Genomic DNA, 62,914 nt, shown 5'->3' with positions numbered 1-62,914 from the left:
AGGAGGAAGCACTAGTGTGTGACTCAATGCACTCATCCCATGATGATAACACATTATCACTGCTTGATATGTACCAGTCCTTAGATTTAGGCAGAGGCCCTTTCATCCTTAGCATGGGGCAACCATGTATTTCTACTTCTGTTAACACATTATCACTTCCAGATTTGCCATATCTCTGAGAACCAGTGAGTTCAGGTTTGGTAGTTGGCCCACTACCCAGCCTGGAAAGATGACACTGTTATAACCACTTATCTCCAATTTACTCAGTGTGCTTGGAGGCACTAGTTTTTCTAGCAACATTTCGTCATCCACAAATCTGTCAACACCTTGAGTCCACTTCAGTTTCAACTCCCGAATGCTTTGCTTTGCCATTAATTTTATACTATGTGCCTCTCCCGCGGACTTCACATTTTCAAGTTTACTTATCTCCAGCTCAAAAGGATCCGTTGGCTTTAGCAGGACAAGATTGCTGCTAGATCCATCAGCAGCAGCACGCACCACAAAGTGTGGTAATGATATGGTGATGGCACCGAGCTGAGGTATTCCCCAAAGACAGTCACAACCGTTTAAATAAATAAATTTCAAACTACTAATTGCACATATATTTTCTGGTAACATTACCAAGCCAGAATTTGAGAGGTCCAATGTATGCAGCTTCGTCAGGCTACAAATACTTTCAGGCATTCTTACGATATGATAATTTCCAGACAAGTCCAAGTGCTCTAGATTTGAGAGATCAATTCTGCATATCTGGTTGATGAGAATGTCCAAGGTTTTCTCAGACATATAACTGAATCGAGTGGTATCGTCCGAGGAATCTACTGGTATGTTTCTTAGTCGAGATAGATTCAAATACCGGAGCTTTGTCAGATCATATGGCAGCGAACTGAGGTGTGTCTCTTTTAAATTCAAATATTGCAGACTGGTGAGACCAACCAAAGCTTCATGTACACAATCAACCATCCCACAGTATGATAAATCAAGGTGGACCAAACTTTTTAGGCTGCCAAAAACTCTGGGCAGTTTTTTCAAATTTTGCCAACCGTATAACTTTATGTACTTGAGTTGAGTGAGTCTGCCCAGCGATTCAGGGAGTTTTTTTACTTCACAATGCCATGAAGATAAGTTCAAATACTTGAGTTTGGTGAGGGCGCCCAAAAATTCTGCTTCTTCACAACATCGAAGATATGAGTTGTGTGATAAGTTCAAATATTGTAGTTTGGATAGGCCACCCAGAGCTTCTGGTATGTGTCCAATATTTGGGCAGTATGATAAGTTCAAATACTCTAGTTGTGTGAGGCCCTCCAAGAACGCTGATATTCCTTCAACAGATGAGCAACCTGATAAATCCAAATGCACCAACTGTTGTAGCCTCCTGAATGATTCTGGCAGTTTTGTAATTCCAGAACAACTTGACAAATCAAGATACAATAGACCCTTAATTTCTCCAATTGACTCTGGTAGAGCTAATATTGTAGGAGATCCATGAAGGTTCAGGTAAATCAATTTTGACAGCTTAGTGATACTGTCTGGAATCTTTGCATCTTGGACTCTTGGAGTGTTAAGATATCTTAATTGCTTCAGGTCACCAATACAGTATGCCAGCTTATGTATGGTGCACTCACTTAAGTCCAAGACACGCAAATACTTGGTAGATGAAAATGCAGCATCATGAAGTTCATATTTTTGTCACAATCCATAAAACGCAATGCTCTTATCTTGGATAAGTCTGATCCCAATGGCTTGCTACAATTATCTAGCAATGCATAGTGGTAGCGGCTTCCTTCAGCATTATTGATATTGCCAACAAAAATAATTTCATCCTCCATGACAGATCTTGCTAAATCATGTACCAGGTCATGCATGGTCAACAATATAACATCTTCGTCATATAGCTCAAAAATCTGCAACAAAATCATTCAGCAGTGTCATACTTTTGGATTTATTTATATTTAAAAAATTATGACTTCATTCCTTAAATCTAAACCACTTTATGCGTCAATTCCTTTATTAAATGCTAAATTTTATTTTTGGTCCCCTGCTATTTCCCAAGTTTAGATTTGGTCTTTAAGATCTAAACTAGACAATCATGAACTTTGAGTCACAAGCCCATACGAATTTCTTCTCTCAAACATTGCAAAATCATATTCAATGACATGGCGGTTCTTTTGCGCCAGTGTCTGCCAGTTAAACATGATTCTACTTCAAAATATATATATTTGAATTTCAAGGAAACTGGGGAAGGAAATAACTATTTGATAAAATTCAGAAGAAGAAAAAAAATACTGCGAACACTAATGCAACAGAAGCACAAAAAAACAAGAAAATGTAGGAAAATGAAAACCCAGCAGCGCCTTCCTTCATCCTCGCCTATCAACGAGAAAGACGAGGGGGTTGCAGTTCATCGTCTCCCACCTACCTATGTAGGCAGGTGGTAGCTGCAACATGCAGCCTGCTTCACCAGATCCGGCGGCAGCAACCACAATTTTTCAGTCTCTCACTAGTACGGGACAACCTATCACATAAGATACATCACCAGCAATTTTGACGAAACCGGTGGTGATAGCTGCCATGGCTCATTAAAGATGGGATATCACTGGTTTCAGAAGATATGCTTATAATTATACGTACGAACTTATTCTTAGTTATACAGAAACGTGTATTTGACCATTTTGTGCGAAAGGATTTACAGCAATCCTTTGGTAATGTGAGCTCGCTAGCAGGAATATTATTATTACTTTTGGCTGCTGGAAGATGGCTAGCGATTGGCTTGGTTGACCGTCCCACCTACGGGCTAGAAATCCACATCACGGGCTGGTGCAAAACCGCTAGTCATGAGATTCAGCATAGGCGGGTGAGCCACGTCTGAAGTCTGATGAATGTGGTCATTGGGGGGCTATTATGTCCACGTGTGTTAGCTCGAGCTATTTCTGTACCGCGAGTACTGGTGGCTGGCAAAACCGCTACTATACTGTACTATCTCTGTAACTTAATATAAGACGTTTTTGGCACTATAATAATATCAAAAAATGTCTTACATTAATTTGCGCAGGGAGTATGTCTGAAACGGTTCCGTATTTTGTGATGGGACTGTTTGGTTTGCATGTATACCAGGGGTGATTCACCATGATGGTTTCCAAGACCGCATCAGATGGGTGTTTTAGTCCTGAATAGCTATTACTGCTATTCAGTGAACCGAAATATGGTGGTGTATATTTTACGATTAATGTAGTAAAAAAACTGATTCTAAAAGAACATCAAAAAAAGAACAGGGAGATTAACTTATCGCACCAAGTTATCATGCTAGTTGCAGTAAGCCCAATAGCATGTGTAAGTAAGAGACTGTTTATGCAAATGCATATGCCACATGTGGATGCAAACTAAAGACCTCGGGGTGGGCATTTCTTACAATAGGATATTACGATTTTCCCACCGGCCTTAGTACTCCCTCAGATCCATACTTGTTGCTGCTTTAGTTCAACTTTATACTTGATCAGAGGGAGTACTTACTAATGTGTACTCTTTGTTTAAGTATAGCATGCTGCAGTAAAACCAATAATTGAATATTCTAGGGATGTGTTGGGTTGCATTTGTTCGCATCAATCGTTGAGATATTGTCAAGAAGTTATTTGGAAAAGTTGTACTGTAAGCAATGATTATGTGATGTACTCAAAATCATTCTTGGGGATTTTAGAATTATACTATAGTTTCAATATCTGTCAGCTTGTGTACTTTAACAACTATACTTGAGTTAATTACCTTACACCAGTTCCAACAGACTAATGAAAAGAAATCGTAAAAGGTATGAATAAACTCACAGATGGGGACTTGAAAGGATCAAGAAAAGAGAGGCCCAAAAGCTGACTAATGTATCTCTGGCCGAGCTCCCAGGAAGTGAAACCAAGAGAAACCCACTGATGAACAAGATCATCTTTAAGTATCTTATGACCTTTTGGAAATATTGCACAATAGGCAAAGCATAGCTTCAGATACGAAGGCAAAACACTATAGCTTAACTTCAGTGATGCAAGCACTTGTGTAGAAGATGTATCTTCCAAAGAAGGTGCAGTCCAGATATTACTATCTCTCACTGATTCCCATTGACCAGACTTCATAGATTGCAACGTGTGTCCAAGTGATTTAGCTGCTAAAGCCACACCCGCACACTTCATTGCAATGACCTTGCCTATTTCCACCAATTGTTCTTTGTCACCTCTAGATTCAAATGCACTCTTTTGCTTTATAATAGACCAACACATATCATCAGTCAAGGGTGCTAATTTGTATGGTTGGATGGTAGACATCTTCTTTGCAATACCTTCACTCCGTGTGGTTGCTATAACAACCACCTTACTGCTCTCCCCAACTTTTAACATATCTTTCAGTTCTTCCAACTGAGATATGTTGTCTTCCCACAGGTCATCCAAAACAATCAGAATCTTCTTGTTGGCAAGGAGCTTTTCAAGGGAATTATGGATCATCTGCTTTCCAGTGTACCCACTCTCTTTATCTTTCTCTGATAGTTGTGATATTATAGAGTTCCCAATTTTGATCAAATTAAATGTCTGAGACACGTAAACCCACACTTGAGAGTATTCATTGAATTGGGAACTATTGTAAACCATTTTTGCCAAGGTTGTCTTGCCAAGGCCTCCAATGCCATATATAGGAAGGATTGTGATATCCTTTGTCATGCTCTCAGATAAAGAAGCCAATATTATATCTCTCTCCTCAGTCCTCCCAGTGATTTCTGTCTCCAGGGTTGATGATGTTTCCCGTATATCAGTCACCTTTGGCTCATTGGCATTAGTGTGGTCTGTTAACTTGAATTCCTTGTGTTGATCTGTTATGACCTTCAGGTCATCCTTCATGTTCTTCATCCTATTGGCCATTGTAATGTTGGGGCCAATTGTGAGACAAGGGATCATGTTCGCCAAATATTTTTTGAAGGAGAACTGCAAGACAGTTGCTTTGTTAGTAAAATACAAAATGGCCAGCACCCAACAGAAAATTTTGTTAAAACATAAGAGGCAAATCCTCTTATTTCTAAGAACCTCCGACTGTAAGGGCCAAGGTTAAGACCACCTTTAATGATGTGCTGAGAACTGGAGCTAGAACAAAATGGTATGGAGATGTTTCAGATGCCTGACCCGAAGGCTGAGGCCTATCAAAACCATGTCTAGTTCATCCAAGGATCTGGTGCCCAAATTATTATTGTGGAGACTGGATAACAGATTACCAAGTGTTGTAAAGATGTAGGCATGTTTATTAGCTGTGTGCATCCTAGCTATGAAGAGGCAGAGTGTGTGCTCATTGTGTTTGTATCTGCTTGATATTTCATTTTGAGTCAATAAAAACCATTATTTGTCAAAAAAAGGGTTGGCGAAGATGTTCACAATCATAGAGCCAAGATCAAGCCAAACAATCTACTAGCAGATTCAATAGCTTAGTATGTTTAACTAATTATTTACAAATTGTTTTCGAATACCTATATGGCAGCTCATTTTGTAGCCAAGCAAGCTACCGCTCAGCTCATCTGGAGGCAGCAGATGTAAAGCACTTGTTTCTCAAAAAGAGAAGAGTAGCATACTCACAAATTAAAGAACTGTGTCAATTTACTGCACAAATGCGTACCTTGCGCGCAGACGGCTGGGCGATGGCCTGTGTGTCTGCTTCGAACTCATCAATCATGTCAGAGACCTCATACAAGAAGTCCTTGAGCCGCTTCAGCCAAAGACCCGTCAGTTCGTCTGTGATGGACTGCCTCTCCGCGACCTTGAGCACTACCTTGACAGACTCCAGCGCCATCTTCATCTTTTTGAGGTCCTTGTCCAAATTCATCTGCAGCGCGATCTGACCTCCGATCAGAGAACCAATCTGGTCACCCACCACCTTGAGGATGGCAGCAGCAAGCATGCCGCCGAGCGCCGCCATGGCCGCCGCTGCTCGTGCTCGGTCGCGCTCTCAAGGTGCGGGTGTCGAAGGTCGGGGGAGGAAGAATGGTGGGGTAAATGCTACTGAGGTATGCAATGGTGACTTATTGTTGGAGTTTGGGGCCATGGCTCTATCCCAAGTCGTTGTATGTCTTCATTTTGGAAGAGGGAATATCTGTAGTGAACAGTTGTACGCATCATGTGGTAGCTTGGCCGGCCCTCCTGCTAACTTGATCCGGTCTATATTACTCTTTTTTTTGTTTGGCTTATTCTAATGATAGTGTTATTGGCTGGGTTGCGTCATTTGAATTATTGGCTCTGTTTAGTCTCCAAAATTACTTAACAAAGTGGAGAGCGATCGAGCCCAACCAAAACGCGCACCCACCCACTAGGCCTCACTTGGAATGGGTGTAAATTACTCGTCAACACTTGTCTTTTTCCTAGATCGAAAACGAGGGGACCAGGTGTGTATTCTAAACCTGCGAGAAACAGAGCAGAAACGTGAATCCAAACAGGGCCTTAGGTTGGAACATCAGATGTGGCCTTGCCTGCCACAGATTAGTTTGAAGATGGCAAAGTGGAGTCCACCTGTTTCAAAAAATTGAAGTTCAACTTCAGTCCCGTTTAATTAATGATTGCTTGCAGATAACGGTATAGTTATATTAACCCAGCTAACGGTGTGCCGACAGGCGGCTTTCGTCTTCACGGCGAGACTCCGTACGGTTCATCCACCTGCGAGATCGGGATGACACGACTTTCGGTGAAAATCGCGCCGACTGCATTCAAGGAGAATGATGGCGGCGTCTGTGACGTTGTTCCCTTCTCAAAGCATCTTTGTTGCAGGTTGCGGCAACACGCTCGGGATGCTCCGGGGGAACCCCTAGATCTGGGCCTCCCGGATCCGACGATGATGGCATCTCCCTCATGGGATATCGTTTTGGGGCATGAGCTGACCAGAAGAGCGGTGTCTCATCTACCGCAAGAACGACGATGGGTCTCAACGACGTGGCGCAGTGGAGTTCCGGCGACGGGTGCGTGTGGATGGATGCGTGCATGAGGGCGACACTGTCTGGCACTATGGTGGCGTCGACAATAGTACGGCTTGGCAAGGTGAATGCGTTGACCGTTCCGGAAGATGGGACCGCAGAAGATGGTGGCGGCACATCCAAAGCGCGCGCAGAAGATGCCCGCTATGGGTCGGCCAGACCGGATGGTGCTCTCGGCCCGATGTGGGGCAGGTGTGAGGGCACTGGATTAGATTGTGCACCTTCATGCGGACCGGGCACATTATCAAGAGTGTAGGTGTTGCGACTTTGTTCGCCAGATAAGAGGCTTTGGGTTTATTCATGTATTTATATTGTTAGACTTGGTTGAATAATAATAAAGATAATTGTGTGCATCGACTGATGTAGACTCCGCTTTTTCGTGAAAAAATATTATTCAACTAACTTCTCTGCAAGAATTCAAAAAGACATAGAACAAGTTGCACAGACAATGCCTACTAACTTAATGGGTGGAATTTGGCACTGCAAAGTATATCTGTCTTCTGTGTTTTGTAGTTGTACACCTAGGCGACAATGAAGTCGAAGGCAAGGAGGCACACCGAGGAGCAGGAGCCCTTGCTCCGCAGACTAGCCGGGGTGCAGACGGGCTGTCGGACGACACGTTGGACCTCAGCGGCGGATCCACATCCAGCTTCGATGATGATGACCCTCGGTGTCCGACACCTACACCGACGGCCAGAGCAGCACCGCCGACCGCACAGGAAGGGGCCGTCAAGGAAATGATGATTTCCTCCACTATCCCCACATAATTAAGTCCCTCTTTGATTCGCAGGATTTTCAAATCGTAGGAATAGGAAAAGTATAGGGTTAGAGTGGCATGCACACATGAATCCTACAGGATTAGCATGGAGTGTTTGATGGCACAGGAAAAGCAAAGGAATTGTAAAAAGAGGTTGTTGTGGATGTTAGATTTCCTATGAAATGTAGTATAAAAGATTACATAGGAAAAATTCCTATGGGATCCAATCCTATGAATCAAAGGACCAACGTAGGAAAATTCTTAAGGATTTCAATCCTCCAGAAATCCTATAGAATTCCTTTGAATCAAAGGAGCCCTTAGTGATTTTTCTTATGTTTAAGTATTGTCTGGTTGATGAAAATTGTTTATTTGTATCAGTGAATTATGCCCGACTTGATTATGTTTGTTGCTTGGCGTTGATCTACGTGGGTAAATTGTGTATGTTGCATCTGTTACAAGATTATGAGGGGCAGAATTTAAGATGCATGGCTTCGGACGAACCAAAATGAGAAGTGCCAGCCAGTGTCCGTTTAAGGGGCTGCATTTGATGACTGCGTCTATAGATGCTCTAAGTGGGAGTAGGTTTTGGTGCGGTGATACGTCTCCAATGTATCTATAATTTTTGTTGGTCCATGCTATTATACGTCTTCAATGAAGCCACCGTCGTCTCACCTTTCTGAACACGATACAAATCCTAACAAAGATTGAAAAAAGACTAAAAACGAAGCCCTTCCGTCGGCCCTTGTCAGGATCCATTGCGCCTCTATGGCCCTAGGGCTACTGGAGACGAGGCGGATCTGCACCATCGCCAGCAAGAGGCAGATACCCAAACTTTCTTTCTTAAAGGAGGAGAAGGCTGCTGCTGGCGTAAGGAACGAGTTCATTAGATATGAAATAATTAATGGAACAATGCTTACGTTGCCTTGCAGTGTTAACTACTACTGTCTGTCATATACGTAGTAGTAGAGTACCTCTGAGGTGGCTTTAACCACCATAGATTTCTTTAGACACTGTATTGTCTTGTAGTGTTAGTTAGCGATTACTTCTACATAGACAACGCTGGATTTTTGTTATCCATCTGACATCTCTGCTAAATAATCAACGATATAGGGCAAGTTGCACATCATAGAGAAGAACTGATGGCGCAAAAAAAAGCATACTACGCGTTTGTCGACTGATCTTTTCGAAACAAGACCCTTGTTGCAAAACCCCTGTTGTAACATGACTTTTCTTGCAAAAGCATTTCTGACCTTTTTTTGTATTTCTGCAACAAGACACTTGTTGTAAAATTTGCAACAACATCTTTAGCCTTTTCTCCGTATTTCTGCAAGAAAACCTTTGTTTAAAAAAAACTACAACAGAAATCATGTTGCAGAATCTCGTCGCCGCGTCGTATTCCTGCACCAAAACATTTGTTGCAATTCTTTTTTGCAACAGAGACTACGTTGCGTCGATGCGTCGTATTTGCACTAGCTTCGCCACCGTCATTCGCAACAATACCATTGTTGCACAAACTAGTTGCGGACCTGCTCGAGAGCCTATCGCCTGCAGGAGGTCTCCCACGACTATTGCAAAGCACCGATGGCCATAGTAGCCGAGCACCGTCGACGAGCTTCATGGCAGTGTAGCCTGACGGGGCAGTAGCAGGCTAGCAGCTCCTAGCAACCACGAACAGCTCGACCGCGTATCCACGGATTGACAGCTTGGGGCGCCATGGCTTGCTGCAAAAAGGGAGGAGTAAGGGCTGCTTGCTGGAAGGGATGAGGAGAAATTCATGGCTACTTGACTACAAGACGCTTCGTGCGTGAGCAAAAAAATGATGTATGCGGTGACCTGAGAGATAGAGGAGAGCGGCGTGAGATATTTTGGGAGAGAGAAGAAGTCTTGATTTCTCTGAAAGAGATAAGATTGAGAGGAATACGTGGGACAAGGTAGCACGTGGCAGATGAAAGAGGCGGTTGACGTTTACTACGTGTGATCCGCCGGCGAAAAGTTAGCTTTTCCCCACAAAAAACAAAGAGCAAAGCAGCAGAGAATGAAAACAGCATCGAAGTGTACACAAGATAAAATATTAGCATGATTTCTCGCAAAAAAAAACACACACACACACGAGCATGATTGGTGTTGACCATCGCTCTTTTTCTTGTGTCGAGAGGAAATACACATTTTTCGGGAGCAACTAGTTAACGAGCGCTCCTTCGGGAGCCTCGCAATGATCAGCGCCACTTGGCGCGCTTTCAGCCATTTGTCACGTGTCGCGTTCTGGACGTTCCCTTCGGATTTTTTTTTATTTTTCCGCACGTGTTTTCGGTTTTTTAAACGGTTTTTTGGTTTTTTTCGACGTTTTGGTTTTCCCCCAGTTTTTCTTAGCTTTTCGATCAATTTTTTTTTTGCATAAAAAAACGCGTTTTCTTTTTTTCCCTTTCGTGAAAGTCACGGTTTTTCTTCCGCGAGAGGCACGGTTGTGCTTTTACGAGAGTCACGGCCGTGCCTCTCGAAAAGGGAAAAACAAAACGCGTTTTTTGTTTTTTTTTCTTTCGGGAGAGTCACGGTTTTGCTTCTATGAGAGGCACGGTTGTGATTTCGCGAGAGGCACGGACGTGCCTCTTTCGGAAAGGGAAAAAAACCATGCTCCCGGTCCGGTTTTTTTCGTCCAGTTTTTTTCGTGAAAAAAAAAGTTCGTCAAAACCCAACAATGACAGTGGCAGTGCCATTGTTGGAGTATGTTTCAGGCTTTTAGCATGGTTAGCTGCCTATTAACACCGATTAGATCGAGTAGCAACAGTACCAGCAGATTAGTTTGCTGACAGACAAACTAGCATCAAGTTCTATAACTATAAGCAAACAAGTACAGTACCTATCACGCACTCTAGGACAGAATGAATACAAGCCACGAACATGCAGGTTCTACAATCATATGTAGAGTAGTTGTTACAACGAACAGCGCACTTGGGCAGTTGCCGAAGCAGGTAACAAAAGTATGCAAACCAAGCACAAAATTATGCAGAACAGAGAACTAGCAGCCTCAGAGTTCCATGCATGCTGCACATCTTGCAAAACTCCGCTCCTCCTCCAACTCTCTGAAATTAACAGCACCGCACACACAACAAAAACTTGAGGGTAGATAGGCCTGCAACCATGTAGCTAACTCTGCTTTGGCTGCTAACACTGTAAAGAGTAGAGTAGTTTGCTCACAGACAAACTAGCAAGAGATTACAAATACTAGGCATGCTCAACAAAAGCACAAAGTAGAAATCTCCTGTTTGGTTAACCATACAGAAACAGGACCCAATTAATGGAAATGGGAAATAGTACAAGTATTGCAATCTCCTATTTGGTTAACCATACAGAAAAGTGAAAGGAGCAGGGAACATAAGCCTACAAACTAAGCACAAAGTAGAAAGGGTGGGGGAGAGGACTCTACATTGAGTTTCAAGAACCTGTAGAACAAAACACTAGTACAGGCGATGGCCTGCATCTTCAAAGTCACATGCTGCAGGTCTTGCAAACAAGTTTCACGTCACGATGGCTTGTAATTTCAAGTTCTTCTTCAACTCCAACAATTTAAATCACCCAGAACAAAATCTTGCAGGTTGGTTCAGGTCGCAACCTGGTTGTGTAGCATATGCATGCACTGTCTAGAACTCAATCCGCTGTAAAACGAATGGTGAAAATTATTTGATTAGATTCAATTCTTGCTGATATGAATGATAAGTGCAGGTTCAATATATAGGAGAAACATGTTTTGTTCAGATCAAGAAGAAAAGTTTAACGCACTGGCCTCGGCCTGTACTGCAAACAAATTCCCAATACACTTATTGTGTCCATCTTTACATTGGTAGAGGTACACTGTCACTTGACGTACTCTAGAAATTAGACTACTTGTCTTTGCACTATTATTATTATATTTTGGAAAACAAGGCGCTTTTAAACAAAAGGGAAATTGCAAATCCAAGTAGATGAATATCTCTGCATGTATGCATGAAAGAACCAAATAAGAAATGCAAGATGAATACATCAAGAAAAAACGAAACATGAAGCATATCAGAATAAGATTAGTATGACAAAGGGCTTGGCGGGACACATACCTTCTTTTCTATGCAAGCCAGCTTGGCCTTTGTCTCCTCTAATTCAAACATTGCTTTAGTCCAGGGCACCCCGTTATTTGTAGGTCCTGTAGGTTAGTGAGTTGATGTATTCCCTCAGGAAAAGACTTGATACCATCACATCCACTCAGATAAAGTCTCTTTAGAGAGGTGGGCAGCACAGATTCCCTTTCTTGGTTGTGAGTGAGCTTCATCTTTCCGTCCTCTGGTTCAGCAACTACGTGCTCTAGTGCATTGCAGCTAATAAGTAATATTTTCTGGAGGCTGGTGAGTTGTTTGATGCTTGCCGGCAAAGACCTCAAGCCTTCATTGTTATCTAGGGCAAGTTGCTTGAGAGAGGTCAATTCGCCTACCCAATGTGGCACTTCAGATATGCTTTTGCAGAAGCTCAGTTGTAGCCATTCAAGCTTTGTGAGTTGCCTCATGTTCTCGTTCAACTCCTTTATACGACTGCTATACTGTATATACAGAGTCTTTAGAGATGGGAGCTCGCCCAACATTTTGGCAGTTCTTCCATGTGTTGGTCCTCTAGCCATACTTCCTCCAAAGAGGATAGTAGTTGGATGATATCTGGTGAGCCGGTTGGATCGCCACAATTGGCAATAGACAAAGAAGGGAGTCCAGGAAAGTGTTGAAGCCACCTCCATTGGTGAGGCCCCTTGCAGTCTCTAATTGACAGCCCAGTAGTTACTAGAGAAGAGGAGAAAGCACTGGTGTGTGACACAATGCACTCATCCCATGATGATAACACATAATCACTGCATCGTATCTCCCATATTTTAGCTTTGGGCAGAGGCCCTTTCATCCTTAGCATGGGACAACCATTTATTTGCACTCTTGTTAACACGTTCTCCTCACCGGTGGAGTATGAAGTGTCCCACTCTTCCAGATTTGCCATATCTCTGAGAACCAGTGAGTTCAGGTTTGGTAGTTGGCCCACTACCCAGCCTGGAAAGATGACACTGTTATAACCACTTATCTCCAATTCACTCAATGTGCTTGGAGGCACTAGTTTTTCCAGCAACATTTTGTCATCCACAAATCTGTCAACACCTCGAGTCCACTCCAGTTTCAACAACCGAATGCTTTGCTTTTCCATTAATTTTATACTATGTGCCTCTCCTGCGGACCTCACATTTTCAAGTTCAGTTATCTCCAGCTCAAAAGGATTTGTGGACTTTAGCAGGACAAGATTGCTGCTAGATCCATCATTACGAGCACGCACCACAAAGTGTGGTAACGATATTGCACTACTATCGAGTTGAGGTACTTCAGCAAGACTGTAACAATTCTCTAAATAAAGAAACTTCAAGCTACCAACTGTACATATACTCTTAGGTATTTTCTCCAATCGTCTGCACCTTGAGAGGTCCAATGTGTGCAGTTTTGTCAGGCTACAAATACTTTCAGGTATTCTTTCCATATAATTTTCAGACAAGTCCAAATGCTCTAGATCTGAAAGATTAATTCCGCATATCTGGTTGATGAGACTGTCCAAGGTTTCTGCAGAGAGAGGATCATATGAGGAGTCTACTGGTATATTTCTTTGTTCAGATATATTTAAATACCGAAGCTTGGTCAGATCATCTGGCAGCGAACTAAGGTGTGTTTCTTTTAAATTTAAATGTTGCAGACTGGTAAGACCGACCAAAGCTTCATGTATACCATCAATCATACAACAACGTGATAAGTCAAGATGGAGCAGGTTCTTCAGACTCCCAAATAATCTTGGCAATTTTTTCATATCTCGCCAACCTGATAAGTTTAAGTACTTGAGTTGACTGAATCCGCCCAAAGATTCAGGGAGCTTCTTGAGTCCACATTTCCTTGAAGATAAGTTCAAATACTCGAGTTTGGTGAGGGCACCCAAAAGAGGTAAATACATCAGAGGTCTTAGAACTTGCACATGGCGGTCACTTTGGTGCACAAAGTTGCAAAATACGTATTTGTGGTCACTAAACTTGCGAGGCCGTTCAAATACAGTCACTCTCACCGTATGTATGCGTATTCGTAGCTGCCAGCATGACATGGGCCCGCTGTAAGCCGCTGTAAATGTTCTTGTATGATAGATTTTTGTAGAAAAGCCCTTAGCTCTTCTTTTATTTACATAAGAAGCCCCTCAAATAAAAAAACAGTGGAGGGATTTTGATCCCACGACGTATTACTGGGTGGCTCGCTTGGACAACCACCACAACAACAGTACGACAACCTTGTATATCTTATCAACGCAGACTGAAAAAATTTAATGAAGAAATCTATCTAATAACCTGTGCAACCGGCGGGTTCGAACCTATGACATGGTGATTCACTCGCGCATAAGCTAACCACCAGGCAACTGCGACATGTGATGTAGTTTGTGGACAAACAATGTATATGTTTTTTATCACTCTTGTTCTATGTAAATACGTGCCATTTTAAAAACTGTTTAAACATTGTAAAAAAAATGTTTGTGTAATTCAAAATATGTTCGTGCATTAAAAAAGCTATGCGAACAGTTTTTTGAACTATGCGAACATAATTGTACATTGTGTAATTCAAAATATATAGTGTTTCAACTTTTTTTAATGCAATGTACATTTTTTAGTTAACACAAATATTTTTTACAGTGTTTAAACATTTTTTTAACGCATGTACATATTTTGAATTGCACAAATAATCTTTTATAAAGTTTAAATATTTTTAAAATAAAAAATATTTATTTAATGTAATATAAATATAACTTGTTTTACTAATGACTTATATCAACAAAATTATAATTTAAATATTATACATGATTAAATATTCATACCAACAGTTTAGATTTTAAATTATTAATATTGTAAACTATATAAACATTGAACTATACAAAATGTGCATATAATTATTGAAATTATTGTATAATTAAAATAGTTTATGAATTTAATTTTAAAAATTATTAGTATTATAATAATAATAATATTTTTATTATTCATAAATATTATTTGGAAATAATACATGAACAATCTTTTATGATCCATGAATTTCTAAAATAACACGAATAGGTTTAACGATATAACATTTTTTTAATTATGAATATTTCTAAAAGATGCACATTTTTTGAATTATGAATATTTTAAAAATTATTTCTGTTATTTTTATACAAACATTTTTATAATTTATAAGTATTATTTAAGAATAATACATGAACAATATTTGAAAGTTATCTTATTATTGGCATTATAATTTACATACTGTCTACAAATTTTTGTAAAAATAAACAAGTGCAAAGTAGGTCGCGTGGACCGCAGACCATTTCTGCTCCATGAGCGTTTTTGTTTTTGTACATTAAATGTAGTTATCCATAATGGTTCTGTACATACATGTGGTGCAGTGGCTGGGACGTGTATTGTTCTAGCATTAGGTCGAGGGTTTGAGACCTAGTCGTCATACTTTTTTTGGATAAATTATCGCTCATCCTGAGAGTTAGGTCCCATCGGTGGTTGACTTTTTTTGCACAAAAAGAAAAAGAAGCAAGGGTTTTGTGCAATAATGCGTCCATGTGTCATTGACAGTGGCCCGTGCCATGCTGGTGTAAATGGATACGCCCGCGTACGGGGAGGGTGACTGTATTTGAACGGTCTCACAAGTTTAGTGACTACAAATACGTATTTTGCAACTTTGTGCACCAAAGTGACCGTTGCGTGCAAGTTCTATGACCCGTGGTGTATTTACCTCCACCCAAAAATTCTGCTTCTTTACCACATTCAAGATATGAGCTGTTTGATAAGTTTAAATACTGCAGTTTGGATAGGCCGCCCAGAACTTCTGGTATATCTCCGATATTTGGGCAGTATGATAAGTTCAAATACTCTAGCTGTGTGAGGCTCTCCAATAACACTGATATTCCTTCCACAGACGAGCAATTTGATAAGTCCAAATGCGCCAATTTTTGTAGCCTCCTGAATGATTCTGGCAGTTTTGTAATTCCCGAACAACTTGACAAATCAAGATACATTAGACTCTCAATTTCTCCAATTGACTCTGGTAATGCTAAGATTGTAGGAGATCCATGAAGATTCAGATAAATCAATTTTGAGAGCTTGGTGATACTGTCTGGAATCTTTGCATCTTGGACTCTTGAAGCATTAAGATATCTCAATTGCTTCAGTTCACCAATACAATCTGCCAACGTATATATGGCGCACTCACTTAAGTCCAAGACACGCAAAGACTTGGCAGATGAAAATGCAGCATCATGAAGTTCATATTTGTCACAATCCATAAAACGCAACGCTCTTATCTTGGATAAGTCTGATCCCAATGACTTGCTACAATCATCTAGCAATGCATAGTGGTAGCGGCTTCCTTCAGAATTATTAATATTGCCAACAAAAATAATTTCATCCTCCATGACAAATCTTGCTAAATCATGCATGGTGAACAATATAACATCTTCATCATATAGCTCAAAAGTCTGCAACATAATCATTCAGCAGTGTCAGACTTTTGGATTTATTTAGATTTAAACAATTTATGACTTCATTCTTCAAGTGTAAAACATTTTTATGCGTCAACTCCTTTATTAAATACTAAATTTTATTTTTGGTCCCCTGCTATTTCCCAAGTTTAGATTTGGTCTTTAAGATCCAAACTAGACAATTATGAACTTTTGAGTCTCAAGCCCATACGAATTTCTTGTCTCAAACATTGCAAAATCATATTTGATGACGCGGCTGTTCTTTTGCGTCAGCGTCTGCCACTTAAACATGATTTTACTTAACAAAAAAAATAGGAAAGGAAAATAATTATTTGATAAAATTCAGAATAAGAAAAAAAAATACTGCGAACACTAATGCAACAGAAGCACAAAAAAAACAAGAATATGTAGGAAAATGAAAACCCTGCAGTGCCTTGCTTCATCCTCGCCTCTAGGGATGATGACCTATCAACGAGAAAGACGAGGAGGTTGCTGTTCATCGTCTCCCACCTCCCTATGTAGGCAGGTGGTAGCCCGCCTCGGGCCTCCATGCGAGGTAGCTGCAACAGGCAGCCTGCATCATCAGATCCCACGGCAGCAACCACAATTTTTTAGTCTCTCACTAGTATGGAACAACCTATCACATAAGATACATAACCAGCAATTTTGACGAAACCCGGTGGTTATGTATCACATAAGATACATAACCCAGCAATTTTGGGTCCATTAAAGATGGGATCTCACTGGTTTCAGAAGATATGCTTATAATTATATGTACGAACTTATTCTTAGTTGTACAGAAACGTGTATAGATTTGTCTATTTGACCATTTGACCATTTTGTGTGAAAGGAATTACATCAATGCTTTTGTAATGTGAGCTCGCTAGCAGGAATATTATTATTATTACTTTTGGCTGATGGAAGATGGCTAGCGATTGACTGTCTGATGCATGTGTTCATTGGCGGGTTCCTCTGTCCACGTGTGTTAGCTCGAGCTATCTCTGTCCTGCGAGTACTGGTGGCTGGCAAAACCGCTAGTATAATGTACACTATTCCCGTCGTACTTAATATAAGACGTTTTTGGCAATATAACAATGCCAAAAAATCCTATATTAACGCTCGTCGGTGCGGCGGACATGCCAGGTGGTGGGTCCTTGTGGCGGCCGGTGCGGCGGATCTTGGGACCCCATTTCCGAGCTCGTCGCAGGACGCGCGTGGCAGCTGGAGCTTCCTCCGGCATCGATGGCGCTTGATGCGGGATCATGGTGTTGGTTGCCATTGTATGGGCGAAGACAACGGCTGGCGGGATGGTGGGTGCTCCCTGTAGCGCCCAGAATCGGGGTGGCGGCCCCTCTTCATCAACGGCGGCGGACTTTGAGGTCGTGTGGGCGACTCGGAGTCAGGATCTCGAGGTGGTGGCGGTATGGGTTCGATGTGGCTCGGCGGGTGACACATGTGCCTCTTTCGGAGTTGTCAGGCAATGCATGTCGCCGGCAGGTGGAGCCACTGGTGGATGCGCTACCGACGGATGTTATGCACAACGTCTTATGTGGAGACGTCAAGTCATGCCTGCTATCGGCAAGTGATGCACGGTGGCTCTGGTGGAGGTCTCATGTTTAGACTGTTGGTGTTGGATCGAAGGTGGTGCAGTAGTAGTGGGAGGCAGGCCGTATGGGACGTCTTTGTCTTCCGTTGTCTTCTCCAGAGGTATCCGGCTATCGAGGCGTCGGTAGACGGATAAGGGTGGATGGTATAGTAGGCTTCAACGACGAGTTTATGCACTTCGGTGGAAATATAAGATCACAGATCGGGCTATGTCGACGCGTGCATGCGCCGTGTTCTTGCTGAAGGTGGTTACTTGAAGCTTGGATTTGAGTATGAGAATCCCAAGTTCAACCATGTGGCGATTCCTTCTTGAAGGCGTAGCCCAGGAGTTGTGTATTTTTCATCTTTGTTGTGTCTTATAACATAGGATTATAGTGGCCTCAAGGCATGTGAAGAGGAGATTGAAATCTGTCAAAAAGATTGAACTCCGAAGTTATTACGTTGGGTTACATCCAAACTTTTAAGAACCTGACGTCCGGTGTTATTATGTTGGATTACATCCAAACGTCTAAGAACCTGACAGATCCCTTCACAAAGGGTTTTATCACGCAGTGTGATAGATAATGCGTCGATAGAGATGGGTTTGAGACCCACCATATGAATTACCCATAATGGTAGCCTACTCTATGTGATCGGAGATCCCGTAAAATAAAAGTGGGAGACAAACTGTCGGTCAGCTGGGAGGAGAATATCCCTATATTAATTATCCCACTCCGTGAAGATGCAATACTCTCCTAATCTGCATGGTAGGTTAATACTTGTCTTAATGTGTTCCAAATGGCCTGTCTATATAAGCAGAGATGTTGTCCTGCAGAGCATATCCTGATGAACGCACCTACATAAATTTGACTGTTAAACGTCGCAGTCTGTGAGAATTGGGTGTTCTCTAATAAATTCATGAAAGACCTTGGAGTATGGCGTATACGCTCCACCCGCGGGGAAGGCTTGCGGCAGCCCATTATCGGCCAAGGATTTGTGTGAGACTAGTCCCCAAGAAACTTGTAGTTCAAGTCATAGTCCACTATTGAAGTTGTGGTCTAGTGTAGCAAAAATTTCTAAGTGGAAGTTCAACTTAATGGTCTTCACTAAACACAGATATATAAACAATGTTTTGGAACTAAAAGATGGCATGTGCCAATGAGACTTTGTGGGGGATTGTTGGAATTTGTTAGTAGGCCTTTGGCCCAAAGCCCAACTAAAAATCTGAAATTATCATGGCCCATTCATGCATGGCTGTGAGTGGTGTGAGTGGGACTAAAGTTTAGTCCCACCCCGCTAGTTGAGTGATAGTTGCACCTCTTTATAAGGTGGGCTCTTCTAGCACTTGTATGAGCATGAGAAGAGGAGACCTACACGTGCGCTTTGCCTCCTCGCCTGCCTCGTCACGCCGCGCCAGACCGGGCCGGGTTTTAGGATGAGATGAGCCGAGGACAAAGCTATGCACGTTGTCTATATTTTTTTTGCTCGAAAAAATTAATGAGTCATTAATTACTAATAACAGACGCGTTAATTAGTCAGTCGTTTCTGATTCTTTAGGATCGTTGGGCTGTTACTGACTTTGACGTGGGATTTACTCCCACGACAAGACCTAACTGACCCGCTCTATATTGGCAGGCAGACGTCTATCCTAACTGCCACCACATCATATGGTTTCTCACTGTTCCAGATCATTGCGCCGCCACGCAAGTCATTTCCATCCCTCGTTTCGGCGTGCACTGCGAGAAGGGACAGCAGGCCTCTGAAACCCCGCCTCTCGTGATCCTGTACAGGAGAGGGGCGTTAAGGTTTTGGCGAGCGCACTCGCGCGACTGCTAGCAGCGACAACTTCGCCAACGACAACTTCTTCCCTGACCTTGGCAATCTCTTCATCAACGACATGGGCGACAACATCAACGCTAGGCTGTCCTATTCCTGCTGCATCGTATGTGATTATGGCCTCCTTGTTTGGGATCGTACTAGAATTCCTACTCCTACTTTGTGCCCTAGATTCGATCTGTTCATCTACTATGTTAGTCTGCATGATTAGTTTAATCTATATTGTTGATGTCATGATTTATTTACTGTTTATTCGGATTAAATAGTAATTTGCTCATATATTCAACAGTCGAGGCCAATACAGATCGAGTCGGCCGGATGCACATACACGTAAAATTTTGGTCACATACCACATGAAGGGTAAATATGTTTTTAAGGTGTCATTTAACACCGTCAAGGCTTAAAATAGACGGAAGTTTCATAAAAGGCATAAAATTTACACTCGATATTAAATAAGGAAAGAAAAGTTTATTAGTGTCAAATAAGGCAACAAATTTGAATACAATGTTAATTTAGGATTCTCTCGTTTGTAATTATGTGCCACATTTCAAGTTTTTTCCGTCTTCTTCCCTACGGTGATGTGGATCATAACTGAAATGTATACTTGCTAAGACATTAGACTCTAGAGCTTGATATATGTTCTATAAGAATAAAGTAATCATTGGGAACTTGGAGCCTAGTAACACAAAACTTGAGGAGAAACTGACTAACCATGAGATCTGTGTTCCTATGCATGAGGTGCATTGAGGATTATGAAACCACTAACACAACACCACGTGTTAACCCTCATCATTTCCCTGTGATAAATAATGTGTGTGTGTTGATCTTAGTATCTTGTTGCCATGTAGGATGAAGGCTATGATCCAGTGCAGTTTTCTAGATGATTTAAATATTGTAGGCTATAAATGGATTCACAAATCTAGACATGACTCCTTAAAGAGGCTAAAAGACTTGTAACTGGAAGGCTTATAATAAAGAGAGAAGAAATTTGTCTTATGACATCTTTCATTTTGTCGGAATTAAGGAATGGTCAAAAAAAAATTTGTTATCATGACGGCATGTTTTGTGTTGACATGTTCTATTTACATGGCTCATCTAGAAGGTTTTGTCATTAAAGGATAAAAGAGCATATATAAGACATGTTGTCTGGAGAATTTATTTTAGGAACTAATACAAGCGTTGAGACAATGTTACTCTGGGGGAGTACTGGTTGGATTGTGACTATGTTTGCCTTATGTTGCCACATTACTTTTTGCCACACTTGCCACACTTGCCTAACTTGAGTTGCTCAAATTGTTAGCCACATTTTGGCTTGCCTAAGGGAATCTTGTCACACTTTTTGTGTCTATGACATGTGGGGTTCACTGCTCATAAAAAAATTCTTGTCTTAGGTGTGGCTAGAACCAAACACCCACCTAACTTGGTCAAATTTGCCTAAGTTGAGGTGTGGCAAAGTGTGGCAATATGTGGCTGCAAACCAAACAGCCCCTAAGTTCTCTCCCTCATGTAGATGAAAAGCTTATTATCTAAACCAAGAGGTTTTCTATCTTCCAATAATGACATGAATGATCTTGGTGTTATCTTGTGCATTAATTGCATGGAGATTTATCGAGACAAAGTAAAATTCAGATTATGATGACATACATGGACAGAATATGAAAGAAATACGTTGTGCGCCAGTACTCCGTATCACATGCTGCTAAGGCTAATGGTGATGAAGTTGGACATTTTAGTGACCAAGGAGAAGAAATTTTAAACAGATCAGATAATATTGGTTCATCATTTTTCAGCTGTCAGAAGCACCTTGCGTATTAAGTATGAATGCGCCCTCTTATTTATGATTGGGATTCTTGGCAAAATTCTGTTTAAACCAGAATTGGGTCACTAGAAAGCCATTATCAAGCTTTGTAGTATATGCAAGGCGATCATTATTACATGCTCGTCGATAATGAGTCTGATAACCTCATAATTGTGGGTTAGTCAGACATTGTTTTGGTGAGGTATACGGATATTCAGAATTTGACGTCATGATACATCCGCACCTCACGCAATGAGCTTTATCATGGAAAAGCTCCTAAATAACAACCATGGCATCATCATATGCAATTTTTGGCATGTCAAGATGTTGAAATAACATTATTTCCAAAGTTAAGAGTGGTACACAATATCTCTAAACCACTCACTGCGACTATGATCACACAGTTCTCTATGCGAGTAACAACTAGTCAATTTGTGTTGCCAAAGACATTGACATTATGTCTGCATTGTGAAAGATAGATTCTAGGATCAAACATAAGATGTTGTATTTATAAGTTTTGCGGTTCCGCTTACTAAAGGCTTACCACCCATTATTTTATGATGGTGTTGCTGACATAGGCTTAGGAGCCTTTTTCTCATGGAAACAAGAACCATTAAATGAACTAACAGCCATAAAGCAATATATCGTCCTTTCCAAAATAGAATGATGTACTGTAGGCACTGAGGTTCAGTAGCATTTCACTGGTCATTGCAACACCTTACCTTGCGTTATTTCTATTGAGAGTGGGCTTATGATGTTTGTTAACCTCATGATTAAGGGGTGGGTGTTGGAATTAATCTCCAGTTGTAACAAACTGAGAGGGTAAAGGGGAGCCGACAACTCCCTCATAAGTGCCATGATCGGGGGCACCGAACCAACTACTTGGTTTTGGTCCAGTTCCTAAGCGCGGGAATAATATGAAGGGGGTTTGAGGTTGTTAGAAAGAGCTAACAACATAGCTTACACTCCTAATCCTAACTTCGGATCCTAAGGTGGCGCTGAAGGCATCCGAAGACCGTCTGCCATCTCCGGCCACCACGAGGGTAGTGTCGACAGCGTCATGTACCGTGCACGTCCATCTCCCTAGCATTGCTTCTTCCCCGCCATGCTCCACGCCCCTGGAGGGTCACAGCAGATTTATGGAGCCCCTGATGGCCATCTCTATGTTCATGTGTATGTTTTTAAGAATTTTTTGAAACTTTAAATTATGATTTAAGCGCATGAATAGTAAGACGGGTGCCATGGAGCCTGAGCTCCACCAAAACTTTTCGCAAACTTCATTGTTTTGTTTGAATGTTTTACCAGAGCTCTAACAAAATAAATGCCAACTTCATTTTCGAATCTAATACCTTACAAGCATTAGTATTAACACCCAGTGGGACAAAAAATACACTCAAAATTAGTGTGATCACTAATTTTTGTTTAAAAACATATATGTAAAAGATTGCTTTTTAGTTTGAGAGATACACCAACCAAAGTAAAGTTATAATGTCAAATACAATTAGCAATAAAGGTTTGTGTGTGAGGATCTCCTAGATCCCTTGCATTCCAGAAAAGACCTGAATGATAAAAACATGATGTATAAACTATAGAGCAACTAAAGACCTGACACCAATCGAGATATATGAAATTTTATCACTCCTCTTTATCTACATCATTTTCTTCTTCTTCTTCCGCAAGCAGATCATGGAAGCACATGCAATGTAGGAAACCCAGACCCACCAACCATGCGCACCCATTGGACAATATCACTTTGGCTCGAAACCACCGCCTGCAAGCATGCATATGAAAGAAAAGACTACTGATTAACTAACAAGAGCGCAGAGAAAATAGGTGTGTATGTATGTATGTACTATCTTTCTCTTGGTTTATTGGTCTTCATTGTATTTCGTGCCAAATTTTGACCATAAATTTAACTAACAAAATATTTATGCATACCATATTATTGAAAATTAAATTTAAATACAAATCCAACGATATATTTTTTGTTGACATGCATTAACATTCTATTATTTAAATCTTTGATCAAAATTTGGCATAAATTATGAAGGGACCAATAAACCAGGACAGAGGTAGTATGTACCATACTTACGTACCAGTTGGAGTCGTTTGGTCTAGGATCGACGTGCTTGGTGACGATCCCGAGCAGATCCGAGTATCTGGTGTGGAAGATCAAGCCGGTGGCCTTGTGGTGTTTGCCTAGTATTCTCTTGTCTAGCTCGAGCAGCACGGGGTACAGCTCCTCTGACAGCTCCTGCTGCCTGTCGTGCAGTTGCACCAACGAGAGCCTCTGGTGACGAACGGACGCAACGCAGCACGAGTGAGTACTTGTATATACGAGGCTTTAATTAATGAGAAAAAGTACGTCTTTGTCTATTTTAGTTTCGTGAGATGATGGAGCATGTAGGTACGTACCTCGGCAGCAGCGGAGGGGGTCGACGGTGAACCGGCGCCGTGCAAGAGCCGTGGCAGCAGCCGGAGCCGTTGCTCCGCCGGAGATCGCTGGAGCATCCTCGCCGCCGCCTGTAGTCGAAGCGCCGCCGCCATGATCGATCGATGACGATACGTACCCCTTCCTCGCTCCTCGGCTTGTATCGATGGGAGATTACCCTTTTTGTTTCGAGAACTCTAACGCGTTACGGGCCCAAGTTTAGCACAACGTGGAACCGGAGTCAGACGGCCCATGTCATCGCGTGCAGAGAATTAAAAGGCTATATCTCGCTCACAGCGAGTTTTTCTTCAGTCTTACTGAAGCGTCTACAGCAATCGGTCGGGCTGGCCCATTCGCGCACGGTTAAATGAAATAAGTGAATGAAAAGGGGAGCGCGTAAGGGGTGGAACCCTGGTCTCCTAAGACGCCCAGAGCTGCATCCGGTTGGAGCTTACCTACTTGATGCGAAATGAGCCAGTTTTTCCATTGGGTTTCCCGGGTGTTTTCACTAGTTTTTCGACAGGTTTTTCTCTGAGTTTTTTCTATTTCCACAGGTTCTTTTCTTTCCTATTTTCGTTGTTTTTTAAAAGTTTTCTTTATTTCTTTCTTGGTTTTCACTCATTTTTTCTTAACTTTTCTTTTCTATCCTTTTTCTTCATATTTCTTCGGTTTTGTTTCTTTCATTCTCGTTTATCATCGGTTTTCCCTTCTCTCTCGGGTTTCTTTTTTATATAGACATTTTTGGTATATATCTAATACCTTTTTCTGAACATGTTTAAATTTTTCCAATGCTTTATTAACATTTTCAAATACCATATTTATATTTTTAGAATATGTGGTAAATACTTTTTCTATACATGTCTAACATTTTTCAACTTCTTGTATAATTTTTTAAATACAAGTTTAACATTTTTAATACATGGCCAACATTTTTTATATACATATTCAAATTTTTTACAAATGCAAGTTCAACATATTTTAATACATGGTCAACATTTTTCATGCACACATTTAACTTCTTTTTAAATACAATTTAAATTTTTTAATACGTGGTCATTAATTTCTTTATACACATTTAATACGTGGTTAGAATATTTGTAAGTGTAGACAAAGGTAAAGAATATATTTGTAATATACTCCGGTATGGTTAGAATAATTGTAAGTGTAGAAAAAGGTAAAAAAGGATGAAAATGAAATAAAAAGTGAAAAAAAGAAGAAAGAATGAGGCAGTGGCCTCCCACACACTGGGCCGACACATATGCTCGCGCCACTGCAAGTCGCTTCAGTTAGTCGCAAGCTTCTCTCATGTGACGGAGATATAGCCCCGACCCTTCCTAAGAAGTCAAAGGGACGTAACTTCTATTCTTCGCCGCAAATTTTGAGGTCCTCGAGCCTCCACGCAAACAGTCCACCAATTCCTCTAGCAGGTGTCGTGGTTCCTGAGAGCTCCTTTAGGGTACCTTATGTGCCCGCTCACCTTCTAGCGCCTGTATGACGGTCGCCGTGGGCGGCCCAGCAGCATGTGAACAAAATATCATCAACTTGAAAAAAGTTCATCAAATTTGAAAAGAAAATCATCATATTTCAAAGAAATTTAATCAATTCTGAAAATGTTCACAAATTTGAAAAAAAAGTTCATCGATTTGAAAACAAAATCACAAATCTGGAAATATTTCATGTTTTTTTAAATATGCAAACAATTTATCCATTTTTTTTAAAAATCACGAGTTTGATTTTTTTAATGAATTTTGGTAAAAAGTTCACAATTTGAAGAAAAAATTCACACATTTAGCAAAGAGAAAAGAAAGAAAAATAAAAAAATAAAAATAAGAAACCGAACAAAACCGTTACAAGAAAAAACAGAACGAAACCGTTCAAAAAAGAGAAAAAAAGAAAAAAAGGTGTAAGTATGAAGAGCATGTTGTCTGGGATCAACCCAGGTCTCTCCACGCGGCCGCGCCTATATATTGAAGACGCCGGCCAATCCTACCCGCCAGGAAGATTAGATCGTATGAAGAGCATGTTGTTTGGGATCTACGCCACTCGCAAGAGTTGGCTCCGTCCACTGGGGTGCAACGGAGCAATCGAAGCTTCGAGGCAAGGCATAGACGAGCATGTCTTTGACGATATGGTGGGCCATCAGCCCGAAGCACGGGGCGTGCTGCGATGATTCGTGCGGCAGGTGTCGCAGGAATGATGTAGCGGTGGCGTTGCGACTACGGAACTACGCCGAACGGTGGGCAGACGGTTGGTCGGTCGCCGCCACACGCTACTCACGGGGTTCAAGTGGGACGTGGTGTGTAGCCGGTGTTGCATTGCAGCACGGTCTCCGATATATATATTTTTTCTCTTGGACATCTCTAGATCCCCTTTCTCTATTGCCCTGTTCTTGTTGCTTCCTCGCCCCCCCGCCCATCTCAGACTGATTTGATTCTCCCCTTCTCCTTTCTTACTCGATTTCTCGCTCTCGCATCTGCGTCCGGCAGCTGTCCCGTCTCCGTTTCTCCCACTTCAGTCACCAAAGCCTTGCGCCGCCGCTGACCTTGGCCCGCTCGTCAGCGCAGAGTGATCTGGTTGTTTCCGGTGCGCTTTTCCCAGTTCTTGCTGCTGTGCCTTCACACCTCGCGCCGCCGGTTCCTTTGCAAATCGATCTTAGCAAATCAGAGCATCTGCTGGATTTGGTCGGAGGGGCGCTCTCCGCTTCTTGGGGAGCGGCACACAGCCCTATCGTGCCTCAGGCGCCATGAGGGCCATCGCTTGGAATTGCCGAGGTATGGGCCGAGGCCTTGGCAATGAAATAATGCTCTACCTAGCTAACTTGATGCGATCCACGAAGGCGCATGTAACCTTTGTTTCAGAAATCAAATCATCCAAAGTTCGTTCTGTTGATCTTGTTAATAGGTTTGATGTTATCGATGGTTTTGTTGTTCCTTCTAGAGGTGCTTCGGGAGGTCTTTGGCTTATGTGGACTGATGATCTTAAAGTCTCTGTTCATAGTTCTGCTTTCCATTATATTTTAGCTAAAGTAGTTCATCTAGCTTCGGGGGTCAACTTTTGTTTAATTTGTATATACGGCGACCCATATCATAGGCAGACTACTTGCATTTGGGATCAAGTTTCTTCTTTTGTGTATGATAATCTGGGCATGCCGATATTGTGTATGGGAGACCTGAATGACATCCTGTATGATTTGATGGTTGTAATGGCAATGTGAATTACTATCGTATGCATGCTTTTCGTTCTCTTGTGAAAAATTGTGGTTTGTTTGATATAGGTTATAGTGGGCCTGCTTATACTTTGCGTGGTAGACAGAACACTTCCAATCCTATTTATAAACGCCTTGACCGTTGTTTGGTTAATTCCGAATGGTGCATGCATTATCCTAATACCAAAGTTCTTAATCTGCCTATCATTTTGAGTGATCATGCTCCCATTTTACTGTCTACTGAAGGTAATTTTGTCAAACCTAAGCAGACCTTCAAATTTGAAAATTGGTGGCTGTTAGATAAGGATTTTTCTGCTTTTGCTAAATCAGCTTGGACTAATTGCCCAGCTCAATCTTTTGCAGCCAAAACTTCCTCTTTAGCAGGGTCACTTAAAAAGTGGTGTAAAAGGAAGAAGCCCCTCCAACAGGACCTTCATGACCTTGAATTGAGTATTAACCAAATACAACAACTTCCCTTGCAGCAGCAAGATCATGCTTTAGAAAGTACTCTCACTATCAGGTATGAGCAAACTCTCTATAAGCTTAATCAGTTTTACAAACAAAGAAGCAAGAAAGGTTGGGCTAAGGATGGAGACCGCAATACTAATTTTTTTCATCAAGCTGTGATCAAGCGTAGAAAGAGGAATACTATTTGTTCTGTTAAGGATGAAAAGGACATGATGCAATTTAAGCCCACTGCTATCACTAACACTTTTGTTAGCTATTTCCGATATATATTTTCTTCTCCCAACAATAATTCTAAGAGACCTTACCCTCATTCTCATTGGCCTAATGATTCCCTAGATCCTACTTATGCTCTTCCAGAAAAACAGGAGGTATTGCAGATTCTCAAGGAGATGAAATTAAATGCTTCTCCACGGCCGGATGGGTTGAATGTGGAGTTTTATTTGGCAGCTTGGGACTGGATAGGTGATGAAGTTACGCAACTTGTCATTAATTTTTATAATACTGGTATTTTGCCTCCTCATATTAATGACACAAATATTGCACTTATTCCAAAAAAACTTGAGCCTCATGTTCCCATGGATTACCGGCCTATTAGTCTTTGTAATGTTGTGTATAAGATCATTGCGAAGTCTCTTGCTAATAGGATTAAATTGCATTTGCCTGATTATATTGATCCTGCTCAGCAAGCTTTTATTGAGGGTAGACGCATTAGTGATAATATCATCATTGCCCAAGAAATCACACACTCTTTCTTTCTTAAATCTTGGAATCATAATGCCTTTATGCTTAAAATTGATTTGGCCAAAGCTTTCGATCGTTTGGAATGGAATTTTATAGTGGCTGCTCTTACACGTAAAGGGTTGCATGGTCATTTCATTAACTTGGTGCATGCTTGTATTTCTTCTCCCATGTTCTCGGTCTTGATTAATGGTCAGCCCTCGCGTAAATTTAGAAGCTTCAGAGGTATCCGTCAGGGCTTTCCCATGTCACCTTATTTGTTTGTCATCGCTATCAACGAATTGTCTCTTGCTCTTAATGAGGCTCTGGCTGCTCACCATTTGCAGGGAATTTCTCTTGGACCAAACTGCCCTCCTATTCACTCTTTGTTGTTTGCAGATGATTTGTTGGTTTGTGGACAGGCAAGTCTTCAAGAGGCTCATTCTATGGCTCAAATCATTAACCATTTTTGTGCCATCTCAGGACAAACTCCAAACTGGGCCAAATCAGCCATTCTTTTCAGCTCTCACGTTCCTAAAACTATAATTCATGCTATTAAGCAGATTTTCCCGGTTTCTAACTTGGATAGCAGTTTTGTTCATCTTGGTCATCCTCTTGTGCTTCCAGCTAAGAATAGAGCTTCGGCTTACAACTTTGTCATTGAAAAATTTCTAAATAAGCTAACATGCTTTCCCATGCTGCCAGATTAGAATTGATTCGTTCGGTTTTCTCGGCTATACCTGTTTATTATATGGCTAACATCTTGTTTACCAAGAAGTTCATAGCTAAACTTACTACAATCATTAGGAATTTCTGGTGGACAGGTGTTCGAGAAAGTGATTCCAAAAAGAGCCTTTGCCTCCGAGCTTGGAAGGATATTTGTAACTCTGAGGAAGAGGGAGGATTAGGAATAAGGAACTTGAAGGCTATCAATGAAGGTCTCCTTCTCACAGCTGCTTGGAGATTAGCTAAGTCTCCTTCTTCTCACTTGCATCTTGTTCTTAAGGCTAAATACTTTCATAATGCCTCCATATGGACAGCCTCTGCTAATTCTGCTAAGTCGGCCTTTTGGGCTTCTATTCTTAAAATTCTACCGAAACTCAAAGCCCATTCTTTTTATCAATTATCTCAAGGCAATATCTCAATTTGGAGCACTCCTTGGTGCTCTCTTTGGAGATCAGTTCATGATTGTCTTATTCATCAACGACATGGTTTTCAATATCCATCTTTAGTTAAAGATCTTTGGCTTCCGGACCAAAAAACTTGGAATCATGACTTGGTTTGCTCTCTTTTTCAAGAACCTTTGGCCTCTCTTATTGTGCAAACAGATATTATTGATGATGATAGTCCGGATACGCTTTGTTGGGATCTCACTCATAATGGTATTTGTTCTTCAAAATCTGCCTATAAACTTTGTTTGCAAGAAATTCAGGCCATTCCCCGAAATGCACCTTCTGCTGTTCCTTTGGATCTCTCAAATCTTCTTAAACTCATTTGGAAACAAAAGGATATGCTCCCAAAAGTTAAAACTTTTGCGTGGAGACTGCTTAAGAGGGCTCTTCCTACAGGGTTGAGGGCTGGTAGATTTTCCATTCATATTTCAAAAAGTTGTTGCCGATGTGGTCAACAAGAGGATGAGGTCCATCTGTTTTTCATGTGCTCTTTTTCTCGTGCAGCTTGGTTTTCCTCTCCTTGGTTTGTTCGTTCGGATGCTTTAGTCCAGGGGCATTCCACCTTGCATTCTGTTATTGATGTTCTTCGCATGAGGCATCCATATGGTTCTCTTTCTAACATTTTTACGCTTCTTTGGTGTCTCTGGAAATCAAGGAATGATTTTCTATTTCATAGGGCGAAATCTCTTCCTCATCAAGTTCACATTGCTGCTCTTGCATTAACCTCTAATGTGTATGACAATGCCCTTCTCTTGAATCAGGCTCCAACTCCAACTCAGTTGTCTTCTAATCAAATTCCTTTGCCTGGCAGAACCCTTAGGTCTGATTTGTTGGCTGATGGGGCTAAAATCTATTCAGATGCAGCTTTTAGGACTAAGAAAATTCCAGGTTTGTTGCAAGGACAGGTTGGCACAGGTGTGGGAATCTTTATTTCCTTACCCTCTAACGGAGGAGAGATCAATGTGCAAGTGCAAGCTTCAGCTCCTCCAACTTCTACTCCTCTGCAAGCGGAGGCTCTTGCACTAAATTTTGCTGCTTATCTTGCATCTCAACTCAACATTGCTCAGCCTACTTTTCTGACGGACTGCTTGGTTTTAGCAGGGGCTGCTGCTCTAGGTAATGTCTCCACTTCTGAAACTCCATGGAGTATCAGGAAATCTTTGGCTAGTTTTTTTAAGACTACTTATCAACTTCAGCCAAAGGTATTGCTCATAATCTTGCTCAACAAGTTTTCCGTGCTATTGGCGACACTCGTCTTTCTTGTTTTGCTACAAGACACAATTATGGTCTTTGCCCAATGCTGCCGCTTCTTGAAAATTTTCAGATTCAGGGCTTTAGAATTCATACAGTTCACTGTTATTAATTTTCTCCCTGTAGGTTTTGGTGTGGCTAGTTTTTATCTCAGTTATAGATGGTAGCCTGGGCTTGTTCTTTGTTTCTTCTTGAGCTCTATCTTCTCTCTGTACTTTCTGTTGTGCTTGGTTTTTATTCGTTTGCAGATCTCTGGAGTTTGATGCTATATCGCGAAGCTGGAGTACATCAGTTTCTTATTTTGCAGGGTTTTCATCTTGGTTTCAGATGTATTTTGCTGTTTCTACAGAACCTTGACATGCTTGCTTCAAGAAAGATGGCAGTGAAGCAAAAGACAACAGCAATTCATAGTTTCAGATTCAGAGTGTTCCTGTGCTAGTTCTGACCATGTTGATCATGGTGTAGTGGTCATTCCCACTTTGCCTCATATAGGGTCTTTCTTCAGCTCTCTTTTCTAGATACTGCTGCTACTCCTCTCTACATCTTCAGCAGATCTATGTAATTCTCTCTGTACTTTCTCTACGAGCTGAATGAATTTGGCACTTCGGTGCCTTTGCTTGTTCAAAAAAAAGCACGGTCTCCGTTGCAATGTTCTATCGCAAGCGAGTGGCCGCACGTTGCTTTGGTGCACATGGATCCTACGGCTGGGATGCACCTGATCGGAAGACTCTGGAGGCGGCTTATAACCTTGTAACAAATCAACCGGCTGATTTTGTAGGGAACTTGCTCGGTTTTGTCAGAGAAGCTGACATGATTGAACCGTCTGTTTTATACAGAGCTAACGTATACATGTATGTTTTTCCTGTGTGTACCGTCCCGTCTAGATCCATCACGGTGTGGCCTTGACCGGCCAGCAGCGCGTGGATGGACCTGTGAGGGGTAGATGTAGGCTCTCTGCCAGCATGCCGGCGGCAGCGTACATCTTCTTGGCAAGGCTCTGCATAGATCTAGTCAGCTTTAAGATTGGGGCGACGCGATTTCCGGTGATTGTGGTCATGGCGGACGGTGGCGGCGTTTTTGACGTCGTTCCCTTCTCTCGATGCATCGTCGTTTCAGCTTGCGTCACCACGCTTGGGATGGCCAGCGGAAACCCTAGATCTTGGTCTACCGGATTGGACGATGACACGCCTTCGGTGTCGTTCTCCCTTCTGGGGGCATCTTTTTGGAGCAGGAAGTAGCTGGAGGGAACAACAGGAGGAGTGGTATTACATCTACTGATATGAAGACGGTTGGTCTTGGCGGCGTGGAGCACAGGAGTCTCGGTGTTGGACGCGTTTTTTTTTGAAAATGGACGCGCGTAGGCTAGTGGCATCGTCTGGTGTCGTGGTGACGTCGACAGCAGATGGGCCTAGCAAGGTCTATGCATTGGTTTCTCCTGAAGATGTGATAGCGAAAGAGGGCGGTGGCGGATCTTACAACGTGTGCATCCAATGCGCGTCGTGGGTCGTCTAGACCAGTTGGTGCTCTCAGCTTGCCAAGCGGACGGCTTCTTGACGCCAATTAGATGATGTCCGATGATGTGGCCAGGATACATCTTTGTACTTATAGGTGTAGCGATTTTATTCGCATCGTAGGTGGCTTTAAATTGACCTTTGTATTTATTTCCTCAGATGAATCATGGACATGACCCAACTATAAGGGAGGGAACTTCATCAGGACCACGTTTGGTTTCGTCAGAGAAGCTCTTGTCAACATGATCGGACCACCCGTTTTACAGAGCTAGCGTATACATCGACGTGTGTTTCTCCTGTGCGTACTGGAGCTTCTTCTTTTTTTATTATGAGAAAAAGGAGTGTACAAAAACCGAAGAGCAAAGCAGCAGAGAAAGAAAGCAGCATGATTTATCGCAAAAAAAACACGAGCATGATTGCCGTTGACCATCTCTCTTTTTCTTCTTATTTTAGACAGGAATGTGGATTTTTCTCTAGTATATAAAAAAAAGAGTTCGGCCTGGTCGGCAGTGGGTTGGGCCTGTATCATCAAATCAAGTCCAGTGAGTCCAGTACGCACATGGCTCGTCGTCTTGTCAAATTCCCCAAATCACGCGCAACAGAACGCCGGCGAGCCGGCTGGAATCAATCTTCCTCCCCCTTCCTCCAAGCGCTAGGACGGCCAGAATTCTTTCACCTCCGGTCTACCGCCATCCTCTCGCCCTCCCGCCACCGTGGGGCTCGATCGAGCAGAGGAGGTCGGCGTGCGGCCGACCTCCGGAGATGACGAGGGAGACAGAGGTCACCGGCGACGCGTGGGCACCGTGCGGCGGGCCGGGAGGACACCACTCGGGTAAGACAACGTACTGCCACTGTCATATGTTTCAGGCTTTTAGCATGGTGTTGACATCAAATTTTGGCACGGTTAAGAACTTAATTAATATGACCTCAAATGGAGAAGTGATCTACATAAAAAAGTTTCGTACTGTCGATATGAACATCTTTGAAGTTTGGGCCATCGCCATCCGATCTCATCTCAAAGGCCGAAGTTGTGTTTGAAATACTGAGATTTTTTATTCAAAACACTATTCGACTCATTACGCCCCCAAGACTGCCTCGTATGGAAAAATGATCTACATGGATTATCTTCGTCTCGTCGAAACGATAGATTTTAATATAAAATTCGTTCCAATCCGAGTTTGTATGCAAAAATTAGAGCCATCGAAATGCAGCTCTGTCAAGAGGCAGAAAATGACGCGCCCCACAAGACGCCATGTCTGATGGGTAGCGCGAGTATAGCCTGTTTTGCGCGAGGTAGAGCGAATAATAGTCTTTTTTATACGAGTGATTTGACCTCAAGATGACCTCTGATCAAAAAATGTTCAACATGAAAGTTGTTTGTCTCGTCGAATCGGTCAAGATTGCTTTTGGACTCGTTTCCATCCGAGGTCGTTTATCACCACAAAAAAGACCCGCAAGGTGCAGCCAGTTTAAACCGAACAGTTTTGGAAAGTTTGGATAAAACCAATCCGAATTTGACTAGGGTTTTGGACGTGAATCCAAGCCTTTTCCTTGCACGGGAAGTCCAACCGCCTCTTATATACCTAAGGGGTGACGGCCGATTGAAAAACACACAATCGCAAAACCCATCTACTTTTTACCTTAGTTTTACGTCCCTTCCTGGTTCTTTCTCTCTCGTTCTTCATGTTGAAGGGCAGCAATCCTCGAGGCTCTAGGGGCGGGCGAACCGACCTAGGGCAGCCCATAGCCGTCGCGCGTCTAGACCGCGTCCTTCCCGGGCGCGTGGGGTTTCGGGTCCTGAAAAGCACCTGCCGGATTGCTTGCGTACCGCGCTTCCGGACGGGTCTCCTTCGACGTGAGCTGCGGTGCATCACCCTCGGCGTTGGAGGTACACGGTGACGTGTTCGTGTGCGAACACATGGTTAGCCGCCTATTAACACCGATTAGATCGAGTAGCAACAGTAACAACAGATTAGTTTGCTGACAGACAAACTAGCATCAAGTTTACGGTCAAAAAACAAACTAGCATCAAGTTGTATAAGGAAACAAGTATAGTTTGTATAGTTTTTTCAGAAAAGGAGGATGACCCCCGGCCTCTGCATCTGGGAGATGCATACAACCACTTTAATGATTATTTTCGAGGACCTTACAAAGTATTACAACAATGTGCCTGAATCCACCATCTTGGCAACATATGCCGCTACTCCTATCCAATATGATGAAGAGGTGCTAGCTGGACCACTACCCAAACCACTCAGCTAAGCCTAACATCAATAGCCGGTAGCCGAAACTCATTCGGAAGCCCCAGCCGAGCCACATACCGGGTCTGGGGCACAATCCGGTCAGACGCACTCGTGTGTCGTCGCCGCCATCTTCCACAGGTCTTCAGATCATATTGAGGCTTCTACCTTGTCTGGCCACTCTGCCATCGACGTCACCATGATGCCAGACAGCAACCTCCTCCCGCGCGAGTCCAACACCGCGCATCGGGCGCCGAGTCTCCACTGCACCACGCCGCCGAGATCCGCCGTCATCAATGTGCAGGATGAAGCACCGCTCCACCAAAAAAGCCGCCCACTGGTCCCTTGAACCCGTGTACGCCTCCAAGAATGACGCCCCCAAGGAGGAAACGACACCAACGCGCCGCCGTCATCTGATCTACTGATATAGGGTTTCCCCCGAAGGTAGCAGATAGAGGTCTGGAGCTTCTCCACGGCGAGGCCTTCAAGAAGGTAATGACACAAAAAAGTGCCGCCAACGCCGGTCTTGGCATCAAGCCGAGAACTAGGTTTTCACCTAAACCCGGATCCGCTGAAGGAACCTCCATCCAACATCGTGTAGAGTACAAGTACAGTACCTATCACGCACTCTAGGACGGAATGAATACAAGCCACGAACATGCAAGTTCTACAATCATCTGTAGAGTGGTTGTTACAACGAACAGCGCACTTGGGCAGTTGCCGAAGCAGGTATGTTTGGGTCCTAGGCAAGGCCAGCACCTAGCCTTGCTAGGCAAGGATAGCTATTTGGTAAGTTAAATAAAAACTAGCTTTTGAGGGCAACATAGCCAGCAACTGCCATGAAAATCTTGCCGATGGAAGCGAGCCAATTTGCCTCTCCCGCACGGGCAAGAACACAAATCATGGGTGGTTAACGCTTTAATTGCTACTCATCCAAACATCCAGGCTTGCTTTTGACGACTCTTGCCAGAGCCGGCTAGAAAATACTAGCCCAGCTAAGCTAGGTGAGCTAGCAAACCAAACGTTCCCAAAAAATTTGCAAACTAAGCACAAAATTATGCAGAGCAGAAAACTAGCAGCCTCAGAGTTCCATGCATGCTGCACATCTTGCAATACTTTGGTCCTCCTTCAACTCTGAATTCAACTGTTGGATAATCAGCAACTACATTCACAGGAGGGCCAAAGGCCAATACATATACATGTGTATGGTAAAGTGCAAGAGACCCCTTATACAATGGGGATAAACCGAAAAGGGCTATACACATCTAACGCCCCACTCAAACTCATGGTGGATCGACAACACTGAGTTTGGAGAGAAGAAAACTATGCTGCGCTCGAGTTCGTGCCTTCGTGAAGAAGTCCGCCAACTGTAACTCAGAGGGCACATAGTGAAGAGCGAGAGTCTGATCCTGCACAGCAGCACACACAAAGTGGGCATCCACACCGATGTGCTTGGTGAGCTCATGCTTCACTGGGTCACGCGCAATACTGATAGCACCAGTACTGTCTGACAATAAGGGAGTCAAGGTAGTAGCAGACGCACCAAAATCCTCAAGTAGCCACCGTAACCAGATCACCTCAGCCGTCAGCATAGCCATGGCTTGCAACTCAGCCTCTATACTCGAGCAAGAAACTACAGTCTGTTTCTTTGTCTTCCAGGCAATAAGAGAGCCACCAAGAAAGACATAATAAGCAGACAACGAGCGTCGATCAGAGGGATCACTAGCCCAGGTAGCATCAGAGTAGGCCTGGAGCTCAAGAGAGCTGGAGCGGGGAAAGAAAAGATGCTGAGAGATCGTGCCACGAAGATATCGTAGAACACGGAGGAGATGACTATAGTGGACAGAGGTGGGGGCTAAAACGAACTGACTCAGAATGTGTACAGGATAGGAGATGTCAGGACGCGTAACAGCAAGATAGACAAGACTGTCAATAAGGTGACGATAGCGAGTGGGATTAGGAAGAGGGTCACCATCAGAGGCACGAAGTTGAACGTTGAGCTCCATGGGAGTCACAACTGTGCGCTCATCACTGCAGTGCAAGTAAGAAGATCCTGAATATATTTTTCTTGGGAGATGTAGAAGCCATCAGAGGTGGAGGAGATCTCAATCCCAAGAAAATATCGAAGTGGACCAAGATCAGTCATGAGAAACTGATCGCGAAGGCGAGCCTTAACAAAGGCAATGTAATTAGAGTCATCACCAGTGATGATCATGTCATCAACATAGAGAAGGAGAAGAGTCCGACCACGAGGAGACGTGTGAACAAACAACGCGGGATCATGATCACTGGGCAAGAAACTAGCGGCAGTCACCACAGAGGCGAATTACTCAAACCAGGCGCGAGGGGCCTGTTTGAGACCATAGAGGGAGCGGCGAAGTCTACAGACCATACCATCAGGAGCATAGTACCCGGTGGTGGCTGCATATAAACCTCCTCACGCAACTCGCCATTGAGAAAAGTGTTCTGAACATCAAGTTGAGAGATAGACCACTGACGAACAGAAGCCACAGCAAGAAGAGTGCGGACAGTGGTCATGTGGGCCACAGGAGCGAATGTCTCATCATAATCGCCCCCCTGCTCCTGCTGAAAACCACGGGCCACAAGACGAGCTTTGTAGCGCTCAAGAGAACAATCGGAGCGAGTCTTAATCTTGTAGACCCACTTGCAGGTGATGGGACGGACACCGAAAGGAAGGGGAACCAGATCCCATGTGCCAGAGCACTCAAGAGCAGCAAGCTCTTCGGCCATCGCAAGCTGCCATTCAGGCTGAGTCATGGCAGTTCAATAGGAAGTGGGCTCAGCAATAACAGAGAGACCGTACCGATCAGGGGAGTAGCGATCAGGCGGGGGGCGAGGCCGAGCACGGAGGTTGTGAACCGGGGGAGGCGTGAGAGGAGGTGCACCAGAGGTGGAAGGCTCGTCAGAGGAGACATCCTCAGTACGAGATCGACGAGTATAGTGGAGAGGAAACGGTGAGAGAGGGCGACGGACTGGAGATGATGGTGGAGAGGTGGAGGAGGAGGATGGAGAAGACGGGGTCGATGGTGAATGAGAAGGAATAAGAGGTGCCGGAGGAAGAGGTGACACATGAGGCACATAGCAGGGTGTATCGGGAAGGAGAAGGAAAGAAAGGTCGTCCACAGAGAAACTCGAGGAAGAAGAAAGTGGGTAGTAAGAATGAGACTCGTCAAAAGTCACATCACACGAGATGCGCAAGCGACGACCCACAGGATCCCAACATCGATAGCCCTTGTGCTCATCACTGTAGCCAAGGAAAACACACTCAACCGACTGAGCAGTCAGTTTGGTGCATTCACGGGGGTCAAGAAGAACATAGCACAGGCATCCAAACATACGAAGAGCTGAGTAGTCAGGAGAGCGACCAGTGAGACACTCCATAGTAATACCACCCTGCAGAGCAGTCGATGGCTGAATGTTGATGAGATAGGTGGATGCGGAAACAGCCTCAGCCCAAAAATGGGGTGGAAGGGAAGCATCAATCATCAGCGCATGAGCCGTCTCAAGCAAATGACGATGCTTTCGTTCGGCAACACCATTCTGAGCATGAGCACCAGGACAAGAGAACTGGGCAAGAGTACCCTGTTCCGCAAGAAAACCACGCAACAGCTGAGAGATATAATCTCCAGCGGAGTCAGCCCGAAAAGTACGAATGGGCGTGGCAAACTGGGTGTGAACCATGGCAACAAAACGTTTGTATATAGGGAGAACCTCGCTACGAGATTTCATGAAGTAGAGCCAAGTGTAGCAAGAGAAATCATCAATAAACAAAACATAGTAGTGATGATCACCTTTCGAATCAAAGGGAGCAGGACCCCAGACATCAGAATGAACTAAGTCAAATGGACGCTGAGATACAGACTCACTAGTAGGATAAGGTAACTGAGTCTTTTTGCCAAGTCTGCAACCATTACAATGTAAGGAGACATCTCCAGATACAGACCCTAAGAGGCCCTGATGAACTAAAGAAGACAAGCGAGAGCCACAGATGTGACCAAGGCGATGATGCGACTGCTGGAAGGACGCAAACGAAGAGGCAGCAAGAGCATGAGAGCTGGCAGAAGTGGTGGCAGCGGAAGGAACACAAAGCCAGTCAACCTCCCAAAGGCCCTCTGACTCACGGCGCCGGGGCGAGCACCAACCAAAGCCTTGGTGCGACGATCCTGAATGGAGCAAGAGTCGGTATCAAGAATGACATGACAACCAGAATTAGTAAGTTGGGTAGCGGAAAAAAGATTCATGGTAAGGCGAGGAACATGTGAAACACTCGGAACAGAAAAAGATGGAGTGAAAAGAATACCACGACTAGCAACAGGAAGAGGTGTGCCATCGGCGGTAAGAACATTAACAGGAGAATCAAGAGGTCGGAGAGAAGACAGCGTGGAAGAATCAGAAGACATGTGAAAGGAAGCTCCAGAATCCAGAACCCACGAAGATGTACCTGACTGTGAAGATGCCGGCGATGGTGAAGAAGGGGATGCAGTCACAGCTGCAGCAGAACCAGTCGATGAGGAGCCGGAGGAAGCAAGTAGACGCTTGAGGCGTACAATGTCCTGGTTAGTGAATGACAGAGTCGAGGAAGACACGGGAGTCCCGCTGGAAGAGGAGCGCCTCTGGTCTCGCTTCTTCTGGCGACAATCAGACTCTGGGTGACCTGACCGGGAGCAGTAACCACAGAAAGTGTCACGGCGCGACGTGCCCTTCTCAGCATAAGGAGGACGGCTCACCCCCCCTGGAGGAGTAGGCGGGAGCGGCGGAGCGGTGAGGCAAGCAGACGACACAGGAGCTCGGGCGGCCAATACTGACGAAACCAGAAGCAACCCAGTAGAGCGAAAGCGGGTCTCCTCAGCACGAAGCTCGGCAAGGACCTCCGAAATAGGAACACGACCACAAGCAAGCAGGTGCGCCCGTCGAGGCTCAAACTCAGACCGGAGACGAGATAAGAACTCATGAACCCTCTGAAACTCCAGATCAGACCGAGTAGTCTGACAGCAACGGCATGTTCCACAAACAACTTTCCGAAGAGAGTCAAGCTGGCGCCAGATGGCAGAGCACTGTGAATAGAACTCATCAACAGAAGAATCACCTTGCTGGAGTGCGTGCTCCTGACGCACCACAGAGAGGTAGAGAGCATCACCAGAGGGCTGATAGCGCTGACAGAGGTAAGACCAGTAGAACACATCGCTGCAAATGTGCCAAGTCCCATGAACTCCGAAGCAAACTGAGGGAGGACACTCGCAGTGAGAACAACAGCAGCTCGAGCATCATCATTGCACCACTGAGTGTAAGCAGACAGGTCATCATGGTACACAGAAAGAGCATCTGAATAAGCGGATACCTGCAGATCATAGGCATCAACCGCAGCACCATCTAGGGCCTTGGCGACATCCCGGTCAGCCTGAGAAGCATCAGCAGCAAGGACCGGCGGCACAGGTGAAATTGGGACCACTGTCGCAACAGGACATGGCGAACAAGGGACCTCGCCAGAGAGAACACCCCACAGAAGAAGTCCACGCATATGGATGCGCATGGAGCCCACAAACTCAGCATAGTTGGTGCCATCGAAGATCACCGAACAGCGAGGAACAGTCACATAGCCCGAGATGAAATACTGAGATATCCCTCCTTCTGCCTTTTTTTTGCAGTCAACGGATCTGGATCGGGGATGAGGCTCACCCGCTCGAGCCAGGACCCCCGATTCTGGATCGAGGGAGACGGGCAGAAGCGCACGTGGCGGCGCTAACCAGCGGCGGAGACACAAGCGGGATTAATCCAAACTAGATCGAGAGCCGGCAGCGCCCGCAGCAGCCTGGATCGATCCCCAGATTGGATCTAGAGCCGGCAGGGCCAGAAGCGCTCGCAGCACCCACAGCAGCGGGATGAGAGGGCCGGCTGGGAGGAACGGCTGGGCCAGCAGCTCCCGCGGCTGCCGGACAAGGCAGCGGCCGCAGCCGGGCGAGATGGGACGAGGGGGAGGCCATACAGAGCAGCGGGCGAGCGGAACGGCGCTCGGACGGGGCGGCGAGACGGGATAGCGGCCGGACGGAGCGACGGCCGGACAAGGTGGCCAGGCGAGATGGTGACCTATTGGCCGGGCCGGAGAGACAACGGTCGGACGGCCGGAGACGAGAAGGCTAGGAACGAGGCGCACGGAGTTGCATCGTGCGGGAGGGAGGGGCTAGCCTGGCATCGGATACCATGTTGGATAATCAGCAACTACATTCACAGGAGGGCCAAAGGCCAATACATATACATGTGTATGGTAAAGTGCAAGAGACCCCTTATACAATGGGGATAAATCAAAAAGGGCCATACACATCTAACATCAACACCATCCACACAACAAAACCTTGTCGGTTGATTTTTCCGCGAATACACAAAGTTTGCATATCATTGCATTGATAGAAGGGGTAGAATGAGTACAGATAGGGGTAAAACACATGACACGAACACAAGCAGACGTGAACATGATGCCCGGAGCAGAGAGACAAAGGATGCTCGGCCCATACAGAGAATACATCACACCTAAACCTACCAAGCCCAAACCAACAAGAACACCAACATCCACACAACAAAACCTTGTAGAGAGTAAGACTCTGGTTGATTCAGGCCTGCAACCATGCAGCTGACTCTGCTTTGGGTGCTAACGCCGAGTAAGACTGTAAGGACTAAAGTAGTTTGCTGACAGACAAACTGGCAACAGATTACAAGTGTTAGGCATGCTCAACGCAAGTGAGTACCCACCACGCTCACCAGGACCGAAAAAATGGAAATCACAGACGTTACAAGTACTGCAATCTTCCGTTTGGTCAAAGAAACAAAAACAGAGAGGCGGTGAAAGGAGCAGGGAACATATACCTGCAAACTAAGCACAAAGTAGAAAGGGTGGGGGAGAGGACTACATTGAGTTTCGAGAACCTGTAGAACAAAACACTAGTACAGGCGATGGCCTGCAGCTTCAAAGTCACATGCTGCAGGTCTTGCAAACGACCATGGCTTGTAATTTCAGGTCCTTCTTCAACTCCAACAATTTAAATCACCCAGAACAAAATCTTGCAGGTTGATTCAGGTTGCAACCTGGTTGTGCAGTATATGCATGCACTGTCTAGAACACAATCGTCTGTAAAACGAATGGTGGAAATTATTTGATTAGATTCAATTCTAGTTGATATGAATGATAAGTGCAGGTTCAATATACACAAGTAAGATGTTTTGTTCAGATCAAGAAGAAAAGTGTAACGCACTGGCCTGCACTGCAAACAAATTCCCAAGACACTTATTGTGTCCATCTTTACATTGGTAACGGTACACTTTCAGTAGACATACTCTAGAAATTAGACTACTTGTCTTTGCACTATTATTATATTTTGCAAAACAAGGCGCTTTTAAACAAAAGGGAAATTGCAAATCCAAGTAGATGGATATCTCTGCATTTATGCATGAAACAACCCAATAAGAAATGCAAGACTGAATACCATGAAAACGAAAGATGAAGCATATCAGAATAAGATTAGTATGACAAAGGGCTTGGCAGGACACATACCTTCTTTTCTATGCTAGCCAGAAAGGTCTTGGTCTTCTCTAATTCACACCATTGCTTTAGTCCCGGGCACCTCTTTATTGTTAGGTCCTGTAGGTTAGTCAGTTGATGTATTCCCTCAAGAAAAGACTTGATACCATCACATCCACTCAGATGAAAACTCTTTAGAGAGGTGGGCAAGGCAGATTCCCTTTGTTGGTTGTCAGTGAGCTTCACCTTTCCCTCCTCTGATTCAGCAACCACGTGTTCTAATGCATTGCAGTTAATAACTACCATTTCCTGGAGGCTGGTGAGTTGTTGTATGCTTGCCGGCAAAGACCTCAAGCCTTCATTGTTATGTATCCAAAGTTTCTTGAGAGAGGTCAATTCGCCTAGCCAATGTGGCACTGCAGATATGCTTTTGCAGAAATACAGTTCCAGTGATTCAAGCTTTGTGAGTTGCTTCATGTTCTCATTCAACTCCTTTACACCATTGCTATTCCGTATATGCAGATTCTTTAGAGATGGGAGCTCACCCAACCATATTGGCAGTTCTTCCATGTGTTCGTCTTCTAGGTATAGTCCCTCCAAAGAGGATAGTAGTTGGATGATCTCTGGTGAGCTGGTTAGATCGCCACAATTGTCAATAGACAAATAAGGGAGTCCAGGGAAGTGTTGAAGCCACCTCCATTGGTGAGGCCCCTTGCAGTCTCTAACTGACACCATAGTAGTTACTGGAGAAGTTGAGGAAGCACTGGTGTGTGACTCAATGCACTCATCCCATGATGATAACACATTATCACTGCATCTTATCTCCCACTCTTTAGATTTAGGCAGAGGCCCTTTCATCCCTAGCATGGGGCAATCTCTACTCCTTTTAACACCTTCTCCTCACCGGTGGAGTATGAAGCATCCCACTCTTCCAGATTTGGCATATCTCCGAGAACCAGTGAGTCCAGGTTTGGTAGTTGGCCCACTACCCAGCCTGGAAAGACGACACTGTTATAACCACTTATCTCCAACTTCCTCAATGTCCTTGGTGGCACTAGTTTTTCCAGCATCATTTTGTCATCCACAAATCTGTCAACACCTTGAGTCCACTCCAGTTTCAACTCCCGAATGCTTTGCTTTTCCATTAATTTTATACTATGTGCCTCTCCTGCGGACTTCACATTTTCAAGTTTACTTATGTCCAGCTGAAAAGGATCTGTGGGCTTTAGCAGGACAAGATTGCTGCTAGATCCATCATTACCAGCACGCACCACAAAGTGTGGTAACGATATTGCACTGCTACCGAGTTGACATATTTCAGCAAGACAATAACAATTATCTAAATAAAGAAACTTCAAGCTACCAACTGTACATATACCTCCAAGTATTTTCTCCAAATATTTGCATCCCGAGAGGTCCAATGTGTGCAGTTTTGTCAGGCTACAAATATTTTCAGGTAATTTTTCCATACAATAATTTCTAGACAAGTCCAAATGCTCTAGATCTGAAAGATTAATTCTGCATATATGGTTGACGAGACAGTCCAAGATTTCCGTGGAGCGAAAACTGAATTCATCTTTGTTCGGTTCATCCCAGGAATCTACTGGTATGTTTCTTAGTTCAGATAGATTTAAATACCGGAGCTTGGTCAGATCATCTGGCAAGGAACTGACGTGTGTTTCTTTTAAATTCAAATATTGCAGACTGGTAAGACCAACCAAAGCTTCATGTACACCATCAACCACATAACAACGTGATAAGTCAAGATGGAGCAGATTCTTCAGACTCCCAAATAATCTTGGCAATTTTTCCATATCTCACCAACCTGATAAGTTTAAGTACTTGAGTTGACTGAATCCGCCCAAAGATTCAGGGAGCTTTTTGAGTCCACATTCCCTTGAAGATAAGTTCAAATACTCGATTTTTGTGAGGGCACCCAAAAATTCTGCTTCTTTACCACATTGAAGATATGAGCTGTTTGATAAGTTTAAATACTGCAGTTTGGATAGGCCGCCCAGAACTTCTGGTATATCTCCGATATTTGGGCAGTATGATAAGTTCAAATACTCTAGCTCTGTGAGACTCTCCAAGAACACTGATATTCCTTCCACAGACGAGCAATTTGATAAGTCCAAATGAACCAATTTTTGTAGCCTCCTGAATGATTCTGGTAGTTTTGTAATTCCCGAACAACTTGACAAATCAAGATACATTAGACTCTCAATTTCTCCAATTGACTCTGGTAATGCTAAGATTGTAGGAGATCCATGAAGATTCAGATAAATCAATTTTGAGAGCTTGGTGATACTGTCTGGAATCTTTGCATCTTGGACTCTTGGAGTGTTAAGATATCTTAATTGCTTCAGGTCACCAATACAGTATGCCAGCTTATGTATGGTGCACTCACTTAAGTCCAAGACACGCAAAGACTTGGCAGATGAAAATGCGTCATCATGAAGTTTATATTTGTCACAACCCATAAAACGCAATGCCCTTATCTTGGATAAGTCTGATCCCAATGGCTTGCTACAATCATCTAGCAATGCATAGTGGTAGCGGCTTCCTTCAGCATTATTGATATTGCCAACAAAAATAATTTCATCCTCCATGACAGATCTTGCTAAATCATGCACCAGGTCATGCATGGTCAACAATATAACATCTTCATCATATAGCTCAAAAGTCTGCAACAAAATCATTCAGCAGTGTCAGACTTTTTTTTAGAAAAGGAGGATGACCCCCGACCTCTGCATCTGGGAGATGCATACGGCCACTTTATTGATTATTCTCGTGGACCTTACAAAGTGTTACAACAATAAGCCTGAATCCACCATCTAGGCAACATATGCCGCTACTCCTATCCATATGATGAAGGGGTGCTAGCTGGGCCACTACCCAGACCACTCACCTAATCCTAACATCGAAAGCCGGAATCCCCAGCCTAGCCACATACCGGGTCTGGGGCATAAACCGGTCTGACGCACTCACAGGTGTCGTCTCCACCATCTTCCACTGGTTCATCTCCAAGCAGATTGAGGTGCCAACCTTGGCAGGCTCCTCCGCCATCAACGCCACCATGACGCCAAATGACGACCACCACCTACGCTAGGACATCTCCAAGCATACAAACAACACAAAAACGAACAACAAGAAAATCCCAAAAGATACAAGGGGGCACTCTGAACTTACAACACATTGGAGAGCTAGTTACAAGAGGTACTAAGATAAGAAAGGGCACTACTAGCATAAACCGATGACCGCAACCCTCAGGCGCCAAAGACATAGGAGAAATGCCGCTGGGACACACCAGACCGGCCACACCATCACGCGCCAAGAACGTCTGAAGGCTGCAGGAAAGCCGCCGAGCAACAACAGAGAGGCGGACAGTGGGACAGCGAGAGGCACTGCACTTGCTGCCGGCCAAAAACCCCACCTTCAGCAACCCTACGCCCGAATCCACACTCCCCAGGCAATACCTCCATGGAGGGAACGACACACACGGCGCCGCCGCTGCCCAATCCTGCCGGATTTTGGGTTTTCACCCCGGAGAGGGATGTTAGAGTTAATCCCGTGTCCGTGCGTGTATGCGTATCCATGTAGGATACCTGTACCGAGTCGGTTTGGGTTAGACATAGCTTAGCAGTATATATACATGTACCCCCCCTTGTAATCTGATCAGACCATCGAAGCAATAAAGAAATAACAGGCTCGATACGAGCCTGCGGCTATCCATCGTTTAGTTCGCCAAGTTCCATCGTGCTCGATACGATCCGTTGCGTTGTAGTAAAAGTCGCCGGCCGCCAAGTTGAAGCTAGCTCAGAACGTGCGTGTACTGTGGATCCATCAAGCAGCCAGCCTGCTTGCTTGCTAGCTAGCTTGTACGTGCCTGTACATAGCTCCTGGGTGATTTGATCTCCGGTGAATTGATCTAGCGATCAAAAGCCAACAATTGGTATCTAGAGCCTCGACGATCTACGATCTACGATGACGGACAGCGACAAGGAGTCGTTCAAGTCCGGCAACGGTGGTTCCAAGGCGAACAAAAACGGCGACAAGGTGAAGAAGGGCGGCAAGTCAGCGACTAGTGGTGGCGGAACGGGCGGCGCCAACGTTCAGGCGCATCGCAACATCTCCATCCAGTACCCGATGCTCACCGACGCCAACTACGGCGTGTGGGCGGTCAAGATGAAGATTATTCTCCGAACCCTTCGAGTGTGGGAGGCCATAACGGACAACGACGTCGACCAGGAGTGCGACGAAGGTGCCATGGCCGCCATAGCCCAGTCTGTGCCGGATTCCGTGCTGATGACATTGGCGGAGTTCGAGACAGCAAGAGAGGCGTGGAACGCACTCAAAGAGATGAGGATCGGAGAAGATCGCGTCACGAAGGCTCGGGCACAAGTGCTGAAGCGCCAATTTCACAAGTTGCAGATGGAGGAAACTGAATCGGTGAACGACTATGCCATGCGTCTGACTACTTTGGTGGAAGAGATCCGCGCGCTTGGTGCGAAGCTCGAGGAGACCGAGATTGTGGAGAAGTTTTTCAGTTCGGTGACTGATAAATTCACGTACATCATCGGCACGCTCGAGCAGCTTTACGACATCGACGACATGACCATAACGGAGGCGATCGGACGCTTGTGGACATGGGAAGAGAATGCTCGTGGCTGTCGAAAAGGCAAAGGAGGAGGTAGCGACCAACTCATGTACTTGCGCGCGGATTGGGAGTCCCCAAGTAGCAAAGAAAGGCGCAACGTTGGTGAAGGCTCAAGCAACGCAAAGCGCGGCGGACAAACCGAAGAAGGCAAAGGAAAAGGCAAGCCACAAGGTCGTGGTAAGGCGGACCGATCTAAAGAGCGAAAGCCAAGAAACTTGGATATGTCCGAGGTCAAGTGCTATAACTGCAACGAGATGGGTCACTTTGCGAAGGATTGTCCGGAGCCTAACAAGCGGGAGATCAAGGCAAATTTGGCGAAGCAGGAAGACGAACGTCCAGGTCTTCTGATGGCCGAAGTTTGTAATCGCGTCCAAACAGCGGTTGTGAAACCAAACCGAAAGGTGCTACTTCATGAGAAAAAGGTAACACCAAAGTTATCCGGGAGCCAGAACGTGTCGTGGTATCTCGACACGGGTGCCAGTAACCACATGACGGGGTGCAAGGAGAAGTTCCTCGAGCTAGAATATGATGTTCAAGGCTCGGTCAAGTTTGGTGATGGTTCAAATGTGGAGATTTGTGGGCTAGGTTCTGTCCTCTTCGAGGGTCTAACAGGAGAACATCGCATACTCACCGGAGTGTACTACATCCCACGGCTTCGCAACAACATCATCTCTGTCGGGAAACTTGACGAGAATGGATGCAAGGTGGATATTGAGAACGGAGTGATGACGATCTTCGACAACCTCTGAAATGTGCTAGCGCGTGTGAATCGCACGCGAAACAGGCTCTATATCCTCAACCTTGATCAATCTCAACCGGAGTGTTGGCTCGCCAAGAGTGATGATGATTCGTGGTTATGGCATGCTAGATTTGGACACGTTAACTTCTACGCCTTGAAGAAGATGTCGAAGATGGAGATGGTATCTGGGATGCCGTTTATCGACCATGTTGATCGAGTATGTGATGGGTGCTTGGTTGGAAAACAGCACCGCAGGCCGTTCCCTGCTCAGTCTACCTATCGTGCAAGTGATGCACTCGAGCTGCTCCATGGTGATCTATGTGGCCCTATCACCCCAGCAACTCACGGAGGAAAGAAGTATTTCTTCCTTGTGGTAGATGACTACTCGAGATACATGTGGGTCGTTCTCCTACGATCTAAAGATGAGGCGTTTGAAGCGTTCAAGAAGCTGAAGGCTGCAATGGAGATGGAACACAAGTTGAAGGTTCGCGCTCTACGGACAGATCGCGGCGGAGAGTTTACGTCGAACGAGTTCAACGACTACTGCGAGAAGATTGGCATAAAGAGGTTCCTCACGGCACCTTATACGCCACAGCAGAACGGGGTTGTTGAAAGACGCAATCGAACCGTCGTTGACATGGCGAGAAGTTTACTCAAGAGCAAGAACTTGCCGGAGACTTTTTGGGGAGAAGCTGTCTCGACGGCGGTCTATCTTCTCAACCGGGCTCCAACGAAGGCAGTGATTGGCAAGACTCCGTATGAAGCAATTTACGGACGTAAGCCGAATGTGTCTCATCTACGGACGTTCGGGTGCGTGGCGCATGTGAAGACGGCGGAGCCACATCTCTCCAAGCTTGCCGATCGTAGCACCAAGATGGTGTTCATCGGATACAAGAGGAGTTCCGGCACCAAGGCATACCGCTTCTACGATCCACGAACCAAGCGTCTACGAATTTCACGCGATGTCGTGTTTGAAGAAAACCAAGCGTGGAACTGGAGCGCAGCAGCCGACGATGCTCCAAACAGTAACATATTCACAGTTGAATTTCCAACTGATGATGATGCAAGGGAAGACGTGCAGGTGGTTGGCAAGATGCCCAACCAAGGTGACCACAATGATAGTGATCATCATGGTGCCGATACCAACGACGACGTGCATGGGTCGCAAGGTGATAGCGACAACGACGCGCAAGACACGGGTAGAGATCTCGGCAATGACATCGACAACGAGGCGCATAGTGACGACGACAATCAAGATGAAAGTCACGGTCACGACGACTACGCCGACGACGCGGATGTCAACGACGCGGATGTCAACGATCCGGCATCCACTACGCTCGAGACTCAACGGTCTTCCTCAAGTGCATCGACGCCGACACAATTTGTGTCGCCTCCTTCGCAAGCCACGACGGATTCTTCCGGGCCTCGTCGCTACAAGACCCTCAAGAAAGTCTACAAGTACGCAAAGCCAGTTACGCTTGAGTACTCCAATTTGTGTTTACTTGGAGTTGAGGAGCCGGCGAACTTCGTAGAGGCGAGCAAAAGTTCAAGTTGGATGCACGCCATGGATGAGGAGATGAAGGCGATCGAGAGCAATGGCACGTGGACTTTAGTAACCCGACCTCCGAACCAAAAGGCGATAGGTTTGAAGTGGGTTTACAAGTTAAAGAAGGACATGAAGGGTGCCACTATGAAATACAAGGCAAGACTCATTGCAAAGGGCTACGTATAATGTCAAGGAGTTGACTATGAGGAGGTGTTTACACCGATTGCTCGACTCGAAACGGTGAGGGTGCTCCTAGCCTTGGCAGCACAAAAGGATTGGAAGGTTCATCACATGGATGTTAAAACCGCTTTCCTCAACAGCGATCTCACAGAAGAAGTGTACGTAGAACAACCCCTCGGCTACGAGAAGAAAGGAGAAGAAGGGAAAGTTTACAAGCTCAAGAAGGCACTTTACAAGCTGAAGCAAGCGCCAAGAGCTTGGAACTCAAAATTAGACCGAAGATTGGTCTCACTCGGGTTCAAAAGATGTCCCCTCAAGGATGCAAAAGACAGTCTGCCAAGCACCGAAGAACAGGTGAAGGTTGAAGACGCGACCAAGGAGGAGCGCTGGCGTCAAGCTACGGACAAGCTGACGACAGCAAAGACGATCCCTGTAATGCTACGAGAAACGATGAAGGCAATGCTAAGGATAAAGCCTACGAGCAATCGTGTGTGGGATCCAGGTCGGAAGTAAGGACATCATGATTAGGGGGTGAATGTTAGAGTTAATCCCGTGTCCGTGCGTGTATGCGTATCCATGTAGGATACCTGTACCGAGTCGGTTTGGGTTAGACATAGCTTAGCAGTATATATACATGTACCCCCCTTGTAATCTGATCAGACCATCGAAGCAATAAAGAAATAACAGGCTCGATACGAGCCTGCGGCTATCCATCGTTTAGTTCGCCAAGTTCCATCGTGCTTGATACGATCCGTTGCGTTGTAGTAAAAGTCGCCGGCCGCCAAGTTGAAGCTAGCTCAGAACGTGCGTGTACTGTGGATCCATCAAGCAGCCAGCCTGCTTGCTTGCTAGCTTGTACGTGCCTGTACATAGCTCCTGGGTGATTTGATCTCCGGTGAATTGATCCAGCGATCAAAAGCCAACAAGGGAACGGAGGTGGGGAGAAGGAGACCACGACATCGCCTCCAAGAAGGAAACGTCGCCCAAGGCCGACGTCGATGCTGAGCCGAACCAGCCGGCCAGGGGTTTCCCCCGGTCCTGATCTGCAACACCAGTCCCAAACTCAACCGGATCCAGCGACCAGCCGCGGGAAAACAAGCGCAGAGGGGGAGGGAGCGAATTGGGGGCGGCAAACCTCTAGCATTTGTGTGTATCAATCATTGAGATATTGTCAAGAAGTTATTTGGAAAAGCTGCACTGTAAGCAATGATTATGTGATGTACTCCAAATCATTCTCAGCAATTTTAGAATTATATTATAATTTCAATATCTGTCAGTTTGTGTACTTTACAACTATACTTGAGTTACCTTACACCAGTTCCAAAAGAACAATGAAAACAAATCATAAAAGGTATGCATAACTCACCGATGATGACTTGAAATGGTCAAGAAAAGAAAGGCCCAAAAGCTGATTAATGTATCTCTCGCCAAGCTCCCGAGTAGAGAAACCAAGAGAAACCCACTGATGAATAAGATCATCTTTAAGTATCTTGTGACCTTTTGGAAATATTGCACAATAGGCAAAGCATAGCTTCAGATATGAAGGCATAACACTATAACTTAATTTCAGAGATGCACGCACTTGTGTAGAAGATGTATCTTCCAGAGAGGATGCAGACCAGATATTACTATCCCTCACTGATTCCCATTGACCAGATTTCATGGATTGCAGCGTGTGTCCAAGTGATTTAGCTGCTAAAGCCACACCCGCACACTTCATTGCAATGACCTTGCCTATTTCCACCAATTGTTCTTTGTCACCTCTAGATTCAAATGCACTATTTTGCTTTATAATAGACCAACACATATCATCAGTCAAGGGTGCTAATTTGTATGGTTGGATGGTAGACATCTTCTTTGCAATACCTTCACTCCGTGTGGTTGCTATAACAACCACCTTACTGCTCTCCCCAACTTTTAACATATCTTTCAGTTCTTCCAACTAAGATATGTTGTCTTCCCACAGGTCATCCAAAACAATCAGAATCTTCTTGTTGGCAAGGAGCTTTTCAAGGGAATTATGGATCATCTGCTTTCCAGTGTACCCACTCTCTTTATCTTTCTCTGATAGTTGTGATATTATAGAGTTCCCAATTCTGATCAAATCAAATTTCTGAGACACGTAAACCCACACTTGAGAGTATTCATTGAATTGGGAACTATTGTAAACCATTTTTGCCAAGGTTGTCTTGCCAAGGCCTCCAATGCCATATATAGGAAGGATTGTGATATCCTTTGTCATGCTCTCAGATAAAGAAGCCAATATTATATCTCTCTCCTCAGTCCTCCAGTGATTTCTGTCTCCAGGGTTGATGATGTTTCCCGTATATCAGTCACCTTTGGCTCATTGGCATTAGTGTGGTCTGTTAACTTGAATTCCTTGTGTTGATCTGTTATGACCTTCAGGTCGTCCCTCACGTTCTTCATCCTATTGGCCATTGTAATGTTGGGGCCAATTTTGAGACAAGGGATCATGTTCGCCAAATATTTTTTGAAGGAGAACTGCAAGACAGTTGCTTTGTTAGTAAAATACAAAATGGCCAGCACCCAACAGAAAATTTTGTTAAAACATAAGAGGCAAATCCTCTTATTTCTAAGAACCTCCGACTGTAAGGGCCAAGGTTAAGACCACCTTTAATGATGTGCTGAGAACTGGAGCTAGAACAAAATGGTATGGAGATGTTTCAGATGCCTGACCCGAAGGCTGAGGCCTATCAAAACCATGTCTAGTTCATCCAAGGATCTGGTGCCCAAATTATTTTTGTGGAGACTGGATAACAGATTACCAAGTGTTGTAAAGATGTAGGCATGTTTATTAGCTGTGTGCATCCTAACTATGAAGAGGCAGAGTGTGTGCTCATTGTGTTTGTATCTGCTTGATATTTCATTTTGAGTCAATAAAAACCGTTATTTGTCAAAAAAAGGGTTGGCGAAGATGTTCACAATCATAGAGCCAAGATCAAGCCAAACAATCTACTAGCAGATTCAATAGCTCAGTATGTTTAACTAATTATTTACAAATTGTTTTCGAATACCTATATGGCAGCTCATTTTGTAGCCAAGCAAGCTACCGCTCAGCTCATCTGGAGGCAGCAGATGTAAAGCACTTGTTTCTCAAAAAGAGAAGAGTAGCATACTCACAAATTAAAGAACTGCGTCAATTTACTGCACAAATGCGTACCTTGCGCGCAGACGGCTGGGCGATGGCCTGTGTATCTGCTTCGAACTCATCAATCATGTCAGAGACCTCATACAAGAAGTCCTTGAGCCGCTTCAGCCAAAGACCCGTCAGTTCGTCTGTGATGGACTGCCTCTCCGCGACCTTGAGCACTGCCTTGACAGACTCCAGCGCCATCTTCATCTTTTTGAGGTCCTTGTCCAAATTCATCTGCAGCGCGATCTGACCTCCGATCAGAGAACCAATATGGTCACCCACCACCTTGAGGATGGCAGCAGCAGCAAGCATGCCGCTGAGCGCCGCCATGGCCGCCGCTGCTCGTGCTCGGTCGCGCTCTCAAGGTGCGGGTGTCGAAGGTCGGGGGAGGAAGAATGGTGGGGTAAATGCTACTGAGGTACGCAATGGTGACTTATTGTTGGAGTTTGGGGCCATGGCTCTATCCCAAGTCGTTGTATGTCTTCATTTTGGAAGAGGGAATATCTGTAGTGAACAGTTGTACGCATCATGTGGTAGCTTGGCCGGCCCTCCTGCTAACTTGATCCGTTCTATATTACTCTTTTTTTGTTTGGCTTATTCTAATGATAGTGTTATTGGCTGGGTTGCGTCATTTGAATTATTGGCTCTGTTTAGTCTCCAAAATTACTTAACAAAGTGGGGTGGTTTGCTGATGTGCCGCCCAAGTGTTAGTTTTTTCAGAATGTTCAACAAAAAAGGTGTTAGTTTTTTCAGACATAACGTGTTTGGTGGCGGAGTCGACTGTATGAGAAGTCTTTGCTCTGTGTTTTGCATCCATCGATACGGCACAGCTGCTGAACCCGTCCAGAAGACACCTACTACGGAGATAGTTTAAGTTTGCTTAATGCCGCTTGATTCAATAATGGAACCGCCGGCGAAGAGAGGAGGAGAGCGATCGAGCCCAACCAAAACGCGCACCCACCCACTAGGCCTCACTTGGAATGGGTGTAAATTACTAGTCAACACTTGTCTTTTGCCTAGATCGAAAACGAGGGGACCAGGTGTGTATTCTAAACCTGTGAGAAACAGAGCAGAAACGTGAATCCAAACAGGGCCTTAGGTTGGAACATCAGCTGTGGCCTTGCCTGCCACAGATTAGTTTGAAGATGGCAAAGTGGAGTCCACCTGTTTCAAAAAATTGAAGTTCAACTTCAGTCCCGTTTAATTAATGATTGCTTGCAGATAACGGTACAGTTATATTAACCCAGCTAACGGTGTGCCGACGGGCGGCTTTTGTCTTCACGGCGAGACTCCATACGGTTCATCCAACTGCGAGATCGGGATGACACGACTTTCGGTGAAAATCACGCCGACTGCATTCATGGAGAATGATGGCGGCGTTTGTGACGTCGTTCCCTTCTCAAAGCATCTTTGTTGCAGGTTGCGGCAACACGCTCGGGATGCTCCGGGGGAACCCCTAGATCTGGGCCTCCCGGATCCGACGATGATGGCATCTCCCTCATGGGATATCGTTTTGGGGCATGAGCTGACCGGAAGAGAGGTGTCTCATCTACCGCAAGAACGACAACGGGTCTCGACGACGTGGCGCAGTGGAGTTCCGGCGACGGGTGCGTGTGGATGGATGCGTGCATGAGGCGACACTGTCTGGCAATATGGTGGCGTCGACAATAGTACGGCTTGGCAAGGTGAATGCGTTGACCGTTCCGGAAGATGGGACTACAGAAGATGGTGGCGGCACATCCAAAGCGCGCGCAGACGATGCCCGCTGTGGGTCGGCCAGACCGGATGGTGCTCTCGGCCCGATGTGGGGCAGGTGTGAGGGCACTGGATTAGATTGTGGACCTTCATGCGGACCGGGCACATTATCAAGAGTGTAGGTGTTGCGACTTTGTTCGCCAGATAAGAGGCTTTGGGTTTATTCATGTATTTACATTGTTAGACTTGGTTGAATAATAATAAAGATAATTGTGTGCATCGACTGATGTAGACTCCGCTTTTTCGTGAAAAAATATTATTCAACTAACTTCTCTGCAAGAATTCAAAAAGACATAGAACAAGTTGCACAGACAATGCCTACTAACTTAATGGGTGGAATTTGGCACTGCAAAGTATATCTGTCTTCTGTGTTTTGTAGCTGTACACCTAGGCGACAGTGAAGTCGAAGGCAAGGAGGCACACCGAGGAGCAGGAGCCCTTGCTCCGCAGACTAGCCGGGGTGCAGACGGGATGTCGGACGACGCGTTGGACCTCAGCGACGGATCCACATCCAGCTTCGATGATGATGACCCTCGGTGTCCGACACCTACACCGACGGCCAGAGCAGCACCGCCGACAGTCCTTACTACTTATATGCTTTCAATAGTTATCCTCTCTGCACTTGACTACCCAGCATTTACCGCAGGCACGATAACTGGTACACCAGAGTTGCGTTCTTCCCAATCCCCTCGTACTAGGGAAAAGTCATCTAAATGCTCTACCGCCCACACCGGATATGCACAAGAACTGTCTCACAATGTTCTGAACCGAACGCATGTACCACATTAATGGGCAAACAACCCAACCATTGGAACCACCTAAAACTCCAAGTGGCGAAGAGCCGACATCGACTTGCCAAACCTTTGGGGAAGATCAGCATGTTATCCCTAGAGTAACTCTTATCCGTTGAGTAGCCGTTTTGGCTCATACAAGGACGCTCTGCAGGAGTAACCCATTATCTTCTAGGTGGAATTGCCACGACGCCATTCTTCTTAGCGAGAATTATTGCAGTAGGATAGTGGCAATCATCATATATCACAGAAGCTGGATTATTCGGGTCAGATTTGGCCTAGAGGTTAACACTTCAAAAGAAACTTCTCTGAAATTACCTATATGTGGAATAGGGCGTGTTATCGATGTGAAGTGGATCCAAAAGGACCCCCTTGACATAATGGTTCGTTTACATATCTATCATAATCCTAATAATAAAGGGGTTATTGCTTCTGGCGGTACGTCATCGAAATTGCCCTCATAGTTGCAAAATATTACCCACTGACGTCACCTATAAGTGATTAAAAAAATTCACACAAGGGAATTCCCGCCTAGGCCGGCCCATGTAGTAGGAACCTTCTATATTCCACTTTGCGCGCTGCGAGAAGACACAACACGCATGTTTGGGCCGGCCCATGTTTGGGAGGCCTCTTTTCTTAATTTCTTTTTTTATTCTTCGATTTCCTTTTCATCTTCCTTTTTTCTACTTTAAATAATTTGGACTACAAAAAAGTTCTGAAAATTAAAATAATAAGAACTTTGGAATAAAATGTTTAATAGTTCATACAAAATTATCGATTCAGAAAATGATCACATTTTAAAAAAATAAGTTCGTGTATTAAAAAATGTTAATGAAACTGAACAAAATTTTGCCAATTCGAAAGATGTTCATGAATTAAAAAATATCCTAAAAAATCAAAAACTATTTGTGACTTACAAAATAGTTTACTGATTATAAAAATGTTTAATGATTCAAAAAATGATCAGGCATTTCAAAAAATGTTCGTTAAATGAAAAAAATGTTCGTTAGTTTAAAAACTTGTTCCAGCAATATTCCAAAAAAATTCATCGATTCTAAATTTTTTTGCCTATTCATGAAAATTATTTTACAAAATGCTAACAATTTTAAAAATTGTTTGCAAATAGTATAAAATGTTCTTGAATTCAAAAAATGTTCATGATTTTAGAAAATGTTCAAAAATCTGTATAAATGTTCAAGAATTTTCAAAAAAATCATGATTTCAGATATCTTCATGAGTTTTAAAAAACATTCATGATTTTGAAAAATTGTTCATGATTTCGTGAAAATGAGATTGATAGTGTATCTCCGTGATGCAGCAAAATGTGGTCATGGCCATTGGAGATTATAGTTTTTTTCTCCCATTGCAATGCACGGGCCATTTTGCTAGTATTACAGAAGTGTGAAATCAAAGTTGGGGGTAAAATAGCCGAAAGACATGGGAATAAAGGGATCATTTCCAAAATTTTGACTAGGCAAAATTTCCTTTTTCTTTTTGTTTGTTTCGAGAAAGATATCGTCCGATTCTCCTTCGATTGATTCTTTTCTAATTTAGATGTATGGATTCATGTGTCTACATACATAGATTATGTTCATTGATTAACGAAAATGTCGTAAGTGTTATACCAGACAAAAGTTCTATGCTCTATCAAAAATGTATCTTTCTCCTTACTGAGCAGCCCCATAAAACGAAATTGTATTCCAAATGGTATTGTTTTGTTTGAATGATTTACCATGCTCTGAGAAAATAAATGCCAACTTCATTTTCTAATACCTTAAAAGCATTATTAGTATTAACACCCTGCAATATACCACTAGTTAATTAACCAAAATAAGTATAACCACTAATTATGTCTAAAAACATATTTGTAAAAGATTGCTTCTTAGTTTCAGATACACCAACAAAAATATAGTTATAATGTCTAATGTGTTAAACATTGTATGTAGCCTGAAATGGGTATCTGAATTATTCATGAGTGAAACAACAAGATGGGATGAAAATTTAATCAGGTACTTGTTCTATCACCATGATGCGGAGGAGATTCTAAATGTACGTATTCAGTCTGGAGGTGAGGGAGATCAAGTCTAAAGGACGGCAAGGGCGAGACAGGAACATCCAACACTATTGATAACAAGGAGAGGAGGATGTGGGACGTTATTTGGAAGGCCAAAGTCCCACAAAAAATAAGAATTTTTGCCTGGCGAGCCGCGTCCAATAGTTTGGCGACCCAGGTAAACAGAGTTGCTCATCACCAAACAGTGCGAGATATGTGCACTATTTGTGGTGTGGAGGAAGAAAGTATTTTTCATGCCGTGGTGACTTGTCCTAAGGCGCGTGCATTCCGTTTTGCCATGAGAGATGTGTGGAATATTCCTGGAGAGGAGTTCTTCATATGTATGGGGCGGATTGGTTTCTTATTCTGCTTGACCAATTGGGGTCACCGGTTCGCGAGCAAGTTTTATTCATATTCTGGAGAGCTTGGCATCTGAGGAATGATCTGATCTTTGGAAGGGGCAAAGATTCATTATCTGCTTCTGCTATATTTGTGGAAAATTACTGGAAATCTTTTACGATGGCAAATGCATGTATAAGTTACCTGAGCAACAAAGGTAAGGGGGTGGTTGACAAGTGGAGGTATGTTACTCGACCCGCAATTGGTCATCAAGTTTGGGAGCCCACGGATCCTGAGTATATTAAGATTAATGTTGATGCAAGTTTTGTGGAGAGCATGAGATCTGCTGGTGTTGGAGTTGTTGTCAGGAATGACCTGGGCGAAGTATTGGTCTCATCATGTGATTTTATCCGCTCCTGTACTTGTGTGGATGAAGCGGAACTTCGTGCCTTCCTCGCCGGGTTATACATAGGTATCACACTTCACAAACCAATTATCCTGGAAACTGGTTGCGCTTTTGTTGCTTCTTTTCTGGCTAGAGATTCCATTGACAGGTCTCCTTTGGCGGATCTGAAAATGGAGGCGTTGAGCATATCAAAACTTATAAAGGATTTTAAGATCAGGAAGATTGATAGGCGGGCAAATAGGGTGGCGCACGAGATTGCAAAATTCAATTTTGACAGTAGATCCGATAGCCTCTTATGTAATAGTGTTCCGCCATGTGTAGATTAATATATGGGGGTTTTAAAAAAACATTGTATCTAGCCGGTACATGTATAAACCGTGGTCTCCAAGTATTAGGGACGTAGCGTGTTCTGTTTGTTCAGGTTGGGCGTTAGGATTGATCTTCTCGTTGTGTTTATTCTGTAGATAAGAGTTGATCAATCCTATCTCCTTTAACCTCCTCCCGATGTATATCTCTTCGGCCTTTTCTGCCTATATAACACGCGTCGCGTCCCTGCTCGATTGCATACACTTCCAGCCTTTCTCACATGGCATTAGAGCCTACCTCTTCCACATATCTATGTCATCCTCGTCCTCAAGCTCTACCATGGCTTCCTCCCTTGCTGCACTAGGTCACACCATTACCGAAAAGCTAGCTAGGGACAATTTTTGTGTGTGGAAGGCTCAAGTTCTCCCACACGTGTGTGCTGCTGGTCTCTTGGGCTACCTCGATGGAACCATGGCCGAGCCACCCGCTGTTTTGATCTCGGAGAGGTAAGTTGCAGGCGGGAAGAAGGAGCTCTCTTCTGCTCCGAACCTTGCCCATGCCCTCTGGTACAGGCAGGACCAGCAGGTCCTCACTTTTCTTCTTCCATCTTTGTCACGAGAGGTTCTTCTGCAGGTGCACTACATTTTCTCCTCCACCGGTGTCTGGATGGCCATCCTGCAGATGTTCGTATCCCAGTCCAGGGCACGTCACATCCAACTTCGTGGACAACTCGGCAACGCGAAGAAAGGAGACTTGTCTGCTGCCATCTACTTCTCCAAGATGAAGGGCTTCGTTGATGAACTGGCGGCGAACGGGAAACCTGTCGATGACGATGGTCTGGTCTCCTACATCTTGCAGGGGCTGGACTCGGATTACAATTCGTACGTCTCCACCCGCACCAGGACTGGTCAGCAGATCGGTCTCACGGAGCTCTACTCGCTGTTGATCACGGCAGAGGAGCGCCTCGACGCACAGAATGCGGTAACAGCAGCAGCTACTCCATCAACCATGCCTCCAAGGGCGGCCCCCGCAACAACTCTGGTCGTCCTACTGGTGGTAGCTATGGTGGGGGCGGCAACTCTAGGAACTTCTCCAACAATGGCGGTGTCCAATCTAAGGGGGGGTGAGAAGTGTCAGATTTGCAAACATGAAGGGCATGCTGCATGGCGCTGCTACAAACGTTTTGACAAGACCTTCAACCCTCCTCCCAATCGACAAGGTGGCGGCGGCAAGAAATCTGCAAACACTGCTGCTGCTCCCTATGGCGCCGATACCAAATGGTATCTCGACACCGGAGCTACTGATCATGTTGAACATATTTTAATACACACATTTAACTTCTTTTCAAATACAAGTTTAATTTTTTAATAAATGGTCAATAATTTTCTATACACATTTAACTTTTTTTGAAATACAAGTTCTAACTTTTTTTTAATATATGGTCAACAATTTTTGTATACGTATTTAACATTTTTCAAATACAAGTTTAACTTTTTTTAATACATGGTTAACTTTTTTTTAATACACATTTATTATTTTGCAAGTACAAGTTTAACATTTTTTTATTACATGGTCAATAATTTTTTTCAAAATCTTGATTAACATTTTCCTTAAATACATAATCAACATTTTCACACATATTGTAGATTTTTTGTATACATTTTTCATATAAATGGTTAGAATATTTGTAAGTGTAGACAAAAGTAAAGAATATATTTGTAATATACTCCTATATGGATAGAATATTTGTAAGTGTAGAAAAAAGTAAAAAAGGATGAAAATGAAATAAAAAGTGAAAAAATAGAAAAAATGAGGCAGTGGCCTCCCACACACTGGGCCGGCACATATGCTCGCGCCACTGCAAGTCGATTTAGTTAGTCGCAAGCTTCTCTCATGTGACGGAGATATAGCCCTGACCCTTCCTAAGAAGTCAAAGGGACGTAACTTCTATTCTTTGCTGCAAATTTTGAGGTCCTCGAGCCACCACGCAAACAGTCCACCAATTCCTCTAGCATGTGTCGTGGTTCCTGAGAGCTCCTATAGGGTACCTTATGTGCCTGCTCACCTTCTAGCGCCTGTATGACGGTCGCCGTGGGCGGCCCAACAGCATGTGAACACAGCCGGCGTTCACTACATTAGAATCGCACGGATTACAAGCACACTTTGACCATTCACTCTGACCTAGGACCATTGATCAGCAACCTTTGACCTTTGCCCGAGGACATGGAGCGTTGACCGTTGACTTAAAACAAAAAAAGGAAAAATAATCAGGAATACACGAAATTGAAAAAATGTTTATGAATTTGACAAAAAGATCATGAATTCAAACAAAAGTTCATGGTCATTTAGAAAAAAAATTACATGAATTTTTAATAGGTTCATAAATTTGGAGAAGTTCATCAAAAGTTCATGAATTTTTAAAAAAACACATCAATTTTTAAAAAACAATCACAAATTCAAAAAATATCACCTTATTTTGAAAAAGTTCAAGGATCAGTAAAGAGTTGATCAATTATGAAAAAATATCATCAACTTGAAAAAAGTTCATCAAATTTGAAAAGAAAATCATCATATTTCAAAGAAATTTAATCAATTCTAAAAATGTTCACAAATTTGAAAAAAAGTTCATCGATTTGAAAACAAAATCACAAATCTGGAAATATTTCATGTTTTTTTAAATATGCAAACAATTTATCCATTTTTTTAAAAAATAACGAGTTTGATTTCCTTTTAATGAATTTTGGTAAAAAGTTCACAATTTGAAGAAAAAATTCACACATTTAGCAAAGAGAAAAGAAAGAAAAATTAAAAAATTAAAAAAAAAGAAAAAGAAGAAATCGAACAAAACCGTTACAAGAAAAAACAGAACGAAACCGTTCAAAAAAGAGAAAAAAAAAAGAAAAAAGGTGTAAGTATGAAGAGCACGTTGTCTAGGATCAACCCAGGTCTCTCCACGAGGCCGCACCTATATATTGGAGACGCCGGCCAATCCTACCCGCCACTAAGATCAGATCGTATGAAGAGCATGTTGTCTGGGATCTACGCCACTCACCGGAGTTGGATCCGTCGACTGGGGTGCAACGGAGCAATCGAAGCTTCGAGGCAAGGCATAGGCGAGCATATCTCTGATGATATGGTGGGCCATCAGGCCGAAGCAGGGGGCGTGCTGCGATGATTCGGGTGGCAGGTGTCGCAGGGATGATGTAGCGGTGGCGTTGCGACAACGGAACTACGCCGAACGGTGGGCAGACGGTTGGTCGGTCGCCGCCACACGCTATTCACGGGGGTCAGGTGGGACGTGGTGTGTAGCCGGTGTTGCATTGCAGCACGGTCTCCGTTGCAATGTTCTATCGCAAGCGAGTGGACGCACGTTGCTTTGGTGCACATGGATCCTACGGCTGGGATGCACTTGATCGGACGATTCTGGAGGCGGCTTAACCCTGTACGTAACAAATCAATTGGCTAATTTGTAGGGAACGTGATCAGAAGCTGACATGATCGAACCGCCTATTTTACAGAGCTAGCGTATACATGTGTGTTTTTCCTGTGCATACTGAAGCTTCTTTTTTTTCTTTATTAAACAATAAAGGAGTGTACAAAAAACCAAAGAGCAAAGCAGCAGAGAAAGAAAAAAGCATCCAAGTGTATAAAAGCTAAATATTAGCATGATTTCTCGCAAAAAAATAAAAAAAATTCGACAAAGAAAATATATTAATATCGCGGTGATATTAATTACACCTAGCCTCTGCAACAACGCATTGTCGTAAAGACATTACGGATGCACACAGCCAAAATACAAAAAGAAGAAGAAGAAGAAGAAGAAGAAAGAAAGATCCCGTTATAGTGATGAATTCTTTGTAGCTGCAGCACGAACCACCATCAGGACAACGCCCGAAGTCCAAATTCTCCAAAAGCGACGCCTTCAAGAAGGAAACAGTGCACACACACACGAGCATGATAGGCGTTGACCATCTCTCTTTTCCATCTTTCCAGAGGAATATGCATTTTTCTCTAGTCTGTGGTATAGAAAAAAAGAGTTGGGCCTGGTCGGCAGTGGGCTGGGCCTGTATCATCAAATTGAGTCCAGTGAGTCCAGTACGCACATGGCTCGTCGTCTTCGCAAATTCCCCAAATCACGCGCAACACGACGCCGGCAAGCCGGCGGGAATCTTCCCCCGCCCTTGACTTCCTCCCGCTTCCTCGAATTCTTTCACCTCCGGTCCACCGCCATCCTCTCGCCCTAGCGCCACCATGGAGCTCGAGCGGAGGAGGTCGACGTGCGGTGACCGGAGATGACGAGGAAGAGAGAGGTCACCGGCGACGCGTGGGCACCGCACGGCGGGGCGGGAGGACACCACTCGGGTAAGACGATGTATTGCCACTGTCATATGTTTCAGGCTTTCTTCGGCATGGTTAGCTGCCTGTTAAGTGTTACTAGCAGAGTAGAGTAGTTCGCTGACAGGCAAACTAGCAACAGACTTCAGGTGTTTAGGCATGCTCAACAAACAAGTACAGCAGCACCTATCATGCTCACCAGGAACGAATGAATACAAGCCACTAACATACAAGTTGTACAATCATCTGTATCTGTCTCTCTGGTAAAAAATACTACAAAACTAGTACAGTGATCAAAGCAGGAAAAAGAAAACTATGCAAACTAAGCACAAAGTATACTAGGGACTTGACTCTGACAGGCGACACGGGCATGAGGGCGACTAGGGCGACACGGGCGACGCCTGTGGCGTCCACCGCGGGCCTGCCGCCGGCTACCATCTCCGGCGTGGGGCACCTCGGTGGGAGGTTCTGGGCCCTCGCGGATTCTGATGCGGAGGACGAAGACGACGGGGACTGCGCCGGACGCTCGCCGGAAGTGTACTCGCCGATGCCGTCGTCGGTGATCTGCGAGGCGTTCGGTCCCGGGTATTCGGAAGAGGAAGTGTCCACGTTGTTGATGGCGTTGTGCCGAT

At 44.2% G+C, this 62,914-nt stretch overlaps 4 protein-coding genes and 4 pseudogenes across 4 annotated transcripts; 2 read left to right on the top strand and 6 right to left on the bottom strand.

The window, feature by feature from the left end:
* LOC147993060 (uncharacterized) overlaps positions 1-5,934 on the bottom strand; it is a 7,350-nt pseudogene extending 1,416 nt beyond the window's left edge.
* Positions 5,935-11,374: 5,440 nt separating this feature from the next.
* Positions 11,375-17,517, bottom strand: LOC147993059 (uncharacterized; annotated as a pseudogene).
* A 5,613-nt stretch (positions 17,518-23,130) lies between these two features.
* Positions 23,131-24,059, bottom strand: LOC147993058 (uncharacterized). The gene is made up of 3 exons (XM_087533358.1): positions 23,911-24,059; positions 23,592-23,785; positions 23,131-23,266 (listed from the first exon to the last, which is right to left on the bottom strand). The coding sequence occupies exons 1-3, from the start codon at positions 24,040-24,042 to the stop codon at positions 23,131-23,133; spliced, it is 462 nt and encodes a 153-aa protein (XP_087389484.1). The 5' UTR covers positions 24,043-24,059.
* Positions 24,060-29,826: 5,767 nt separating this feature from the next.
* On the top strand, positions 29,827-31,125 carry LOC147993057 (uncharacterized). Its single transcript, XM_087533293.1, has 2 exons — positions 29,827-30,695; positions 31,032-31,125. Exons 1-2 carry the CDS (start codon positions 29,827-29,829, stop codon positions 31,123-31,125), a joined length of 963 nt encoding a protein of 320 aa, XP_087389419.1.
* A 1,887-nt stretch (positions 31,126-33,012) lies between these two features.
* On the top strand, positions 33,013-37,469 carry LOC147993056 (uncharacterized; annotated as a pseudogene).
* A 4,427-nt stretch (positions 37,470-41,896) lies between these two features.
* Positions 41,897-43,705, bottom strand: LOC147993055 (uncharacterized). The gene is made up of 2 exons (XM_087539207.1): positions 42,055-43,705; positions 41,897-41,938 (listed from the first exon to the last, which is right to left on the bottom strand). The coding sequence occupies exons 1-2, from the start codon at positions 42,886-42,888 to the stop codon at positions 41,897-41,899; spliced, it is 876 nt and encodes a 291-aa protein (XP_087395333.1). The 5' UTR covers positions 42,889-43,705.
* LOC147993054 (uncharacterized) lies at positions 43,705-45,157 on the bottom strand. The gene has a single exon (XM_087533311.1). The coding sequence runs from the start codon at positions 44,718-44,720 to the stop codon at positions 43,839-43,841; it is 882 nt and encodes a 293-aa protein (XP_087389437.1). The 5' UTR covers positions 44,721-45,157; the 3' UTR covers positions 43,705-43,838.
* A 5,295-nt stretch (positions 45,158-50,452) lies between these two features.
* On the bottom strand, positions 50,453-52,754 carry LOC147993053 (putative disease resistance protein RGA3; annotated as a pseudogene).
* Between the last annotated feature and the right edge of the window lie 10,160 nt (positions 52,755-62,914).

This window comes from Triticum urartu, chromosome 1A (assembly GCF_056163025.1).
Source record: "Triticum urartu cultivar PI428250 chromosome 1A, HENAU_Tu73, whole genome shotgun sequence".
NCBI lineage: Eukaryota > Viridiplantae > Streptophyta > Magnoliopsida > Poales > Poaceae > Triticum > Triticum urartu.
This window is presented reverse-complemented; position numbering and strand designations above follow the sequence as displayed.

What these genes read in the sequence shown, in the direction of transcription:
- LOC147993057 (XM_087533293.1), top strand. Translation starts at nt 29,827, where the DNA reads ATGCTCCCAAAAGTTAAAACTTTTGCGTGGAGACTGCTTAAGAGGGCT. An exon ending in CAACTTCAGCCAAAGGTATT is followed by an intron (nt 30,696 to 31,031) that starts GCTCATAATCTT and finishes GGAGTACATCAG; the next exon opens with TTTCTTATTTTGCAGGGTTT.
- LOC147993055 (XM_087539207.1), bottom strand. Translation starts at nt 42,888, where the DNA reads ATGCTAGGGATGAAAGGGCCTCTGCCTAAATCTAAAGAGTGGGAGATA. An exon ending in TGGCTAGCATAGAAAAGAAG is followed by an intron (nt 41,939 to 42,054) that starts GTATGTGTCCTG and finishes GCATAAATGCAG; the next exon opens with AGATATCCATCTACTTGGAT.
- LOC147993054 (XM_087533311.1), bottom strand. Translation starts at nt 44,720, where the DNA reads ATGATTTTGTTGCAGACTTTTGAGCTATATGATGAAGATGTTATATTG.
- LOC147993058 (XM_087533358.1), bottom strand. Translation starts at nt 24,042, where the DNA reads ATGGCGGCGGCGCTTCGACTACAGGCGGCGGCGAGGATGCTCCAGCGA. An exon ending in CCCCCTCCGCTGCTGCCGAG is followed by an intron (nt 23,786 to 23,910) that starts GTACGTACCTAC and finishes GTTCGTCACCAG; the next exon opens with AGGCTCTCGTTGGTGCAACT. An exon ending in AGACCAAACGACTCCAACTG is followed by an intron (nt 23,267 to 23,591) that starts GTACGTAAGTAT and finishes GCATGCTTGCAG; the next exon opens with GCGGTGGTTTCGAGCCAAAG.